This window comes from Zootoca vivipara, chromosome 12, assembly GCF_965207765.1.
Source record: "Zootoca vivipara chromosome 12, rZooViv2.hap1.1, whole genome shotgun sequence".
NCBI lineage: Eukaryota > Metazoa > Chordata > Lepidosauria > Squamata > Lacertidae > Zootoca > Zootoca vivipara.
Window position 1 is genome coordinate 45,335,209 of NC_142595.1, and position 71,157 is coordinate 45,406,365.

Consider the following 71,157-nt stretch of genomic DNA (forward strand, 5'->3'; position numbering starts at 1 on the left):
TGACTCCAAGTAAGTTTCAGCTGTTGACTCCTTCCATTCTGCAGGAAAGTAGCGTCATAAGAATATCCCCCAAGACTCTTGCACCTGCAAGTAGAGATGGGTGTTGAATTCTGCTCAGTTTGCATTTCTAGATGAATCTACCTAATTCGCACACCCTAAAGCAGTGTGTGAACTGAAACACAACCATCCTTTGAAAGGAGCACTGCTTCAAAATTTGCAACCGAGTACCAGAATGAATATTCGTGGCATAGCTGCCAACTTTCCCCTTTTTTTAAGGGAAATTTCCATATTCCGAATAGGATTCCTCGTGAGAAAAGGGAAAAGTTGACAGCTATGAATGGTAAAGTAAATGAGTAAAATGAGAGTAGAAACACAGGCAGTCTCCTTCAGCATTAGATTCAAAAATCAAATTTTATTAAACGGTCAGAGACCAAATCAACTCATACAACTATTCAACAAAGGATAACACAGAAATAAACAGAGGACAATTTCAATACAAATTAGGCCATAACAACACTTTAAAATTAAAGGACATAGATAAAATTAGATATTTGCATTCGCCTGCGTATTGACATTGGAAAGCTCTTGTTTCCTGCGTCTAATAGCAGAGACACAGAATTTGGCAACATTGATCGTAATTTCAGGGACCTTGTCTTCTACCAAGGCTCTCAGACATTGGGATACTGGTTCATTTTTAAGCTTTTGTAAGGCTGGCGTGATAAAGGTCAGGCGTAGATCCTCGTAGAAACTGCGGTGCAGCAATACATGCAAATTTGTTTCCACTTCTGATGAGCCACATGGGCAAACGCGTGACTCATACGGTTTACCCTCATACCTGCCTAGCAACAGGGCGGAGGGCAACACATTAAATCTGGCCAAAGTAAAGGAATGTCTATACTTGGGTATTTGCAGTTTTGCCAGGTAATTTGCGGGTGAGAACCCTCTCCCAAAATCTCTTATTGTGGCATGTTTGTCCATTTTGCCCATATGACACTGCAGCTCCACATCCCTAATACGTTGGAGCACTTGACTCTCTCGTATCCTGCCACAACCAAGATCTGTGGAGAAAATCCCAAGCTTCTTATCTTTTCGAACAGGGAAACTTTCCAGCTAGAATGATAGGTGTCTAACAATGTTAAAGGTGCCAACCCAGCCGGGAAGAAGATAAGTTTTAACCAGTAGTGTATCTTTAAGATCCACAGCCGCGCGTTAACGGGTAGTTGTCCAACTTCTAAGCAGATGGCTATATTAGATACACCGGGGGGGGGGGGGATCCCCAATAGACAGCGGTAGGATTTGGTTCGAAATGCCTCCACCGGCGCGAAATTTTTAAAACTCAGCATTAGATTGTGTTGGAAACAATGGATAACTTTTCATGCTACTACAATGTTCGACTTAGAGGCAGGGCAGGTAGGAAGTGGTGTTGTTCTTTGTGCAAAGTATTCTCCAATATGTGCACTCTCACACATGTTGCATTGCATGAGTTTATGCTAAAGGGGAAATCACTGTGTAAATTTTGGAAACAAGGTGACATTTGGATCTGGGACAATGTTGCTTGTCGTGCCACGTAAGTTTGTTTTGTTTGCTCAAAAGCAGCTACATTCCCCCCCCCCCAAAAAAATCAGTTAATTCCTTCATTTTCTGTTTTGCTTGCATTATTGCTTTAAAAAGCAATATTTTTCCAGTAGTGCCTTTATGCTTTTCCATAAAAATATAAATAAATGATCCATGTGCAGCAGAGCTGAAATAAACATTGAAGAAAATTCACTAGTGATGATTTAGATGGCCACAGACCTTTTCTCAATCATTTTATTATTGTTTGGGCTTGTGAACATTTCACCCATGGGGGAGTTAAGTAAAAGGCAGCTATGCCTTGGATTCTGTAAGTTGATATGGCATATTGTCATCCTACAAGGCTTCCACACATTTTAGATTACAAAGTAGTTCTCTGTGTGGGATTTCAAAAATAGAAAGTGAAAATGATTTCAAATTCTGTGGCCCCACTAAAACGCGGTTAATGGTTTGAATCTGGTCACGTAGTGAAGAACTTCCTGTCTTGTTTACTGAGAACAGAAGAGGTAAACCAACCAGTCCAGGAAGATTATTATTTTTAATTTAAAAATAATGAGTTGCCTACAGCTGTGCAAGAAACATTATGGAGTTGTTGTTTTGTAATGGAGGAGAAGGCTATCATGTTGGCTATGTGCCACCTTCAATATCAGAGGAAGTATGCCTCTGAATATTAGTTACTGGGTTCATAAGTCAGAAAGTGCTCTGCTCCTGTTTGTGATTGAGCACTTGTTAGGGGAGAAATTAAATTTTCTTTATATTTTAATGCTAAACTACATAATTCACACTTATTGAATTTTCATAAGGCTTTTTTAAAAAATCATGAATTGATGCAGACATGTAAAGAGGTGAAGTTAAGACTGGAAAAATTAGAAACTAGGAGAAACCGAAATTGACATGGCATGGTTGGCGTTTCACCCGCTATGCACCTCTGTCGCTCCTCCCACTTTTGCTTTGGTCCCACGCACTTTATGCCTCTGGCCTCACTCACCATTGGCCTGGAAAGTTGCCCATCAGGGAATGTGGTCCTCAGGCTGAAAACATGGATAGCTGATATACAGGGGAATGTTTCTGAGAGAGGAAGTAGTCCCCGAGGGTCCTGCTGGGTTTTTGTAATGGCCTGTATGACTGTGAATAGTGGAGGCTCCAATTACAAAATCACTTTCGGAAAAGGCACGAGATTGGTTGTGGAGCCAAGTAAGTCATTTTCAATCTATGAGAAACATGAGTGTGTATTTTATATGTGCTCAGTATGCCCTCCAGCCAGCAGAAATATCATTTCAAAAGATGCATTCTGGATCAGACTGAAAGTTCTATCTAATCCAGGGTTGGAGGACCTGTGGCTGTCAAGATATCGTTGGACTCCAGCTCCCATCATCCCCAACCAGATGGCTAATGGCCTGGGTGATGGGAGCTTTAGTTTGACAACATCTAAACAGCTGCCGGCCCCCCACTCCTGCAAAATGAGACCTCCAAGGATGATAGAGAGCTCCCTGCTTCCACCTGCAAAGGTGCTTTCCCCAGCATGCTCCTTCTGTATCTGCTTCTCCCATGGAAATTGAGTGTTTCAGGCATGGGACATGCTAAATGCTCACTTGCCGCTTCTGGGGAAATTAGAGAAAGACCATAGCTCAGTTGTAGAGTATTTGCTTTGCATGCAGAAGGTCCCAGGGTCAATCCCCAGCATCTCTGGGAAGGATTGGACACCTTCTGTGCCTGAAAGCCTGGAGAGCCATTGTCAATCAGGTGTTGTACTATATCTTCCATCCCCCTTCATCGTTGGTCATCCTGGCTGGGACTACTGGAAACTGGAGTCCAGTAATGTTTGTAGAGACACATTCCGCATCTCTAGTGTGGGTAATTCTGAGCGAGATGGACCAATACTGGAATAGGTGGCTCCTGCGTTTCTAAGAGTGTGGGCAATGTGTTCTATAGTCTCTCTGTTGTCTAATAGACACCAGAGCAGTAGATATCAAGGATCTTTTATTTGTGATCTGCTCCCTATCACATCCCACCAGAAATGCTGGTGGTGTGGTGTCTTTCCACTACAGCAAGTGTGAGGAATCTTTGAACCTCCATAGGTTGCTGAACTACAGCTCCCATCTTCTCTGGCCATTGGCCATGCTTGGTGGGGCTGACAGAAGTTGTAGTTTGGCAGTATTTGGTGGGCCAAAGATTCCACAGTCAGCCTCCTGGTAGATCTTTTTTGTGACAAAACGTGCTGCTTTGGTTTCCAGCAAAGGCAAAACACACCTGCTGGGTTTTTGCTATGGCTAATCTTACTGTGTGAATACTGGGAACTTCAAGTTGGTTTTCGGGGAAGGAACAAGATTAGTGGTGGAGCCAAGTAAGTAATGTAAGCTACTTTCTAGAAGTAGATTATACAGGTAGCCTTGCTGGAGCCATTAAGGTTGCAGTTCTAACCATATTTACTGGAAGGTACATCCCACTGAATTCAATGGGACTTACTTCTGAGTCGTCATGTTTGGGATTGTGCTGTTGGCCAAATATTTTGTTTCTGCCTCGCACAGCTTACAGAAATTACTTGAAGGTTCCCTTGTCGTTTGCCCCTAGACCACATATGCCTCCTTAGATTCAAACTTCACATAATGTTCTCCTTGTATGTTGTCCAGAGGGAAAATTACTTGATTTTGGAATTGTGACCCTACCTGATTTACAATTTTCAAAACAATATGTGAACCAAAACACAGCTTTCATTCATAATTGAAAATTCTCTGAATTCTCCACACAGGTCATTCTGATTTATTTTTTTAAAGAGTTTTATTTCTAAAGAGCTGTCAGCTTTTCCAGATGCTTCTCTGCCTGTACCTTCAATAGACGTTAGAGTCTGGGGAACATTAGCAGTCAATGTTTATGTCCATACCAGGAAAAGCAGGTGTGGGAAATCTGTGCCACCCTAGACAATGTTGACAACAGTTCCTATCATCCCCAACCATTGGCTATGCTGGCTGGGCTTGATGGGAATTGTAGTCCCCAAAAAGGACGTGGAGGGCACAGGTTTGCCATCCCTGTCTTATGTTATCACCTTCAGCTCTTGGTTTTGTGCGCTCCTTGAGCCTGGGCAGTTTTTGTCAAAGCAGGAAACATTGTGGGGATGGCAGTGGCAGCAGGAAGGTAACCTTTGGAAAGGGGACTAAACTGGTGGTGACACCAAGTAAGTTTTAGCCTTTAATTCATTTCATTTTGTGACTGTGGGCGATCGGGATCCCCTTCCCTAACCGAAGACAACCAATTAAACTTGGTCTGGTGTACAATGCAGGGCTAGTCCATAGAGCAGCTCCCTCCAAACTTGAACTCTGCAGGCGCTTTGGACTACAACTCCCATCAACCTCAGCCAGCGCAGCCAATCATCAGGGATGATGGGAGTCATAGTCTAGATTATTATTTTTAATTTTTTTAAAAAAAATGAGTTGCCTACAGCTGTGCAGGAAACATTGTGGAGCTGTTGTTTTGTAATGGAGGAGAAGGCTATCATGTTGGCTATGTGCCACCTTCAATATCAGAGGAAGTATGCCTCTGAATATTAGCTACTGGGTTCATAAGTCAGAAAGTGCTTTGGAACTGTTTGTGATTGAGCACTGTGAGACCAGGATGCGGGACTAGACGGGCTGTTGACCTAATGCAACAGGACTCTTCATATATTCTCCACCACAGCCATCAAATCTAACTAAAATGCAATCTACTTTTTTAAGATAATCTCTACCCAATTCCCAACAGTTCTACTTGCTTTAAGGCCACAATGACAGCTTAGCAGCATTCATCCCACCTCTGCTACAATCCCAGACAGAATACATGAATGCCATGTGGTTGCAGAAGTGTAAAGAAATGTGACTTTAGATTTACGGTAGGAACAGTTGCATAATTTCAGTCATGGGGACTAGAGGCTTACTTTTTTAAAAAAGAAAGAAAGCTGAGATGGGAACCCCTAAAATGGGGAGGACTTTATTGTCAAGGCAGGAAGCACTGTGGGTCTAGCAGTGGCTACACTAAGCTCACCTTTGGAAGTGGAACGAAGCTGGTTGTGACACCAAGTAGGTTTTAGCCTTTAATTCATTTCATTTTGTGACTGTGAGCGATCGGGATCCCCTTCCCTAACCAAACACAGCCAATTAAACTTGGTCTGATACGTACAATGCAGGGCTAGTCCATAGAGCAGCTTCCTCCAAACTTGAACTCTGAAGGCGCTTTGGACTACAACTCCCATCAACCTCAGCCAATCATCAGGGATGATGGGAGTCATAGTCTACTACCATCTGGGAGACACCAGGTACCCCATGATCGCTGCCCTATATTATTCCTTAGCACAGGCACCCCCAAACTTCGGCCCTCCAGATGTTTTGGACTACAATTCCCATCATCCCTGACCACTGGTCCTGTTAGCTAGGGATCATGGGAGTTGTAGGCCAAAACATCTGGAGGGCTGCAGTTTGGGGATGCCTGCCTTAGCACTTTCTCCTCTTAAGTCTCCCTGGGTCACTTTTTGTCAAGGCAGGAAACACTGTGGCTATATCAGTGGATCCTGGAAAGTAGCTTTCGGAAGTGGAACCCGACTGGTGGCGACACCAAGTACGTTTCAGCTCTTAATCCCTTTTGTTTTGGATGGGTGGCGATTGGGAATACTATTCCCCACACAAATGCCGCATGCAAAACTTTGACTTATAGAATCATATGCAAGTTGAACTCAGAAATGCAGCGTCAATCCCTAGAGCAGCAGTCTCTAACCATGTGTCCTCCAGGGGTCGTTGGACTGCAAGTCACATCAGACCCAGACACTAAGGGTCAAGGATGATGGGAGTTGTAGTCCAACATCATCTGCAGAGCCACAGGTCTCCCCACCCCTTGTTCTAGAGGTTTTTGAGTGACATTGAATCACTGTGCGTATCCAATCCAAACAAGGTGGTTTTTGGTAAAGGGACTGTCCTGAAAGTGAATCCCAGTAAGTATCATGGTTCATATTATTTGTTCATGATATTATGGTGATGGTGAGAGTTACTAACAGTTAAGGGCAGCTGCAGATGAATAATCACAGTGATGGCTGGGGGAAGGAAAGCCTTTTCTGTCTACTGCCCTGCATAGCTGTCAAATTCTCCCTTTTTTAAGGGAGATTCCCTTATGCTGAATAGGCTTCCTCGCGAGAAAAGGGAAAACTTGATAGCTATGCTTCCCTGTCCTGCCATTTTGAAAATACTAGACTTTAACCTTGACCATGAGAATGTAAGAATTGTTTTATTGCAGGGTGGGGAGGCTGTGACCCTGCAGATGTTTCCGGGCTACAGTTCCATAGCTGCCAAGTTTTCCCTTTTCTCGTGAGGAAGCCTATTCAGCATAAGGGAAAATCCCTTTAAAAAGGGGATAACTTGGCAGCTATGTACAGTTCCCACCCTAATTGACCATGCAATAGCCCAAGCAGTGTTAATCCATAGATCCATAGATTTCCTAAGCTTGTGCCCTTGCACCAGGTGTTGTCAAATTACAACTCCCATGAGACCTAGCTGCCATGCCCAAGGGTCAAGGGTGATGGGAGTTGTAGTCCAACACCATCTGGAAAGACATAGGCTCCCTTTCCCTCTTCTAGAGGTTTTTGAGAGACTTTGAATCACTGTGGGAATACAGTGGAAACAATGTGATCTTTGGCAAAGGGACTAAACTGAAGGTGAATCCCAGTAAGTATCATGTTGTTGTTTAGTCATTTAGTCGTGTCCGACTCTTTGTGACCCCGTGGACCAGAGCACACCAGGCACTCCTGTCTTCCACTGCCTCCCGCAGTTTGGTCAAACTCATGTTGGTAGCTTCGAGAACACTGTCCAACCATCTCATCCTCTGTCATCCCCTTCTCCTTGTATCCTCAATCTTTCCCAGCATCAGGGTCTTTTCCAATGAGTCTTCTCTTCTCATGAGGTGGCCAAAGTATTGGAGCCTCAGCTTCACGATCTGTCCTTCTAGTGAGCACTCAGGGCTGATTTCCTTCAGAATGGATAGGTTTGATCTTCTTGCAGTCATAGTTCATTTTATTTGTGGATGATTCCGTGTGTGGAACATCTGTGTCTATAAGTTAAGGGTATCTGCAGATGACCCAGTGATCCCCATGCTGTTGTTTTAGCAACAAATCTTGTTGAGGAAAGGAAATCCTGTTCAGCCTAACACACTACTGTGTCATCTTGAATATGCTAGTATTTATTAACACTTACCCTGGCTATGAGAATGTCAGAATTGTTTTATTGCAAGGGTGAGGAGCCCGTGTCCCTCCAGAGATTGCTGGACTCCCATCATCTCTTACCATTGGTTATGCTGTCTGAGGCTTATGGGAGTTGGAATCCAACCACATTTTTTGTGGGGCACAGGACTTAATTCTGAATTGAGGGGGCTTAGGTCCCAAGGGGAAGCGGATAGAAGAGTAAATCTCATATAGAGGAATTCCACCATTCCTTTCTTGAAAAGAAGCAAGGAAAGCTCTCTCCCTAGAACCCAGACTGGGAGTTGAACTGCATAGGATCAAAGGAAGGTTTAGAGGAGCACAACCAGTTGGGTCACACTGGGCACTGCAGGGGATGCAACAACTATTATTTAGAATGTCAGGAAATATCTGCAGGACACCAGATACCCTTCTTGTCCTAGACCAGGGGGGGCCAACTCCCAAGAGACTGCGATCTACTCACAGAGTTAAAAACTGGTAGTGGTCTACCCCCTTTTTTGGAGTTCAGGTCAAAGTTGTTGAGTTTTTTTCAGGGAGGAGGTAAAATGTTGAGCTTTTTTTAGGGGAGCCACAGATGTTCAGCTTCTTTGGGGGGGACCCAATGATCTACTAGTGATCTACCACAGACATCCAGTGATCTACTGGTAGATCACGATCTACCTGTTGGACATGCCTGTCCTAGACTATCTCCACCCTCTGTGGGCTTCTTCTGCCTGGGTATTTTTTGTCAAGAAAGGAAACACTGTGGGTCTTCCAGTAGTAACTGGAAAGTAACCTTTGGTAGTGGGACAAGACTGATTGTGACACCAAGTAAGTTTCCATCTTTAATTCCTTCCATTTTGCATGTGTAATGAACCAGATTACCTCCATCCTTCCCCGAACAAAGGCAGCCCCCCTTACCACAAACCTAGTCTTCAGGTTGGGCTTAGGGGGGCAACCAGGAACATAGTGCTAGTCCCTAGAGCAGCTCCCTCCAACCTTGACCTCCCCAGGTGCTTATGACTACAACTCCCATCAGCCTCAGCTAACCCAGTTGTAGCCCCAATATAATTTGGAGGACACCAGCTGCCTCATATTGCCTGCCCTATAATATCTATTAGCACGTTCAACTCTTAATTTTGTGTGTTTCTTGTGAGTGAGCCATATTTGTCAATGGAGGAAACACTCTGTGTGTTCAGTGGGTCCTTCAAAGTAATCTTTGTAAATGGGACTAGACTGGCGGTGACACCAAGTTAGTTATAGTTCTTAATCTCTTAAATTCTGGGTGTATGGCAGTTTGGGTTACACCTCTTCATCCAAGTGCAACACCAAAACCTAGTCTTACATTGCCATAAATAGGTTGAGATTAGGGGGAAGACCAGAAATACTGTGTTGGTTCACACAACAGCTATGCCTAACTAACCTTGTGTGCTCCAGGGGTTCCTGGACTACAACTCCCATTAGCCCCAGTCACCATGTCCCATGGTCATGGGTGATGGGAGTTGTAGTCCAACACCATCTGGAAAGACACGTTCCCTGTCCCTCTTCTAGAGGTTTTTGTGAGGCATTGAATCACTGTGGGAATGTAGCTGGAAATAAGGTGATATTTGGAAAAGGAACTATCCTGAAGGTGAATCCCAGTAAGTGTTAAGGCTCACTTAAGTTGTGTTTGATGTCAAATCCAGGTGGGGGGAGATGTGTGTGACCAACAGTCACCATGAAAATGCAAGAATGGTTTTATTTGGCTCTGGAACAGAATCACATAGCATCGGTATCTGACAATCAGAAAATGTTGTAAGTCCATCCCTATACCAGAGATGGGGAACTTGTGGTTCTTCAAATGATGTTGGATTACAGCTCACATCAGCCCCTGTCAGCATGGCTAATCCAGGGGTGATGAAGGTTGCAGTCCAGCAATATCTAGAGGACACCAGGTTCTCCTCCCTGTCCTACGCTACCCTTTCTCATGTCCAGCTCTTTGCTCTGTGTGCTCTTTGTGGATGGACATTTTTTGTCAAGGCAGGAAACACTGTGGGTCTTCCACTGGTTATGGAAAAGTAACCTTTGGAAGTGGAACAAGACTGGTTGTGACACCAAGTAAGTTTCAAGCCTTAATTCCTTCCATGTGCGACTAGGGTTGCCAGACTCAATAGAGGACAGGACTTTTGTGCCTTTAATTGCCCTGCTCTCTTTTGAGTCTGGAAACCTTAAAGAGAAACCAGCAGACCCTTTGTTTAATTTCCAAGCAAAGGGTCTGCTGGTTTCTCTTTAAGGTTTCCAGACTCAAAAGCGAGCAGGGCAATTAAAGGCACAGAAGTCCTGTCCTCTATTGAGTCTGGCAACCCTATGTGTGACAGATCAGTATACCTTCCCCCTTCTCCAAACAAATGCAACCTCCAAAACTTGGTCCGGGTTGAGTGGAGCAACCAGGAACACAATATTAGTATGTGGAGCATCTTTGTCGAACCTTGAATCCTCCAGTTGCTTTGGACCATGACTCCCATCCGCATCATCCAGCAGGATGATAGAAGATGTGGTCCAATCTAGGAGATACCACGTTCACCATCCCTGCCCTATACTATCCCTGAGCACATTCAACTCTGTACACTCCTTGTGCCTGGGCAATTTTTATCAAGGCAGGAAGCACTGTGCGCCTACTGCTGGTAACTGGAAAGTAATATTTGGCAGTGGGACTAGGCTAATTGTGACACCAGGTAAATTTAAACCCTCATTTATTTTCATTTTGTGAGTGTGACAGATCAGAATACCCCCCTCTTCCTCATCCAAATGCAACCCTCTAAATTTGAAATTGTGTTACCCTGTGTATTTTTCACCGTGAACACCTCCCTCATTCTCTTAGAATGACAATGGTACCCACTTGAGAGCTGCTGGAACTTTTGGCGAGTTCTAGCTGGGAAAAAGCCCTGGTCAAGTTGAGCTTCACAGAGCAACCAAGAAGGCAGTCTTTAACAGCTTTCTCTAACCTTTTTTTTGCCCTCTGGGGGATTTTGTAGTCCAACAGCTCAACCCAGCATGGCCAATGGTCAGGGATGATGGGAGTTGCAGCTGAAAACATTGTGAATTCCCTCAAACCGTTAACATACCATTGGAGTCCCATGCCGACTCTCTTCCCTTCGAAACACACCTATATTTACATAGTTCCAGCACCACAGATAATGTAGGCATTGGCTACCAGCCAGCATTTAAGCAACCATCCTGTTGCCTGCAGATAGCCAACATTTTGCCCTCAAAATGTTGCAGGGCTCCAGGTAGTCAATGTAGACACTGACTCCCATCAGCACCAGCCAGCTGACTCTGTTATTTAGGTTGGGGTGGGGAAACTGCTAATCTTGCTGGACTTTGTTTGCTATCATCCTGGCCATTGGACACGCCAGCTGAAGCAGGTGGGAGTTGGGAATCCAACACCATTTGGAGGGCTGTGGGTTTCTCACCCCTGCTCAGACCTTGAAAGAGATGTGCTTTGCTCAGTGGTGGACGTTGGGGTTTCAAATATCTCTGCTATGCTTCAAATTGGTTGATGTAAGTAAGAATAAAAGTCCATTCAATTAAACCTTTGACTTGTAGCTGCTGGGATGGACAGGGTAGGATAGATTAGTCTAACTAAGCCTTACCTATCTCTTACATTCTGTCCTCCTCCTCCCCTTTTTTATTACCCCAAAGATATTTTTACACACACACACACAACCCACTCCGTTGCACCATAATGCATGTCAATGAACTCTCAGACAGCCACCATTTTGTAGAGATGTGTCTCACAGTGCTGAAAATGTTGGTTGGAAAAAGATATTTGGAAGTGGGACCAAGCTTGTGATTATTCCTGGTGAGTCGACATTGCTGTTTACAGTGGCATTTAAAGAAACTGGATTTGGGTGTTTTTATGGGATTCTTTTTCATGATTTGTTCCGTATTGAGATTTTCTGATTATGCCAATACATTGTCCCTACTCTGTTTATCTTTGTGGGATAATTCTTTATTCTTGATACAACCTAATTGAGAACATTTCTTCTTCTTCTTAAAAAAACAAAAACAAAAAACTGGTTTGAAGTCACATTTAATTTCAATTTATGATTATGCTATCCAATGGTAGAGTAGACCCATTGAAATAAATGGATTTCCTCTATGGCTAAGATATTACACTGTGTGCTTGTATTTACCACTTTATTAGGTGTCTTGCCCTCCAGATATTCCTGAACTTCTGCTCCCATAACACCCAGCAAGCATGGCCAATGGCCGGGGATGATGGGAGTTGTAGTTTAGCAGCAGCTGGAGGGACAAAGGTTCCTCACCTCAGACCACAGGACAAAGAGTTTAACCGCTATTTTGTAAAGGTGCATCTCACAGTGCTTACAACTGCTAGTGGGAAACCCACATTTGGAAGTGGGACCAGACTAGTAGTACTTCCTGGTAAGCAGAGACTTTTTACATTTTCTCATGTTAATTTCCTCATAGTAATCATGGCACACCATTATTTACCCCAGTGGATGTGTTATTTGCCTCAACAGCATGACATAGTCCAATCTACCGATTGGATGGAGGCATCTAATATCCATGAGTCATGAGCCAATGTCAACCATACTCTACGATCACAGCCATGGACTTGTGTAACGTAACTACATTAATTTCAGTAGGTCTAGTCTGAGTATGACCCAAAGTTTGTTTGACGTAACTTCCAAATAGATATCTGAGCGCCTTGAAAAGGAAAAGCCGATGGGCAACCGGCTGTATATATGTTGTTATATCTCTGGTGCAAAGGACCAGGAAAATGCCTGGGGCCCATAAGAAGGGCGCCATTTTGTAAAGGTACATATCACAGTGCTAACACTGCTGGTGGATTTGGTAAACTTGCATTTGGAAGTGGGACCAAACTAGTAATACTCCCTGGTAAGATGACACTTCTTCGTTTTCACATATTGTCATGTTTAAGGTATTCATGGTAGATCATTATCTGCCTTGGTATGTTGCTTCCATATATTGCATGACACTATCATGAGCATTCTTTACAAATTGGATGGAAGCACCTACTGTCAGTGATATCCAATGTTAGTCATACTTAGAACACACCACCGGAAATCAATGGACTTTTGTAATTGAATTGCATCGATTTCAATGAGTCTACTCTGAGTATTGTTCACTTGACTATCACCCAATGTAAATTGGCATTAACTTCCAGAGAAGGTATACAACTGCATTAAAAGAAACAACACCTTTGAGATAAAAAGAACTGGGCTTTGGGATGGATAATCGACAGTATATCTGTCTGTTATATCATATCTCTGACTGCTAGGTGCCAGTTCTGTGTCTGTGGGATTGTTATTTTAAAATAGCAACCTACTGAGGGAAGACTGAGAGGAGATATGATATAAATAACTTTCCCTACATGCTCAGAAATTGTTTTTTCAAACGTACCATAAGAACAGTGGCTACTAAAAATGATTTAAATTCCATGTATTCATCCACATGCGCTCCATTATATTTTAAACTTAGAGAGGCCCACGAACATACGTATTTTAATGAATTGACTTTTGTACAACTCCAGAAAGTTTTTACAGAGTTATGATTAAAGACAATAAACTCTGCTATTAGAACGTGTTTGTATTAGAGGATGCCCTGAATTAGAGGACCTTACGCATTATATGTTACGTTGTCCTTTATACAGTGATGCGAGAGAATGGTTTTTGACACCTATAATGACAAGGTCCCCTCGTCAGAATCCTTCTGATATGATTCTTTATCTCCTTGCAGACACAGATAAATATGTGACCTGGCGTGTAGCACTTTTTGCAACTGCCGCCAGTAAAATTAGAAAAAAATATATTGCTGAGGTAGCTAGTAACTGTAAAGGAGATGAATTTATCTGACCCCATCCATACCAAGATGCATTTCTCTCACCAAAGTTGTACACAATTATCAATTGTATTGTTTAATATTTCTTTTAATACATCAGTGGCCATGTGATTATTTTAGTTTATAAATTTTATTATTTAATATTTCAATTGGTATATTAAAGTGTTTCCATAGCTTTGTGCTGATTAGGTCATGTTTTGGTAATGTAAATGTTCTAAGTTTTGTACCAAATTTGTATATATTTTACTGAATGACATTGTATACATTGCAGCAGCCTTAGACCAAAAGCAATAAACTTGATACCGATACCGATATGATAGCCATCTTCAAATATCTGAAGGGCTGTCACATGGAGGATGGAGAAAGCTTGTTTTCTCCTGCTCTGGAAGATAGGACTCGAACCGATGGTTTCAAGTTGCAGGAAGGGAGATTCTGACTAGACAGACAGAAAACCTTTCTGACAGTAAGAGCTGTTCGACAGTGGAACAGTCTCCCTCAGGAGGCTGTGGACTCTCCATCCTTGGATGGTCATCTGTCATGGATGCTTTTTGAAGCTCAGTGGTAAATCTTTCCTTCTGAAACATGACTAGATATTCACAACCACCACCGTGTAGCACCAACAGAGCAGGCAACACGATGCATTCAAGTCTTACAAGTCCACCATTTTGTAGAGGTACATATTATGGTGTTAATAGTGGATGGGGAAAATTCATATTTGGCAGTGGGACCACGCTTGCAATTGTTCCTGGTAAGCTGGCATTTCTGTTGCTGCCACTGTTTAAGAACACTTGACTGTAACGTTAAAAAAACTTATATATATATATATATATATATATATATATATATATATATATATTCATTTATTCCTTAACACAGTTGGGCAGAAAACTGGATTTTCTTGTCACACTGTGTTCTAAGTGGCTCTTCATTTTTGATCCTTGAGGGATCCAAAATGAAACCTGGGTTTTTGTTATACATGAAATCAATGTGTCTATGGAGGAACTGGCACCAAATTATTATTTGGAGCGGGGACCAAACTGATTGTTAAACCAAGTAAGTCAAGTACAGGAAACTTTCTAGTTGGCAGGCGAGCCATTTTGGCCCAGATCTTGGAAATGCACCAGATACATATTTAATGACCACTTATCAGAACAATATGGATTTTCTTTAGCCTGTTTTGACCTTTCACTCTCCAGGGGAAAATGTGCCAAGCATAATATTTTAAAAAAACTCCCTGAAAAAACTCAACAACTTTGACCTGAACCCCCCCCCCCAAAATCGGTCTTCCTCCTTCCTAAAAAAAGTTCAACAACTTTGACCTGAACCCCAAAAAGTGGAGTAGATCACTGCCAATTTTTTAACTCTGTGAGTAGATCTCAGTTTCTTGGGAGTTGGCCACCCCTGATCTAGATCATGAACTCACTGCAACTCCCATCATTCCTCACCATTGGCCATACTAGCTAGGGTTGATGGGAGATGGAATCCAGCATCTGGAAGGATCACATATTCCCTATCCCTGACCTAGATTCCTTAAGTCATTTGAGATCTACTTCATATATGCCATTTTATGCTGCATGGGGACAACTGCTGTTAACTCTCTAGGTTTCCTTAGGTGGAAGGCTGGATCTGCCCCATATCTAGAACATGGGCATAATGTTCCTGACCTAAATTGTAAAAAATATAAACTACACAGATTGCTGCTGTGAACATGCAGGCTACAATGTATGTAAGTTTTCCAGAAGACGAATTTAGCAGGTAACACTACCTGTTCCAACATTGTGTAAAGGTGTGTCTCATAGTGTTAACAGTGGTGGATGGAATAAACCCATATTTGGAAGTGGGACAAAACTTGTAATTCTCCCTAGTAAGTGAATTTCTTTATATATTTTTCCTTCTTCTTGTTTTTAAGCCATATTGATAGGATAGATCAGGGGTTCCCAAGCTTGAGTTTCCAGCCATTTCTGGACTACAACTCCCATCATCCCTGACCACTGGTCCTGCTAGCTAGGGATGGTGGGAGTTGTAGTCCAAAAACAGAAGGTGACCCAAGTTTGGAAACTCTTATTGATAGATAGATAGATAGATAGATAGATAGATAGATAGATAGATAGATGATAGATAGATAGATAGATAGATAGATAGATAGATAGATAGATAGATAGATATAGATAGATAGAAAGAATTGAGAGGGGCATAAAAGTTACCTTTTAGAGAGTTACCTTTTGTCTTGATTCATAACACTGTCAACTGGGACTTTCTATTTTCAAGTTATGGTTACATTAATTTCCAGAGGACTCTGTTCTTATAGGCGGTGAGATTTCTATGCATTGTTATAGGTTCAGGGATGGAGAACCTGTGGCCCTCTAGCTGTTGGTCCCATCGCCCCTTACCATTGCCCATGTTGGCTGAGGCTGATGGGAGCTGGAGTCCAACATTATTTGGAGGACGACAGGTTCCCCTTTCCTGGGTTGGATATGTGTCAGTTCAATTAAACCTTTTAGACATTCAGTGCTAGGGGCTGGCAACAGGAACTGACTAACTCAATCATGTCCTCTTTATCACCTACCAGAAGGGACCTAACTGGTGTCAGTTTGCAATCATAATGTTGAGGTAAATGCAAAATTAGTCCTATGTCTACAGTATTCTGAGGAGGACAATGCTATTTAGTCTAAAGATGGCAAGGTTGAAAGTCTGGATTCAACCCTCATACATTTCAGTTGTAGAGCAAACCAGTTTGTTTTCTTTTTCTTTTATAGCAATGGTCTATTGCAGGCATCCCCAAACTTCGGCCCTCCAGATGTTTTGGACTACAATTCCCATCTTCCCCGACCATTGGTCCTGTTAGCTAGGGATCATGGGAGTTGTAGGCCAAAACATCTGGAGGGCCGCAGCTTGGGGATGCCTGGTCTATTGTTTTTCTTTCATATTCCCCTCCATGCAATAACAACCAAATGGGCAACTTGATTGATACATGTCAAGTCTCACAGAGCCACCATTTTGTAGAGATGTGTCTTACAGTGTTAACAATGTTGGTTGGTCTCAAATATTTGGAAGTGGGACCAAACTTGTTGTTACACCGGGTAAGTTAGCATTTCTGCCTATACTGGCATTATAGGAAACTTGGGTGTTCATTTTATGCACTTTTGTGGGGAACTTCTTGATTTGTTCTATAAAGCTCAGTCCTCTTTTTAGGGAGCCAGTATTTACTGGGAGTGTAACCTGGCTAGATATAACCTCTCTGAGTCTAATAAGGAGTGGATAGCATAATGTCTTTCTTGTCACTTGTAGCTGACCACTGTTGGGAGGAAGAATGTTAGCAGACCATTGCTGCCATATAAGATTGCAATGCTTATGTTCCTGTGTTCTTTACCACAACTACCACCATCAATACCACTCAATTCTCACATTAGGAAACTATTCAAATGGTGGTCACAGACAGTAGAAATTCACGTCATTCCATTTATTTAAAGACGTGTATTTATAAGAAGACGGGTGACCTATGCAGGTAATACAATTCTATTTGGGAGAGAGACAAGGTTGTCAGTGGGACATGGTGAGCAAATAACATTATTTACTTATTTTGGCCAAGATCCCAAAGGCTACTTTATGCATTCCCAAAGGCTTTGGATTCACCCTTTTAGATTTCCGTTTTCTTTTATTCATCTTAGAACAGTAGGCCCTATCACAAAGAAGTTGTGAAAATGTTCTGAAAAGTAGTTAGTGTTGGGTGGGAAGTAAGGAGTGTGGATGAAAACAAGCAAAAAACCCGTATCCAAACCACTCATTGGTCTGTTCTTTGGATCTCAAACTATTGATGGTTTTTTAGACTGCTTAGAACAGGGGTTAGAAAACTTTTTCAGCAGGGGGCCGGTCCCTTGTCCCTCAGACCTGGGGGGGGGGGACTATATTTTGAAAAAAAATATGAATAAATTCCTATGCCCCACAAATAACCCAGAGATGCATTTTAAATAAAATTCTACTCATGTAAAAACATGCTGATTCCCGGACCATCCACGGGCCGCCCCCGGGCCTTAGTTTGGGGACCCCTGGCTTAAAGCATCAGGTAGTACAAAATTAAACCTGGTTAGTCTGACACAAGGAGACATATATTGATCCATCCAACCATGTATTCTGTAGATTTGTTGATTTTTACCTTACCCATGAGTCTAAAACCTCTTGTAGATCAACAAATTTACAAGAGACTCAAAAGTGGACTTTCCATTCTGAAATATTATTTTTTTTTTTTAGTATAAAAAGTCCCCACAGGGTTCCAATAGCATGCCATCCAACAGGCTAAACCATGGCACACATCAGCTTCCATAGAACCACCATTTTGTACAGACGTGTCTCACAGTGATAACACTGCTGGATTTAAATTCACATTGGGAGGTGGGACTAGACTTGTAGTTACCCCTGGTAAGTTGACACTTCTGTTTGTGCTGGTTTTGAGGGAACGTGGAGAATGATGCAAAAATGTCTGTTATTTTCCTCCCTCCCCCCTTTATGCGCACAACTTTAATGCATTCTATAGTTCGGCCATTTTGGGGGGGTAGGAAGTTGTAATGTCATTTTCCGACCACACAGGCTCCAAAATGTTTTCCAAGCATTGGTCAGGCCCATTCATTCTGGTCCAGTCCACCACCTAATTATTAGAATTTTCAGCTACCCCAAAGCTCTGGTTGGCTTGCAGCCCCCTTACTACTGGATTTAGTACCTTTGGTTCCTTTGAACACTGCGTATAGTTAGCACTGTATGGGTTTTCTCTACCTCCTTGACAGAGCATTCGCACACTCATGCAGAAGAAGGCTCTTGACGGCTACTAGCCGCGATGGCTATATTCTGCCTCCACAACTGGAAAATACCAGTTTCTGGAAACCGCAGGAGGAGAGGGTGCTCTTGGGCTTGGATCCTCCTGCTTGTGGGTTTCCCACAGGTATCTAACTGGCTACTTTGGAAAGAGGAAGCTGGACTAGATGATCCAACAGGCTCTTCTTATGTTTTTAGACTCTCTGGAAATGCTTCAAACATTCAGAGATGCCCACCAAAATCCATAGGCAGCTCAAAGATAAGCAAACAGGGTTAATTTATTTTTTGTTTTTTAAAAATTTCTACCTTTTCTTAACTTCATTTGGTGACTTTCCCAAATCCCCCCATCTGAATTTCACTTCTTTCATCCTTAGCAGTTTCTAAAATTCATCTTATATCTAAATCATAATATTACTCATAATATTTACTCATATAAATACAAATAAAAATTTACTCATCATAGATCCTAAACATAAATTAAAATACAACATATAACTCCTATCTCTACTCCGATAGCCTATAACAACTTCCTTAAGAATTTCAAAACATTATATATTACAATATTTTTTCAAATATATTTTAAATTTCAAACAGGGTTAATTTAAAACCCTGCATATGTATATATTTATTTATGGAGCATTGGCAGCAGATTACGATAACTGTGTTAATCATAAATGGTGATAATAGATGGTGATGAATGAAGTGTGCATGCACACGAAAGCTCATACCATTGACAAACTTAGTTGGTCTCTAAGGTGCTACTGGAAGGAATTTTTTTTATTTTGTTTTGACTACGTCAGACAACACGGCTACTTACCTGTAACAGCAACATTGATGATGATTACATTGATGGTGTCGGCTGAGATTCAAAGAGCTAATGTAGCCACCCCAAGCCATTGCCAGCAGGACCTCTGTACCTTGCCCACCTGCCCTGTTGATCCATAGAGAGATTGGGTGCACATGCAGCCCAACAGAGTTTCACCCAACACAGTTCAGCCAACTCATATGCAGACTGTTCCAGCCACCCATTGAGCCAAACCCTGGGGGGGCAGGACACAGAGAGAAGAGCATGGGTTATTTACAGTGCTATCAGAGTACACACACTGAAATGAATGGGCATGACTAACTTAGATCCATTAATTTCAGTGTACCTACTTTGACAAGAACTTAGCTGGATACATCCTTATGCTATTATGGCTTCACCCCTAAACATAAAGGTGGGAAGGGTTGGAGGTCCGTGTTACAGCATCTGCCTTGCATGCAAAATGCCCCCCTGTTCGATTCCAGTTGTGTCTTTAAGTAGGGCTGTCCTGCCTGAAATCCTGGAAAGGCGTATCAAGTTAGCATCAGCCTTACTGAGCTAGCTGGGCCATTGGCCTACCTTGGTTTGAGGTAGCTTCCTGTGCTCCCATGACGTTCCCTGTTAAGTCAAGATGTGTTTTTGTCATACCCTAACCCACTGGGTGACTTATGGAGGAACTGCTAACAAATTGTTGTTTGGAGGTGGGACTCAACTGAGTGTTAAACCAAGTAAGTCAAATATTGGAAACATTCAAATGGGGATGGAGCCATGGCTCAGTCCTAAAGCATCTGCTTTGCATGCAGAACATCCCTGGTTCAATCCCTTTCATCTCCAGGTAGGGCTGGGAGACTCTGGCCTGAAATAATAATAATAATAATAATAATAATAATAATAATAATAATAATAATATAATCCTGGATAACCTGCTGCCAGTCAGTGCAGACAGAACTGACTCAGATAAGGTAGCTTTCTGCAAGTGTGTCAGGGTGTGTGTGTGTGTGTGTGAGAGAGAGAGAGAGAGAGAGAGAGATAATATGCTCTGGAATATATTTGGATCCAGTTATTCTTCACTGTGCAAGAGGTGTATTCAGAATTAAGTATATTCGAATGAGAAGGGGAAATCATAGAGTTGGAAGGGACCAAAATGGTCATCAAGATCAACCTCCTGAAATGGAGGAATCACAGTGATGGGATGTCCGGGTATAGGGCGGTATATAAATCCAATAAATAAATAAAATGGCTTATGCAAAAATTCCAACCGTGCCCCAGTGTCCACATGGAATTCTGGACCATCCCTGTGCAGTACCATCCAATTCACCATTATGCATATTTTAAGCTTTAGTGTAGTTATTGGTGGGATTAGTCGTTGCTTGTCGGATGCTGACCCTGCAGTTGGTCTATAGCAGGTTTGGGGAACCGGTGGATACGCCTTCATCTCCTCACTGAACTGTAGAGAAGAGCTGTGGGTTGCCGTCATCCTCATAGCGAAACAACAACCCACAGAGGCCCACAGTGAGGTGTGAACTTTGTGGGTGCTTCTGGGAAATGGTTTCTGAGAGCTAGAGGAGTGTGCTCTCGGTTGCACTGAGCGAGAGTTCAATGGAGCAGACGGGGTCCTTCGGTGAAAACTTTTTGCCAGTTGCTCACTGCAGAACAATGCAGAACACGCATCTGCTCACTTGGTAATTGGTACTCAGAGCAAGCTGTTGAAACATACATTCCAACATATGCTTATTGAGAAGAATGGCTAACATAGAAGCATTAATTTCTCCATTTACTCTGGGCTGCATTCATTCCATACATTTATAGTGCTATGATACCTTTATTCCTGCATTGCGAGGTTGGTGGACTAGTTGGAGGTTCCTTCCAACTCTATGATTCATGATTCATCTTAAACAGTCTTAGGCCACGTTCACACCATGCTTTTATAGTAATGCCACTTTAAACTGTCATGGCTACCCCCCCCAAAGGATTCTGGGAGCTGTAGTTTGTTGAAGGTGCTGAGAGGTCTTAGCAGGCCCCCTTTTCCCCTCACAGAACTACAGTGTGTTGTTTAACCACCAGTCTCATTTTACAGGGAATGCTGGGTATTATAGCTCTGCGAGATGATCAGGGGATTCCTAGCAACTCTCTGCACCTTTACCAAACTTCAGCTCCCAGAATCCTTTGGGGGAAGCCATGGCGGTTTAAAGTGGCATCACTATAAATGCATGGTGTGAACGTGGCCTAAGACTTAGTTGGATGCAAACCTTTCTTCGGTTCGTTTATTCCAGGGATAAATGGAATCACTCCAGAATCTCCAGCTCCCTTAAGCCCACAGCCAGCATGGTCAATGCTAAGGGATGATGGAAGTCGGAATCTGGCAATATCTGGAGGGGCAGAGATTCTCTGCTACTGATTTATTCTGATATTTTCTTTGAAGATTATTGCTGAGTGGTGCATTTTTATATTCGTTTCCTTGAGTTTTCATTCTGAGATGCCTTGAATGCCTTTTTCTTGAAGGACGGGTGAAAGAGAGAGGGGAGATCATATGTAATTGGAGTCAGATTTTTGTGGAGTGGATGGATAATTTAATCCTGCCTCTCACCCACCCCTTTGCCCATTATTAGTATGGTATTGACTTTCGCGGCATATGCCAATTTCAGCTGCAGTTGCTAACTTCTGGTTATCTTTTGCTTCCCCCCATTCAGATCTTAAGACATCTGAGCCTTCCATCTACAAACTACAGCCATCCAAGGAAGGAGATAGAGACATTTCTGCCTGCCTTATCACCGACTATTTCCCTGCACCCATCACAGTGGGGGCTGATATAAATAATTCAGAGAAGGTCAATGGCTCAGTCGTCGTAGTGAAAGAAAATGGCAAGGAAACACCCAGCTATGGCACAGTGGTCTGGGGCAAAGGCAAAAAGGCTGGTGATTGTTATGCTGAGTACAATAACACGAGATTTCAACCGGAGTCGGCAGGTAAAAAGCAGACTGTGTAAATGTTTGCAAGCCAATTGGGTGATGAGCTGAAAATCTATATATTCTGCCTGGTCTTCAAAAAGTCTCAAGGAAGCTTACCATCCAAAATGCTAAAAAGCAATGAGGAGATAACCACAACCCAAAATAGCCATCAAAACAAAGGTCACATAAAGAAACATTCTTTAAAGCACATTATTTCAACCCAGAATAATTCTGCACTTTCTCAAGCATGCTGGAGACTGTAGCTCTGTGAGGAGTGATCTGTAGTGTCCCAGGATTATTTTTTGGGAAAGGATTGATTATTTGTGCTTTAACTGTCTGCAAAGACAAACCGGCCCAAGCAGAACAGTGGCGTGGAAGCATTTTTAGAAACAGTAGTTTTCTTCTTACCAACCACCTAAAACAATTCAGAGGGATTGTTGTGGCAAATTGTGGTGTACAGGGTGAAAGCTGCAATAGCTTCATCACCATCCTTGCTTCCTGAGGTCAAGGGATCAGGAAATTCAATCCCATCCTTTTGCCTCATATTTTGCTATATGCATGTTTCAGGCATGCTTTTCTTGCAACTTCTTTCTCTCCTTCCTTTCTCCATTCCCCCCCCCCTTTTCCTTGTACTTTTCAAACTTCACTAAAAATTATATGAAAAAAAGAATAAAGGAAAGAGAATCAATGAAAACTGAAAATGTAATAATCCTTGATCACCATCATTAATGATCATTTCCATCATTGTTACAGAGGCTGCAACCACCTGCTCAGAAAAGACAACAGGCGGTTTTGAGACAGGTATGTGCAAAAAGAGATGTGCAATTTGACTGGGAACCGAATGAAAATCAAATCATAATCTTGCCTTAGGAATCACCCCCGTGAGCAAGTAGGGTCAACAACCAGCCATTCTGGCTTAGCTGTTTGTTTTAAAGTCTGTAGATTAGTTGCCAGAACTTGACTAAAGCAGACCCAGTGAGGATATTGAGGGGGGTGTATTCTACAACATGCCATTGGTGTAATAATAGCGCACTCTGGCCTAAAAAGAAAAGTAGGTTTGTTGCTTAAGAACATAAGAAGAGCCCGCTGGATCAGGCCAATGGCCCATCTAGTCCAGTATCCTTTTCACCCAGTGACTGAACTGCTGGGAAGCCAGCAAACAGGATTTGAGCACAGGAGCCCTCTCCTCTCCTGTGGTTTCCAGCAAGTGTTATTCAGAAGCATTTCTGCCTCCAGCTGTGGCAACAGGGTGTAGCCATTGTGGCTAGGAGCCATCTCCTTCATGCATCTGAGCAGGGCCGGTGCTAGGGTTTTTTGTGCCCTAGGCGAGATCACCTTCTGGTGCCCCCCCCCCTATTTCCCAGAGTTGTTGACCTTTTCTTAGAAAAAATAAAAGTGGAATTGTCACGGTGGCCGGAGTGGACTACTTCAGAGTAACGACGCCACGCAGCTCTGCATTTTATTCTTTTATTGGTGCTGCGTATTTACAGTGCTCAAGTCATTGCTATTTACACGGAGTGATGTGGTCAGTCGGTTTCAGAACCTCCTAATGGCTTTTGGCGCGTCTTTCTCCAACACAAAAGCTTTGGCAGACCCATCCTCTTGCCCCTCCTCTTCCTGCGTAATTCTGGAGTTGGGGGGATGGGTCTTCCCCCCTTGCTTGCCCCTTCCTGTCCCACCTGGGACCCTGGCTCCTCTACCTTGCCTGAGCCTCGGACACGACTTCCTGCTTCCCCACTGGAATCGGAACTCTCCCTGCTTTCCCCTTTGCTCGGGGACGGGCTTGAACTCAGGAGGGGAGGGACTTCGCGATATCCCCTGTCCCTCACATCCACCCCCCTCCCAAGCTCTCCTTCACCCCTCCCCAGGCCCCCCCCATGTGTCGGTGACGACTGGAAGCCTAAGAACTCAGTGCTCTCCGAGCCCGTTGGTGTGAATACCTCCCCCCAGTCCTGCGAGCCCCCCCCTTCCGCCTGGGCGGACGGGAATCCCAAAAAGTCCGTGGCGTCAGAGCTGGTGGGGGTAAAAACGTTCTGCCAATCTGCTCCTTCCTCTGACTGGGTGGATCTCGGTGACACCCATACCTCATCCTCTGGTTCCTCAAACTCCGCTTCCCAGCGCCATGGTGAGCTGCTCTCCCGTGCCTCCTCCTCCTCCCCCTCCCTTTCCATGTGCCAGGGCTTGGGTCTGTGGGGAAAGAGGGCGTGAAATTCTTCCACCAAGAATTCCTCCTGTATCTGAGTGGCTGGGACCCATTCATTCTGGGACGGTGGAGCATCCTCCCATGCCATGAGGTACTCCAGTCCCCCCACCCCCCACCTTGAATCCAGGATGGCCGTGGCCTCATTGAGTTGCTCCCTGCCTTCCCTCTCCCCCCCTCCCTCGGGGGTTTGTTCGCTGTCTCGGAGCCTGCTGCTTTCCCTGTACGGCGACAGCAGCGATCTATGAAACACTGGATGCACCCTCATGTCCTCTGGCAGTGCCAGCCTGTATGCCACCGGGTTGACCTGTTGCGTGACCGTGAAGGGGCCCAGCCTTTTGGGTGCCAGCTTTTTGCACCTCCCTCTGGTGGGAAGGCCCTCCGAGGACAACCACACCTTGTCCCCCACCCTGATGACCTCCCCTAGTCGCCTGTGGCGATCTGCCCCCTTTTTGTACGCTTCCTTGGCCCTCTCCAAGTGTTCTCTGAGCTGCTGGTGCACCGTCTCCAGTTCCTCTGCCCAATCCTCAGCCTGTGGGCCCTCCTCCTCCTCCTCCCCCTCCCTCTCTGGGAAAGATCTGAGGTCGCGCCCGTAATTGGCCTTAAAGGGCGACACCCCTGTGGAGACGTGCACTGCATTGTTGTAGGCAAATTCTGCTAGTGGCAGGCGATCCACCCAGTCCGTTTGCCTCTGGCTGACGTAGCATCTCAGGTACTGCTGCAGAATGGCGTTGACCCTCTCCGCTTGTCCGTTGGTCTGCGGGTGTCTAGCCGTCGACAAGCTGACCTCCACCTGCAGGAGGTTCATGAGCCGCCGCCAGAACCTGGAAACAAATTGGCGGCCACGATCCGAAATAACCCTTAAAGGTAATCCATGCAGTCTGAAAACGTGATCAACAAACAGTTTGGCTGTCTCTTCTGCAGAGACTGCCCTGGCACACGGTATAAAGTGGCACATTTTGGACATGAGGTCCACCACCACCAACACTGCGGTCTTACCCCGGGAAGAAGGCAGATCTGTGATGAAGTCCATGGACAGCACTTCCCACGGCCTGTGTGGCGTGGCTAAGGGCTCCAGCAACCCTGGTGGCGCTGCTCTGACCACCTTTGCCCGCTGGCAGGTGTCACAGCCCCGTACATAGTCTCGAACATCTTCCCTCACCCCTGGCCACCAGAAGTGTCTCATGACTAGGTGAGTGGTCTTGTCCCTTCCAAAATGCCCCGCCGTTGGGTTGTCGTGCATCTGTTTGAGGACCGTACGTCTGAGCTGGGTGGTGGGCAGGTACAGTGCCCCCTTGTAGAAAAGCAGCCCTCTGCGTTCTGCAAAGTCTTTTGCCTGCTCCCTCCCCCCTCTCAGTTCTCTGAAGATGCGGTTGGCAAAGTCATCCGCTGCCGTCAGTGCTGTGAGTTCTGCCTCGCTCACCACTGCTGCTCCGCAGGACCATGCCGACGGGGGGAAAATGTGCCTTGGGGCTGGTGGCTCCTCCTCCTCCATGTACTCTGGCTTGCGGGAGAGGGCATCCGCCCTGACGTTCTGCTCTCCCGGGATGTAGTGTATGGAGAAGTTGAAGTTCGAGAAGAACTCTGCCCACCGTATCTGCCGCTGGTTGAGCACCCTGGCAGTTCTCCAGAACTCCAGGTTCTTGTGGTCTGTGCACACCTGGATGGGGTGCTTGGCGCCCACCAGGAAGTGTCTCCAATGTTTGAACGCAGCGTGGATCGCAAGAAGTTCTTTGTCAAACACGGTGTAGTTGCGCTCGGGCTGTGTCAACTTCCTGGAGAAGAAGGCACAGGGTCTCCACTCCCTGTTGGTGTCCAGTTGCAACAAAATGGCGCCCACAGCTTTCTCAGAAGCATCTGTCTCAATGCGTAGGGGCGCGTCCTGGACCATCTTAGTCTCCTCTTTAGCTGCCTTCAATTCTCCCTGCGCCTGCAGCGACAGCTGCTGCAGTTCTAGCTGGGCTTGCTCCGCGATCTGCCGCCACTTCTCCGCCTCTGACACGCTCATCCCGGCAACTCCAAAGTAGCCCAAAAATGATTAGGAGGTTGCTGTCACGGTGGCCGGAGTGGACTACTTCAGAGTAACGACGCCACGCAGCTCTGCATTTTATTCTTTTATTGGTGCTGCGTATTTACAGTGCTCAAGTCATTGCTATTTACACGGAGTGATGTGGTCAGTCGGTTTCAGAACCTCCTAATGGCTTTTGGCGCGTCTTTCTCCAACACAAAAGCTTTGGCAGACCCATCCTCTTGCCCCTCCTCTTCCTGCGTAATTCTGGAGTTGGGGGGATGGGTCTTCCCCCCTTGCTTGCCCCTTCCTGTCCCACCTGGGACCCTGGCTCCTCTACCTTGCCTGAGCCTCGGACACGACTTCCTGCTTCCCCACTGGAATCGGAACTCTCCCTGCTTTCCCCTTTGCTCGGGGACGGGCTTGAACTCAGGAGGGGAGGGACTTCGCGATATCCCCTGTCCCTCACAGGAATAAAAAAATAAAAATAGAAAATAGAAAAAATAAAAAGTAGAAAAATAAAAATAAAAAATAAAAATAAAATAAAAAACAGCTGAGAGGCGCGACGAGGTGGCCCCAGGCTCGCGTTCCCCGCACGCCTCCGGTTGCACGGGGAGCACGAGCCTGGGGTCGCCTCCACTGTGCCTGTCAGCTGTTGAACGGCTTCAAGCCGCTCTCCGGAGGTGCACACGCCTTGGGATAGCTGCCTGAAGCCGCTCAACAGCTGACAGGCGCAGTGGAGGCGTCCCCAGGCAGCACCCCTCCATTTTGGCGCCCTAGGCAGCTGCCTAGTTTGCCTTAATGGACACGCCGGCCTTGCATCTGAGCACATTAATCCACTTTAATTCGGCCAACCTATATATGCCAGTTTGTGATTGAATCCCTCCCACGAAAATAGCGAGAGTCCAGAAGATACCTCGTTGCTTTTAAAACAACAACACTCATCGTCCAAATTGGCCATGAGTCCCCAAAGAAGACAGTAGCTTGCAAACGGACATCTGTTCTTTTTTGACATTTATTCTCTCTTTCTCTCTCTTCCCCCACCCTTTGTTTTAATCAGACGAGAGGTTGAATCTCCTCTCCCTCACCGTGCTAGGACTGCGAGTCATTTTCCTCAAGTGTGTTGCCTTCAACCTGCTGTTCACCTTCCACGCTTGGTCTAGCTGAGGTAAGCAAGGAACAGACTCACTTAAGAGTCCTGGCTGGGGCTGATGGGAGCTGTGCTCCAAAACATATCTGGTCAGTGAAGGTTGTCTTTGGAGCTCCGGCTTTTTTTCTAATACAGTGGCACCTCGGGTTAAGAACTTAATTTGTTCTGGAGGCAGGGCAGTCTTGAGTAGGTCGGGTGCCCTGGTGCTGAGGCACGGAGATCGCTCTGGTGCCCCCGCCCTCGCAGCGCGCAGCTCCGTGTCACCGGGACTATACCTAGAGCCGGCCCTGTCCGGAGGTCTGTTCTTAACCTGAAACTGTTCTTAACCTGAGACACCACTTTAGCTAATGGGGCCTCCCGCTGCTGCTGCCCTCGCCGCCGGTGCACAATTTCTGTTCTCATCCTGAAGCAAAGTTCTTAACCCGAGGTACTATTTCTGGGTTAGTGGAGTCTGTAACCTGAAGCGTCTGTACCCCAAGGACCACTGTATGATCTCCATATCTCACAGTGATTCACAGTTCACCACCAGTTGGGCTGCTGAGGAGCCCTCTCCCCACCCTACCCAGAAGGCCCCCCACCTGACATCATGATGATGTCAGTACTATGCCAGAGTTGACCTGCTGGACGGGAGTGGTCAACAAGGGACATGCAGGATTGAACTTTCCATTCACCAGCTGATGAGCAGAGGTGCCAATCCTTCTCTTTGCTGAGGTTTTGTTATGCCAGAGCATTCCCTACTGGCGAAGCTGCACAAGGCAGGACTGAGCCCCTCCCCCATCACCTAATGCCATCCGGTGGGCATGGTTTGGGGAAAGTGGTGTCGCAGGGCAAACTGGCAGGTTGACCTGCAGACTGGAGGTCCTCTCCACCTCTGTTCTGATGAATGGTGTTAGCCTAGAGCAGGCATGTGAAACCTGCGGCCCTCCAGATGTTTTGGCCTACAACTCCCATGATTCCTAGCTAGCAGGACCAGTGGTTGGGGAAGATGGGAATTGTAGTCCAAAACATCTGGAGGGCCGCAGGTTTGACATGCCTGGCCTAGAGGTACTTAGGGTTTGATTTTACATCCTCTTGGATTGAAGAACTGGATTAGTTATGGAAGCTTAATTTTTAGAATTCACTGCCTGAGATGGGGAGATAGTCAAATCCACAGAGGCTAAGAATTATCCTGAGGCTTTCAGTCCATGAAGGCCAAATGGGACCTTCAACCTGAGCAGTCGGCCCCTGGATACTGGATGGAGAGGGCTGATCTGTTCGTGGCCTTCACAAAGGCATTTGGCTGGGCAATGTTGCTTGCTGGAGGGGGGGGGAATACTGGATTAAACAGACCCTCTAGATGTGGGACTACACCTCCCATCATCCCTGACCATTGCTCATGATGTCCGGGATTGGTGGGAGTTGGGCCTCGGTCCTGTATACCTGAAGGAGCGTCTCCACCCCCATCATTCAGCCCGGACACTGAGATCCAGCACCGAGGGCCTTCTGGCGGTTCCCTCATTGCGAGAGGTGAGGTTGCAGGGAACCAGACAGAGGGCCTTCTCAGTAGTGGCACCCACCCTGTGAAACGCCCTCCCAGCAGATGTCAAGACAATAAGCAATTATTTTACTTTTAGAAGACAACTGAAGGCAGCCCTGTTTAGGGAAGTTTTTAATGTTTGATGCTGTACTGTTTTTAATATTCGGTTGGAAGCCGCCCAGAGTGGCTGGGGAAACCCAGCCAGATGGGCGGGGTATAAATAATAAATTATTTTTTATATATTATTGTTGTTGTTGTTGTTGTTGTTGTTGTGTCTGTTTACACCATGGCATTTCTGTGCTCTCTGGCACTCATCACAGTGTTCTGTTGTGCCAGAAGAGGTTTAGTCATGCTGGCCACATGATCCGGAAAACTGTCTGTGGACAAATGCTGGCTCCCTCAGCCTGAAAAACAAGATGCCCAATAGTCACCTTTGACTGGACTTAACCGTCCAGGTGTCCTTTACCTTTTACCTTATCTATTTAGCAGGTGCAGGGAACCTGTCACCCTCCAGATGTTGCTGGACTACAACTCCTCTCATCCTTGGCCATTGGGGATGCTACACAGGACTGATGGGAATTGTAGTCTCATCAACATCTGAAAGACCACAGGTTATCCTCCCTTGTCTGCTTCTGCAGGGCTCTGTTATTATGCAGTTGCAAAAGTATCTAGGGGACCAGATTGCCTTCCCCACTCCCTGTAACAAAAGCCATAAACCCTGTAGCTGAATGTATGTTTTCCTGTCTTCGATGCTTGTATCTTTCTGCAGCTGCCTATGCAATGGCTTCCTATCTAGATAATAATCAGGATTTCTCAATCTCTTCTTCCAGTTCAGAAATGGCAGAAATATAGGGAGCATATCTGGTATATTGTGGAAGAACCCCTCAAAACAGAGACATTTACAAAGTCATCTCCAGCACAGAGCATACATGAGGAACATCTGCAACTGCTTGGAAAGAACCACATTCTTGCATTCCTTTCAGCTAGGGGTGCCGCCATTTTTTTTCCTGAAAGGGGGAAAGGTTCAACTTCTGGATTTCTGCTTTGTTGTACAGCCACCTAATGCTTATGAGCTCTGGGAGAGAGATAAAGTCGACAAACCAACATCCTGCTTCATTGTATCGCACTATCTTGTGAATATAATCTACACAAAGCATCCTGTATTGTTACAGAATATTAAAAGTGTATATGTTTGAATCCTCTGTGCATGTTTGGTGCTTTATGAATATGTGGTGGTTTTTCTCTGCCGCCCACCTCCGATCCACAAAAATGAAATGGTAGAATAATAGAATTGTAGAGTTAGGTGAAACTCAGAAAATTAGAATATCGTCGAAACGTGCATTTATTTCAGTAATGCAACTTTTTATTTTCTTATTTTTCCTTTAATTTTTTACAAATGCTTTCTTTTGGAAATTCCACAGTAAAAAAACAAATATTTACAATAATACAAAAATAAACATCGCTATTACATTTCATTAATGACATTCCATTTATAATTGACCCACCTAACGACAAATAATTACAATTACAACAAATAAAGGCTGGACATATCTTGCTTTGCATGTCATGCGTCTATCTCATATATTGGTTTCACCTTTTAAGTTGCGTTACTGAAATAAATCCACTTTTCAACGATATTCCAATTTTCCGAGGCTCACCTGTAGGAGGTATCCCCAAGGGTCATCTAGTCCAACCCCCTGCGACACAAGAATATCAGCTAAAGCATCCATGACAGACGGTCATCCAACCTCTGCTTTCAAACCTCCGATGAAGGAGAGCCCACCACCTTCTGAGGGAGTCTGTTCTACTGTCAAACAACTCTTGCTGTCAGAAAGTTCTTCCTGCTACATGATAGACAAATAAGAAATACAGAAATGACAGTAACATAGGCGTGAAATGCGTTGTTCTGAATTCTTATTCAGAAGTAGCTTCTAAGGAGAGTTCGCATTTGTAGTCAAGAGGGAGAAATGAGAGAGACTGGAAGGGCCAGAGGTTATCACGATACTAAAATATACCATACAATTATTCCTCAATTCAGTCTGCAGTATCCTGTTTGCCTTCCTCGGGAACTGGATCTCATTTCTTGACCCCTCCTCCTCCAAGTTAGCAATGCGCCCTTATACAAATGTTATAAGGACACAAAAGCTAAACATCCAAATTGCATTTTCATCCCTTCGAGGCATAATGAGATGGAGTGTGGGAACGCTAGGAAAGGGGGAGAGAAAGTTACTTAATTACTGAAATGAGAGATGTCGAGGCCTCATGTGTCTGCAAGTCAAATCCTCTAATCTTGAAACCCATCTTCCAATAATAGGTAGGCAGGTGAGCAAAGTTACTGTGAAGTTAGGGGGAGGCACTCTGCACATGCCCAGGGGTACTTTCTTTTGCCAGGTTGCGATTTTGGCATGAAGAGCAGGACTCGTCCTTGAGTATGCTTCCTCCAAACCAGAGTGCTGTAGTGAGATGTGAAGAGCCCATCAATAGCAACTAGGCAGTCAGAGGCAGCAATTCTTCTCAATACCAGTTGCTGGAAGCCACAGGTGGTGAGAATGATCAGGAATCTGGTTGGCCATGTTGAGAATGGGATGCTGGTCTTGATGTTTTACAATTTAAAATATTCATTTAAACATCCTTAAAATATCAATGACTTCCCTTCTTCTCTTTCCATGGTTCATTTTACATATCATAGATCCATGCATATTTTACAAAAGATGGAACCATTCAGTATTCCATTATTACATCCATCAAAACTTATTTACACTGTTGAATTTATCTTAATGCTGCCGTTTTCAAGTGTACACAATTCCCCCCCATATATTCCATAAATGTTTTCCAATCTTCTCTAAACATATGTTCTTCTTGTTCTCTTATTTTATATATTAAATCTGCAAGCTGTGCATATTCTGTCAACTTAAGTTGCCATTCTTCTTTAGTTGGGACCTCGCTCGTTTTCCATTTTTGGGCTAACAGAATACAGGCCACAGTAGTGGCATACATAAATATCCTTTTTTTTTTTTTTTGACAACTGGAAATTATCCCCCCCAAAAGGACTCTGGGTTTTTGTTTGTTTTTTGGAAAAGTACTTTTAAACTTTTTGTCCAGTTCATTATGGATAATTTCCCAGTATTCTTTTACCCTTTTACAAGTCCACCACATGTGAAAGAACGTTCCCTCAACCTCATTGCATGTCCAGCCCTTATCTGATTCAGTCGTATACATCTTAGCAAGCCTACTCAGAGTTAAATACCATCTGTAAAACATTTTCAAAGAATAACATACTGTAAACTTCAAATCAGTTCCCCAAAGTTTTTCCCAGAGGTTAAAATTGCCTTCTCAGTCCTTTATCTGCCTACAATGCAGTGCATATTTTTCTTTAGTGAGTGTTATTGGAATTGAAGCCTGGCTGGGCATTAATTCAGGCTTTCAGCCCTAACCCCACATCAAAATGACGTGTACACTTTTTCACACAAATGCTTGCACATGCGTACAGATCGCTTGTACCTGTGTTCAGTGTAACGTGTGAAAGGGCCTTGGATCTCATGCTCTTAAGGTTACTGAAGGGTGGATTTAAGTTGAGCACTAGGAAACACTTCTTTACAATTAGAGGAGTTTGAAAATGAAACCGAGTTTTTTCAGGCTACATTCCTTTGGAGGAAATCGTCTATGGGTCACGTGGCAGTGATTGGCAGGGCCAGAGACAAAAATGGGTGGAGCAATGGATACAAATTTCAGTCACCTTGCATTTAAAGCACATGCCCCTGCCCAAAGAAATGTGGGAACTAAAATTTGTTGAATGGACTGGGAACTGTATATCTGCGAGGGGTGCAGGATTCTTTGGGGGAACCAGTGCGCTATGTTTTCCATCCAGGCAGCAAGAAGCATTCTTGCAGTTCAATCACACATTCCAGCCTGACAAGAGACACTCAAGGAGGGTTATGGAGCAGGGCTGGTGAAGGAGAATAGCTTTGGGCGAGTCCCAAGGGCCAGATAGGCAGACCTGGAGGTCCACATTTGGCCTTTGGGCCTGAGCTGTTCCACCCTGGCCTGCAACTCTGTGATTCCATATCTGATTACGGTAGTTACCATCACAACGGTCCAATGCACATCAGCAGAGGAGTGACAATCCAAGTGTCTGCTGGGTTCGGTATCTGCAGAAGATGTACAAACGTTAGAGCCTGCTGAATCAGGCCCATGGCCCATCTTGTCCAGAATCCTGTTCTCACTGTGGCTTGTGGGAAACTGGCAAGGAACTGAGCAGGAAAGCCCTCATAGAATCGTAGAGTTGGAAGAGACCACAAGGGCCATCCAGTCCAACCCCCTGCCGAGCAGTAAACACCATGAAAGCATTCTTGACATATGCCAGTCAAGCCTCTGTTTAAAGACCTCCAAAGGAGACTACACCACACTGGCTCTTTAAAGCGCCATTATACCACTTTAACAGCCATGGCTTCACTCAAGGGAACTGTAGTTTGTTAGGGTGTCACTTAACAAGTCCCATCACCCTTATTTCCCTCACAGAGCTACAATTCCCATTTCTCTGGGAAAGGGGATTGTTAAAGTACTGGAGATTTTGATTCCGTGAAGGGAACAGGGGTGTCCTAACAATTCTTAGCACCCCTAACAAACTACACTTCCCGGGATGCAGTGGGGGAAGCCATGATTGATAAAGAAGTGTTTTAAACGTATGGTGCAAATGTGGACTTATTGTAGGGGTGACTGCAGTTAGCACTGGGGTACAAGACTGAGAATAACTTGTGCACAACCAATGGGAGGGGGGGTGAAGACTTTGATGTTCAGCCACCCTAGGTCAAAGACCCACTTTCTTTTAGAAACTTGAGCTCGTGAGCTTATTTTTAGCCTCCGCCAAACAGGTGCCTTCAACCCCTAACCCAGTGGCCCTATTTACGTTTTAATTCTCAAAAATAACTTCTCCCCGCCGCCACCCCAAGCTAGGTACAGCAACAAGTAAGAAAGGCAGCAGGAAGTGGAAACTATGTCAACCCCCTAAATGGGTCAAAGCCAACCAGCTCACTTCCATGACGTCAGGAGCGCGTTGGTTTTTCTGGGTCAGCGTTTGAAGCTCACCCCACAGAAACCGCTTCCTCTCGAAAACAAGAGTTGTTTTCCAGAAAGGTGGGGAGCTTGAAAGAGACGGCACGTGGCAAGGGCTCGAGCGGGCAGCCACGGAGGCGGAGAAAACGTTAGACCGCAAGGACAGGAGGCACGGTGCTGCGTGGAGCCAAGATGGAGGCTGCAGGTGCAATGATTGGGGAGGTGAGAAACAGAGAATAGCTAAGTATATCACCACTCAAGGAGTCTGCAAGCTCTAAGAATAACTTCATGGCTGCTTTAGTTGTGGGCAAGTTGGAAATGAAATCTGGGGCAACTGAAGACCTCCAACACGCTCTTTGAATGGGATAGAGTCTGCCAGTCAAATCTGAATACTTTTCTTTATTAAGACACTTATGTATTACCTATTATGCCTCCACTTCAAGGCAACACACATTAACGCATGGGTAGGCAAACTAAGGCCCGGGGGCTGGATCTGGCCCAACTGCCTTCTAAATCTGGCCCACGGACAGTCCAGGAATCAGCGTGTTTTTACATGAGTAGAATGTGTCCTTTTATTTTAAATGCATCTCTGGGGTATAGGAATTAGTTCCTTTTTCTTTTCAAAATATACCGGTAGTCCAGCCCCCAAGAAGTTCTGAGGGACAGTGCACCGGCCCCCTGCTGAAAAAGTTTGCTGAGCATTAACGTAATAGGCAACGTGCAAAAATGAAATCAAACCTAAAAAGGCAGTTGTTAGGAATAATTTTTTCGTCGCTCCCAGGTCTATCAACTTGGGACAGCTTTAAGAGGACTGGACAGATATATGGAGAACCTATCAATGGCTACCAGCCACGGTGGCTATATTCTGGTGCAGTATTGCTTCTGAATACCAGTTGCTGTAAAGAGCAGGAGGCAGGGCCCTCTTAAGCGCCTCTGGAGCCGTGGTGCCCTGGATCTCTCCGGCGCCCTCCCGCCCCGTTTCCCAGCGCGGTGGGCGGAGCGCGATCTCTCCGGCACCCTCCCGCCCCGTTTCCCAGCGCGGTGAGTGGGTGGGCGCCGCGCGCAGCTGCGCGGCGGACCGGCCAGCTAGCCAGCGGGTGCAGCTCGCAGCGCCCTCCTGGTGGGCCGGCGCCGTGGTGCCCTGCGCCACCAGGGGTCTACGTAGAGCCGGCCCTGGCAGGAGGGTACGTCTTGTGCTCAGGTCCTCCTTGCTGGATTCCCACAAGCATCTGATTGGCCACTGAGAGAAGGGGATGCTAAACTGGATGGGATGTTGACCCGATCCAGGCTCTTCCTGTGTTTATGTTCTTAATACTTAAAATGCAACAGCAGCCCGCATCAAAAGCGAGCAAAGGACACGGTGAACAGAATCAATTTTTTAAAAGTATGCACTCAAATTATATCAGCTGGTGCATGCCAGACCGTGGTGGTTTGAGGAGGAGGGAGGGCCATTCCAGAGTGTGGGCATCAATACAGAATACACTATTTGTGGTGGTTGCTAGATGGACATCTGCAGGCTGTGGCACAAGGATGGCCTCTGATCTCCATGACAATCTATGCCGCATCCCAGATAACCTAGGCCCAAGCAGTTCAGGTCCTTGAAACCTAAATCTAGCCCAGTATCAAACAAGTTATCAGTGCAGGTTCTTTAGTGATGCTGTTAAGAGTCACTCGGTTGCCTCTCTATCCATGTACCAAATATCCAGGTCTGTCCATGCAGTCACTAGAGCCCAAGTGAAAAAGGTGGAGATTTCCCAGCTACATATGGTGAGAAGTGTTATTTGGTTGGGTTATTTGGTACAGAGTGGAAAGATCCGGAAGTGGTTATGAAACATAGGTTTTTCCCTCCTGCAGTTCTGATATTGGCTAAGGCACAAACTAATGGCAACAGCTGTGTTCATCAATATCAGACTAAGGTTCTATCTGTCCCAAGATTCTCTTTCTCAAGTGGTCAGGCAATGACCCCCAGAAGCCCACTTCAGGAAAATAAAGCCAAAAGCAACCACCTGCTATCTCCCCCCAGCTTTTAGAGTATTCAGAATTATGCTACCTCTGTACACAAGAGATTCCACCTCTGGTGAGGAGTGGGTAATGAAAAGCTATTATCAGACCTATCCGGCTACTAGTTCATCTAGATACTGTTGGGAGACATCTACACCAGTAACCATTTATAGATGGGATATGAGTGTTTGTACCCTATTTTCACTTCTTTGACATTTGTTTTGCATAGTATCTACTGGTCCTGGTCCTGGTCAGGCACTATGTAGGCCCATCAAGCCATACTCACTAGTTAATAAGAATCCTATTGAACCCAACAGCAATTGAGATTTCAGTTATAACTGCTTACACTTTTGAGTATGCTGAATTTATGTATCACTTCCCACAACGGCAAGTCCCAATTGCAGCTTTTGGGGACTTCCGTTAAGATGGTGAAAAGCTGCAATTAAGATGGCTAGTGGCGGATCTTGAACAACAGACTTATAATTTTTTATATTTCTCCACACACATTTACCAGAGAACCCACATCTAAACATCATTGGTTTCCTTTACAAGCATAGATCACTGACCACACAACTCCAAACTGTAAACTGGCCCAAACCAGTCAACTAAGTCAAGGGAGGAAGTCATATGACAAAGTTGGAGTAAGGATGTATTACCCTCAGGTATTCAAGCTGCAGAATCAATTGTCTGGGGGACTCTCGGTTGGTTTTGCTCCTGGTTGTACAAACCTAGCATATGAATGGGAAATAAAAGCCAAAAGCTTGTGTCAATTGGGATGGGTGAATTCTAATATGCCATCCTCTGCATGCATATCCGAGGTGTCATGTTCCTATGAAGACTGTAGCATGTAGTCTGCTGGGTGTTTTGTGAATTCTGAATTACTGATCTCAATACAGTTGGGCAAATGCCCATTTACTCTAGTCTTGGAAGGTAGGTTTTTCAAGGTTGCTGGATCCAGATTTCAACAAACATGGGCAAGCAAAAAGCTATGGGCATTGGTGGAATTGTGCTGTCTTGAACTGTGGAAGATTTGTTTTGTTTCCTACAGATCTCAATATACTTTAAGGCAATGGTTTTTTTCTTTTAAAAATGTTTAGGGGTACTCTCATTTTGACTCAATAAAATCACTATTTTATAGTTCAAATCAGGAAAAATAAATACATTAAATGGACAAAATGACAAAGATTTACAAAATGATTAGGGGTATTTGTATTCCTGCATCCCCTCCCAGAAAAAAGCACTGCTTTAAGGACTTCTTCTAAATCTACCCACCCAGTTAACATAAGGTTTGAAGTTGCACTTCACAGAATCATACACTAGATGGCAGCAAAAGATAGCGAAAAAGAAAAATATTGCAGTAACTGTGAGTAAGTAGTTCCTAATCATTTGGGCCCATGCTGGATTTGAGGATTTGGCTCTGTATTCTCTCTCTCTCTCCTGCCAGAAAAACATTTCCATTCCACTCATCCTGGTTATAAAGAATCATTATCTTGTTACTTCAGTTTAGCAGAGTTCAGCTGATGCCCTGTACTCAAAGGTTCCTGGACTGCATCTTACGGGCTTGTCATTTAGTCCACGGCCTGGAAGCAGCTGGTGTGGAGAAGCATCTCAGGAACATGTTCGCACTAAATGATAGTTTGGTTTAAGCTATGGTTTAATGTGTTGTGCGAACTATGCCACACACTGCCACAGTGCGATTTTTGTTTAAATCAGTAGGTCTCAAATTACAGAAACGAGAGTCCGGGATTAAGGTAATACTTAGCCTGTTAAGGTTAGGTAACACAAAAGTTTTAGGATAGGCTATTTATTTGTTATTCCCAGGACAGATCACAAGAAGTGATCTCCAAAAGAACAATACTCCAATAGGTTCTCCAAGATGCCCTTCATGGGTTTAAAGACACAGGAGAAGGATCTCACCCCAAAGCTCATCATGGCAGGCCCTCTTCTCCACTTATCACCGAGAGTTAAGATACATGAAATGTAAGAAAAGAGGTTTATTGAAAATCATAGAAAGTGAAGGCAATGGCCATATTTTTCAGGGAACATTTTAAATTCCCATCCCTACTGCCACCAGGGAACTTATTCAGAGTCTGTGATGTGTGGTGTGGTGCCTGTTCAGTGGAATGCTGGGTTTTCAGCAAACAAGACAAATCCAGGACCTACAAGAAGGAAAGAAAAAAGTGAAGTTTTTAATGTGAAGATTGCAAGAAATTGAGGGATTATATTGTATACCAACACACCGTGTTGTAAATGAAACACAGATACAAGTCAAATACTATCAGTCTCAACGTCAAACTAGAATTTTAAATGATTGGTAGCCACTAAACTCAGCCACATGCTAATCTTTCTAAGACTTTTCGCCTTTTCAGCCAGTGCACAGGATTAGGGCTTTACAATCAAGAGTATAAAACTAAAGTTATGCCCCAAGTCCACACTGCACACACAAGTATTTATTTATAGGTAACACAAACAGAGTGTGTGTGTGTACTTTTACAAATATGGACTTCTAACACTGGTTCAGTGTGAAAGGCTTTACTCTGAGAACACCAATCAAGCTGTGACTTCACTGATTCAAGACAAATTCAAGACAATATTCCAGAAGATTCTCTAAGATGCTGTTCACGAGCTGAAAAGACACAGGAGAGGATCTCACTCCAAGCCCCACCAAGGCAGACCCTCTTCTCCACCCATCATTGAGACTCTCTGACCTTATTTGTATAATGAGGTTCAGCTGTAAGAAGTCATGATAGGAATGAAAACTACCAAAGTAGTAGAGAATACTCAGGGTACTTCTAAGCGTTTTTTCTAGCCTACACTAGTACACTATTTCTAAGTACTAAGTCTTGAATCTTATGTGGGAAATCTACCACCTAAATAAGAGATGAATGTAAGGATGGCATCAGCCAATATTTTGACTACCAAGTCTTCCCTTCTAAAATCGTATACCCCAACCCGGTATATGTACCTACATGACTTCTGTATCAGCCCACAAAGTTGATGACTACAAGATGCAGGATAGTGCTGGCAAAGAGGAAGTCAGCAAAGGCTCGCTCTGGTGAGATCCCCTGAAATTCTCCTTTGTTCTGTGGATTGATCTGGATCCTCAAACAAACTTGAGAGGGAGAGAGAAGAAAAACCAAACTGTAATGGATTGCTGGAAGAAAATGCAGCACATCACACTAAACAGCGGAGCAAGTTTTAAAGAATGACCATTACCTCCTACTCCAATTTAAGAACTACAGTACAGAGTGAGTCTGTGGAACCTTGCCATCAGTTATCTATTCTGGCAAGAACCTTCGCCCTTTTGAGTTTAGAAAATAAATCTCCCAGACCTGCTTTTATAGTAGGAACAGTCATCACACATCACTCCCCTCCACCCTCTTGGCTCCGACATGTTTTCTTGGCAGGCAGGCAGGACCTGTACTTTGTAAAGCACATCAGTGCTCTGACGTCCAGGTATTGCATTTTTGGATATCTAAGATGACAGTTTCCTCCTGCACAATGCTGGCGCTTCCATCACCAGTCAGAAATACATCCAAGGGAGGCAAGTGACGGGCAGCAGCATTCACACCAGGTGATCCAGCAAGGCCAGGTAGGTGCCTTGGTGGGCATGGGAATGAGCCCTTCTGGGCCCACGGGCAGGTGTGCTTACCCCAAAAGCTAGTCCTGGGGCTGAGTCACGACCATGACCATGGGGTAAGAACCCCTAGCAGAGCGGCTCACTGGTCTGGATGAGACGTTTAACAGAAGGGATGGGGACTCCTGCAGATGCTGTCCTTAAAGCAACTGCTTATATTGGCAGAGGCTGATGGGAGTTGTAGTCCTGCTTGAAGGAAGACCCAGAGCAGGCACCCCCAAACTGCGGCCCTTCAGATGCTTTGGCCTACAACTCCCATGATCCCTAGCTAACAGGAAGATGGGTCAGGGAAGATGGGAACTGTAGTCCAAAACATCTGGAGGGCCGAAGTTTGGGGATGCCTGACCCAGAGGAAAGCATAGGTGGGAGTCACTAGCATGGTCCCCACTTACATCCCACGCACACTCCGCAGTTGCCATGGCAATTGTCATAACCCCGCCTTGTTCCTTGTCTCCATTAGCTAAACAGCGCCGTTGCAACGACGACGCAGAACCTTCTTGCCCCCCCACCATCCCAAGAGGATAAGTTGCTACGTCACCATATGGAACCCCCGCGACATTGCCATGGGAACATCCCCCCTCCCTCCCGGAAAGACCGTTGGCAGGCTGACCCGGCGACCGTTGCACACGTCCCTCCCCGCCCCAACTTCCAATTTAAAAAGCAACGGCTTCGCGTTCGAAGCTGCCAAGTCAAGGAGCGTCCTCACCGCCCAGGATGAAGCTCCCCACGGCGGAGATGAACCCCGACAGGAAGGAGTTGAAAGGGAAGGTGCCGACGCCGAGGCAGTAGCCGAACTGCAGCGCTCCCGTGAGCATGACGTAGAGCAGGTAGGCGTCCAGCACCTTCAGGCGGCTCGGCGTTCCGCTGCTGTACTCGGCTAGGAAACGCCGCACTACCGAGCTCACCGAGCTCGCCCCGGCCCCGGACGAGCCAGAAGCTGCGCCTGACATAGCGACGGAGACACTGCCACACAACTTGAATTAAAGAAAAAAAATGAGGTGGCCGGAAGCGGGTAAACGCTTCCCGTGTCAGTATGGGGCAAGGCGCATGCGTAGAGATGGTGCTAGCCCCTAGTACGCATGCGTGTTGTGCATTTCGGTTGCTGAAAGGGCAATTCTAGAATGGGCTGATTTGTGCGCAAGCGTTGTTCATGAGCGGCTGTAAAAGGGCAGCGCAGGCACGCAATCGGATTAGAGACTATCACAGACCTTTTCCTGGTATGGGGCGTCTCTTGCGCATGTGTAGTACACTCATCCTTACACATAAGCTTTTGGTTCAAGGGAGAAATTAAAAGAAAACAAGACTTAACTTTTTAAAAAATGAAAAGAGCAAAACTAGCAGCAGTAGTATGCTATTAAGGGTTTATTTATTAATTTGCGCTGCAGGCATCCTGTTTAAGGAGAGAATTTAATGCGCATGCGTTTGTTCAATAGCAGTTACGAGAGGGTGTCATATAGGTTACATGGGCATGTTATTGCGCATGCGTAATCAGAACTCTCTGCTTCCAGCCTCACGGTAACGAAAGTAAACATCTTGGCTTTACAAGCTGCAGCTTGAAAAGAAGGCGCTTTGTACACCATTATAGCTTGGCATTCCATAGCAAGCGGCTTTGCACCCCATAATTATACCCTCAAACGCCCCATGCTACTAACAGCATAGGCTTCCCAATACAATTACAAATGCCCTATGCAGCCATTTCAAAACTACATTAGAAGTCGTGGTGCATGGAAGTAGCAGCCCCTAACTGAAAAAGAGGCAATGCCCAACTGCTTGTGTTCAGAAACCCTCCCGGCCAACAACCCTGAGAACCATTTTTTAATGATGAGCGGGGACAGAATAGTGGACATTTAATAAATGCAGATTACAGTAATTGGCTAATGTCGCCTCATAAGGGATGAAAGGGAAAAAAAAGATGATTTCTATAAAGCTAATGTTTTCTTGCATGCATTCGTTTGACACCGAAAACTAGTCCGGGGGTGCAGGATCGTAGGCTGTCCTTCCCCCTAACTGGGTCCCACACTACGAACACTTTCTCCTCCCAACACTTGCAAGTTCTCCTTACGCTATTGTACAGGAAAAAAACCTCATTATTCCCCCCCTTTTTCTAATCCTGCCCCTCCTCCCTGAAGCCATCAATCATCTCCGCTAGACTCCTCCCCTCTTTATGATGCCTCCGCCCACATCAGGGGGAAAAGAGCCCGCCCTCTTGTTCTCTCTTTCACTCCAATCTACCCGGCAAGCGGAGGGAGTCCAGAGGGCGCTGCCGCGCTCCCTTTTGGAAAATCCCTCCCGCCCCCCCTTATATAACCCAGCAGGAAGCTTATACAACAGGCCTCACCCAGACCTCCCCGCCAACCCCAAGCCATTCATAAAATATGAACCACGCCCCCAAGTTCTAGTTCCACCCCTTCCTTACGCACGCCTTTCCTCACCAGCTGTTGTGATGTTTTCCTTCTTGGGAAGTAATGGAGGAAGACCTTGAGCAGTCGTGAGTTCACTGTGGGATATTTCCGGGTCGCGGAGCCACTCTCACTCATAGATTAATTTAATTTTGCTGCTTTAATACAGATCCTGGTTCTGGAGGGAAGGGGAGAGGGGATTAAGGTTTGAAACGGGGTGATTGTTAATGTAGCCCTACAATGTATGGAGTTGTGCATGTCACTCGCTCCTACAGGTGGTTTCCCGTCCTATGTGCTTTGTTGTGTGGGTTGTTGGCTAAGCACTCTTTTGGCTAAGCGCTTGGAAGGAGTTAAAGAGACCTGCTGATGGAAGCGTTGCTCTGGATTCTGCGGAGGGGGAAGGTGTTATGATCTGTCACCAAGATACTGTCCTTAGAAAGGGATGAGGCAGGCTGGGTTTGCAAAGAAGCCGGCAGGGGAATAAGGAAGAAAAAGCAGACCGGAATCTGTATAAGGCTTGAGGCTAAATCTGCCTTTCCTCCTAAGGCAAATGGGCAGGCAAAAGACCCTCCCAATGGCAACGGAGAAAGAATTTAACACGGGAAGATACTGAGGGAATCATGCCTGTGAGATGAAATTATAGCTTGCAAGCCAAGGGGAAGTATGTGAAAAGAAGGAGGGGGATTAATTTCCAGGAGTTCCTAAATTAACTTTCTCACCAAGCCATAATTAAACTATGAAACTCGCTTCCACAGGAGGCAGAGATGACCACCAATTTAAATGGCTTTTAAAGAGCATTAGACAAATTCGTAGAGGAGAGGGCTATCAAAGGCTACTAACCATAATAGCTTTGCTTTGCTTCCACACTTACCGTAGCAGGCAGAAAGGCTTCTGAATGCCAGTTGCTGTAAAACAAAGGAGGGGAGAGTCCTCTTGCTCTTGGACCCTGTTTGTGGGTTTCCTACAGGCATCTGCTTGGCCAGCGTGAGAACAGGATGCTAGACTAGATGGGGCATTGGCCTGATCTTACATTCATATGAATTGAAAGGAAGAATATAAATCTACCCCACCCACGCCCCATGAACTGTTTTCTGCACTAGCTGGAATGTGCGAAGTCCAGACTGCATGTGAGCATGAACACAGTGCCCTCTCTGCTAGTTAAGCATAACATCCCTCCCACATAGAACTAAGCAACAAGGCTTGCAGCATTTTAGGCAGAGTTTCAAGGTCTTGGCAAGAGACAGGCTGTTATTCATAATGCCAGAGGCAGTGATGATTAAGTTCTAAATGAGAGGTGCTGAAATTCAAAGTTAAAGTAGTATGAAAACAGATCTCTCTCTCTCTCCCCCCCCCCTAATCCTAGCTGGGTGGGATAGGGCTATTCAGTGGTGAAGAAGAAAAAATCCTCTGCATGTGTTCAGAGTTTCTTGCTTCTCGATGTGGCTTTACATAGTCTGGGGGTGAGGCGCTGAGCTGATTTTGAAGGGGAGCAGTTGCCCAGGGAACAAGAGAGGCAAACACCTCTGGACTCCAGACGCTGAAGAACTATCCTTTGTGTCCAGATACAATCATTAGCTGTGGTGTTATTGGAAGGAAGCAGATTTACCTGGTGTTAGGGAAAGGCTTTTGAATGGCTACTAGTTTTACTTGGCCCTGCAATCAAACCCTTCCAGAGTGTCTCTCTGTGTGTAGGTCTGTGCTGTCTCTAATTCAAGGCACCAGGTGGTTGCGAGTCGGAAGTGATTCAGCAGAAAAGGAGAGTGACTAGACAATTTGTCTAGCTGTCCTTATCATTGCATCATAACAATAGAGCCTTGTTCTCCCAAGTTTCCCCTCCACCCAGGATGAGGAGTGCAGCCAATGTCTTTTCAATGTAACCATTTTACATTCCCACAAAGACACTGCAGGGGGTGTGAGTGGTGCTGTTCTGCAACTGACCCAGTGCTTGCAATGACTCTAAATGTGCTGATGTGCGCTATATGTTAGTTACAGTGTTGTTATCAATTTGTTTGGCTGAAGTTTGGAAAGGGAGGACCCTTACCTCTCCACTGCTTCTTTGCAAACTGAGCTCCCATAGCTAGAATTTTGATAGTGGGGCTTATGTGGAAATCCAGGGGGCAGGAGATGAAACAGCAAAAACTTAAATGTGAGTATAGTACTTTAATGCCCCTCCTCCTCCTTTGTCCACTGCAAACTGTTAGGAGAGGGAGGCAGGCAGGCAGGCACTGAAAACTGCCTATCCGATCACATGACTCTGGCTATAGGGGATCTGATCACTCACAGGATCATGGAATGGACTTTGATACCACCATAACGATAAAGTTCAGCATTTATGCAACATATTAGAAGTTTCATTGCATGTGCAACATATTAGAAGTTTCATTGCATGTTGGAATAGATGAAGCTGCCTCATGCTGAGCCAGTCCATCTAGTGCAGTACAGTCGTACCTCAGAATTCAAACGCCTTGCAAGTCTTAACGTTTTGGCTCCCGAATGCTCCAAACCCGAAAGTAAGTGTTCGGGTTTGCGAACGTTCTTTAGAACCTGAATGTCCAACACAGCTTCCGATTGCCTTGGTTTCCAAATGTTTTGGAAGTCAAACGACTTCCGGAACGGTTTCCGTTCAACTTCCAAGGTACGCCTATATTGTCTACACTGACTGGCAGCTACTTTCCAGGATTCCAGGCAAGGTCCTCTCACTGGGACCTTCTGCATGCAAAGCAGGTGCTCTACCACTGAGTTAAATCCCTTCCCCACAAATTTGATGATGGCGTACACCATCACATTATTCCTTACAACAGTCCCACAAGCTTGGCCGGTATTATCTAATAGTATTTTTATTCTAGAGTGTCGGGCTAGGACCAGGGAGACCCAGGTTTAATCCACACTCTGTGTTGACCATCATGGGCTGCTGTTCTCTAAATCAGTGTTTCTCAACCTTTTTTGGGCCAAGGCACACTTGTTCCATGAAAAAAATCACGAGGCACACCACCATTAAAAAAGTTAAAATTTTTAACTCTGTGCCGCCCTATATTGACTATATAATTATGACTGTAAGAAACACTTGCCAATTGCTGTGTTGGTTGCAATCTCCTGTAATAAGGCTTCACAAGCCGCTGATTTCTCTGCCAGCACAATCCTTTGCTCAGCAAGTTTCAGGTTGAGCTCATCCAGCCAGCTTCTTTAAGTTTGTCTAAAACCACCCTCCCGTGGTGGTGGCTGTTGAGAGCTGCGCTCGCTCCGCGTCGTGACCCGGCCGGCTTCCTTTCCGCCAGGCACATAACATTGCAATTCGCCCTTCTCATCGCCGCACACCAGCCAACGTCTCGTGGCACACTAGTGTGCCGCGGAACAGCGGTTGAGAAACACTGCTCTAAATGAAACAAAAAGATGCAAGTGGCTAGTCTTCAGGCTGTGGTGAAAACTGCATGGTTCAAAACTTAACAGCACTGCTAGGATATTGGCAGGTTTTCAGCGATTTCAAACATAGATGTGTCAATATGCTGCAGAAACTGTATTATCACCTTTGCAGTGAGAAATGGAGGCTAAGGGAGAAGGTATTGCCTTTGGACCACTAAGTGAGTTCAGGGCCGATTTCACTTAGGGATTTCCCAGCCCATTATTTAAGCGTATTTACTTAGGTATTAACTCACTTTGCCCTTAATGGGACCTAGGTTCATAATGTAGGGTGGCAGCCTTGTGGAATCACAGAATTGTAGAGTTGGAAAGAGACCCCAAGGGTCATCTAGTCCAACCTCCTGCATCTCAACTAAAGCATTCAGGACAGAAGGCTATCTAACCTCTGCTTTGAAACTTCCACATGGCAGCCCTTTCTGTTCATGTTCAGTATTTGTGTGTGGAGTTACTGTACAGTATTTGCATTGCATCGGCTCTCGTTTTCAGGAAGTGAAAGCTTTGCATTTTGCTGAGAAAAACAAGGTGGCCCATCAGGAGTGACGCCTAGAAACATGGGAGCATTTCCTCTGAGTGCTTTTTGAACATATCCCTTCTCTTTGTGCTTTAGAGACCCTAGTTCAGGTATCCCCAAACTGTGGCCCTCCAGATGTTTTGGCCTACAACTCCCATGATCCCTAGCTTAAGAGGACCAGTGGTCAGGGATGATGGGAATTGTAGTCCAAAACATCTGGAGGGCCGAAGTTTGGGGATATCTGCCCTAGTTATTCAAGGGCTTTTTCCTGCTCTATCAAGTCACATTCTCCTCCAATCACAGAGTTGCAAAAGCTTGCTATGGGAAGCAGCTGTTTATCACTGACCCCCTTCAATGTCTTCCTTTTCCTTTCTTCTCCCAACCCCTTTGCTCTCCCTTTCTGCCTGCCTCTGCCCACCCATGTCTCAACAAAACTATATCCTTTCCACAGGACCCAAGGCTGGCTAGGGGGCTGGCTGCCTGCCTGGCGTCCCACCTCCATGTCCCACCTCAAGAACGTGGAAGCTCGGATCCTGCAGTGTAAGTAAAGGAGGGCTTGAGGAGCGTCCTCTTTCTCCTTTGTCCAAAATAGAGATGGTAACTAATATCCTATAAGATCTGTCGAAAGACCCATCTAGTCCAGCATCCTATTCTCACAGCAGCCAACCAGAGTCCTGTGGGAAGCCCCACAAGCAGAACCTGAGGACAGTAGGACACTCCCCTCTTGCAATTCCCAGCAACTCTCCTCTGACAGTGGAGGGAGAACAGAGTCATCAGGGTTGGTAGCCATTGATAACCTTGCCCACTAGGAATTTGTCTGGTCCTCTTTTGAAGCTGTCCCAAATTGGCAGCCATCGCTACCTCTGGTTGGGAACGATTTCCATGGTTTAATGATGTACTGTAAGAAGAAGTGCTTTCATTTGTTTATCCCATAGCTGCCAAGTTTTCCCTTTTCTCGTGAGGAAGCCTATTCAGCATAAGGGAATTTCCCTTAAAAAAAAGGGAGAACTTGGCAGCTATGGTTTATCCTGAGTCCTCCAACATTCAGCTTCATTGAATGGCCTCAAATTTAAGCCAAGACACACAGAGAGAGAAACTTGCCAGAGAAGTTGCCAGGAAAAAATATATGCCATGGCTCCATAATAATCTTAGTTGGCAAATAACAATTGGTGGTGGTGGGGAGTTTCTGTGGTTTAATTAAGACCCACCAAGAAGTGGAAGGGTTTTGTTTCTTACCTTGAGCATCAGTTTTAGGGTATCTACACGTGACACCCCAAGGCTTACTGTGGTTGCCTGCCCAGGACTTCCCTGGTACTAGTTTTCCTCTGGCCCAGCACTCTTGAGCAAAACCAGGTGGTTGGGCCTAAGGTGCCATTTTTATTTTCCACAATGCTCCTTGTGTACTTGTTTATATGTTGTATTAGCCTTCCATTACATTAGAAGTGCAGCACAATAGAACAAACAAGTAAAACAATTTTAAAAGCGGATAAAAACACTTCCAAGCAAAACCAACTCAGTATAGATTTACCAGAGTAGAAGAGTTGGGTCTCATAACAATTGCCTAACTGTTAGGGTAAAGAGGTGTGACTTCAGCATACACCAGAAGCTGTGTAATGAAGATCCTAGATCAGGGGTCCCCAGACTACGGCCCCCGGGCCGGATGCGGCCCAATTGGCCTCCCAATCCGGCCCACGACGACCCCCGCCGCCCGCTGCCGCCACCCGCTCTCGCGGCGCGGCGGCGATCTTCAAAATCTGAAAAAAAAATCGCCGAAAATCACTTGTGCGCATGCGTATGGGCCTCTCCCGACCCAGAAGAGGTCATTTCCGGTGCACTTCCGGGTCGGGGGAGGCCCATACGCATGCACACAAGCGATTTTCGGCGATTTTTTTTCGACCGTGTGCGTGTGCGCATGCGCACGGGTGCGCACTCCCCCGCCCTCCGGCCCGCTGCGCGCACACTCCCCTGCCCTCCAGCCCGCCGTGCAGTCGGCGAGGCGGGCACCGGCCCGAAGCCCGGTAAGTCTGGGGACCCCTGTCCTAGATGCACCTCTGTGGGGCAGGAGTTCCTCAACTTACAGGTTACCACAGAGAGGACCATTCCCCACACTTCTGAGGGTGGCTGTCAAGAGAGCCTTCTCTGTCAATGTACAGCAATGCCTGGTGGCATTGTGATCCTGAATATGGAGATTTCCCCCCCCCCCTAGATCTTATTGCTCATAACTAGAGCCACCGCCTGCTTAAAGAAATCTTGATTGCTTAATCAGGTGAGTTTTAATGGATCAATCAGTTTATACAAGCATGCATTTGCACACAGACAAATGCTTTTTGGAGAAGAAAAGCATTCTTTTGTCTAAGCTTTTGTCTAAGAAGCATTTAATGGAGTGGGGGTGAGAGAAAGAGGAATACCTCTTCTAAAACAATCTCTGCTGTCTGATTGTGATCTGATCTGGTATTTGATAATTGCCATGGGCATCTTGCTAATTTTGTCAGAAGGCTTTTGAAGTGATTAGCCTAACTGATGAGGTAGACGAGATTTGTAGGGGGAGACCTGAAGACAACAGCCATCTTTCTGGACTATTGGCCATGCTGGGTGGGACTGATGATAGTTGGAACCCACAGTTTCCTCTATATCCAGGGAACATCTTTCCTCCCATCAAATCCCTTTCTGCAGCCATTAGTGCTAGTGTGCCTTGTAACATCCAACAGAACCTGGGCCCCATGGTATGTATTGTTTTTTTTTTGGGGGGGGATCCTGGATAATAGATGCTCACCTTCCCCTTTCTCTCTTCCATCTTCAGGCCTCCAGAACCGATTTGTGGCCCGATACATCTCCCTTCCAAACCATGCCAAGATCTGGACCGTATCACTGTCTCCAGAACGGGCCAAGGGACGCACCCCCCTGGTGATGGTGCATGGCTTTGGTGGGGGCATCGGACTCTGGATCCTCAACCTAGACTCGCTGAGCCAACGTCGCCCTCTCCATGCCTTCGACCTCCTGGGGTTTGGCCGCAGTTCCCGGCCCCCCTTTTCCCGGGATGCCCAGGAGGCCGAAGAGGAGTTTGTGAACTCCATTGAGGCCTGGCGTCGGGAGATGGGCATCCCCAGCATGATCCTGCTCGGCCATAGTCTTGGTGGCTTCCTGGCAGCCTCCTACAGCTTGCAGTATCCAGAGAGGTACATTTTGTGGCTCTAGGCAGGGATGATGGGAATTGTAGTTCAGCAACATCTGGTTCTCCATGCCTATAGTAACTGAAGCAGAGCTCTGACCTCCTGTGTTGCAGCCAGCCTTGTTATAAGCCAGGTGTAGCCAACTAAAAGTGGCCTGCGGAGGGTGGGTAGGTGGCTTCTTGAGCTCCCAGGCCTGGGATCCCTCACCCGTGCTATGTCATCTGAAATATATCCTGCCCATCTCCCTCTCCCCACCTGCTTCATAGAATGGTAGATATGGAAAGAACCCCAAGGGTCACCTAGTCTCAGCTAAAGCATCCATGACAGGTGGACATCTAATCTCTATTTAAAAACCTCCAGTGAAGGAGGTAAATACCCTAAGTCAGAAAGGTTGGCCTGGACAGGGAGGTCATACAGAAGTTCCAGAAAGATCCTAAGGCCCAGGACATCAGAGAGTCTGTAGTAGTATTGTTCATAATTTCTAGTGGAATAGACCTGCCAGTAATGCCTGTCTTTCTGCCCTTCCCATCTAAGTCAAGCATATAGATGTTATTAAGAGGCTGATCTCACTGGAGGTACTTAATTGGGTACCTAAGTAGGCTCTTAGGATAAACGTTGGATGGTATAGCCTTTGCTGGTTTGTACCACTTGAGAATTTAGGTGTGGGAAATCAGATACTCAACTAAGTATCATAAATGAATGATCCTCGCATATAGTAAGCTAACATATCAGAGAGAAGATCTTCCTGGCATGCTAGTTTTCCAACATGCAGAGCTTTTAGAGTGTGGAATTATTATTTTCTTAAGCAGTCAGCTGGATTTGTGACCAGTGTTAGAAACTGAGATATGAAAACTAGGAGCTAAATGACACCTTAAACCTGGGTTATGGGCACATCCATGGAATGTCAAGGTGCTCTTTAAAATAAGAATACAAAGCTGAAAATGAATGAACTGCAGCTAAAATATTGTGCTCATTTTTCACATGGTCTAGTCCTTCTCCTGCCCACTACTCTAATATTCTTAAGGGGGTCTCTTCTCCAGTCTTCAGAGAGTGAGTGGAAATGGGGAAGCAGAAAAAGGTCCTCCTTTCCTTTCACTCTGCAGTTTTAATCTGAAATCTTAGGTGCAGTACTGCACCCAGAGCCCAGAAACTGCTCGTGCTAATGAAATTCCCAGTTGCAAAATGTGCCTAGATGAACAATGGAGATTTCGAACACTGTTTGTGACTGGCCTCTGTGCACATGTACCCTGAAGTAAATCATGCCTCTCCTGACCCAGGGTGAAACATCTGATCCTCGTGGATCCCTGGGGCTTCCCCATGCGTCCGTCCGACCCGGCTCAGATCCGCACCCCTCCAACCTGGATCAAGGCTGTGGCGACGGTGCTGGGACGGTCCAACCCTCTGGCTGTGCTTCGAGCTGCTGGGCCCTGGGGTGAGTGAAATTGGCAAGAAGATTAAACGGAGGGTGCCGGGAGAATAAGCAGCGGGATGTGCCGGAATTGACACTTGTTCATAGTAGAAGTGGCCGAGCTTATTATCCCTGTTGCTGAAAGTTGCTGAGGCAAGTGGGACCTGCAACAAAAAATGTTACAGGTGAAGGGTGACAGCCAGCCATACCCACTTTCATGTTACTCCATTGCATTCCATTCTCCCTAGTTTTCTGGATCCCCCACCTGGAATTAGTTAGCATTCTGTTGCCACTGAATATTCTCATTCCTCATAGGGCTATTTTACTCTGTCTTTGATTATTTCTATTTTTCCTTAAAACTTTTTTTGTACTTCTGTAAATCTCGGGGTTTCCCCAAGCCTGTTGATAGCATGCATTTTGGCTACATAATAATAATAATAATAATAATAATAATAATAATAATAATAATAATAATAATTTATTGTTTGTAGCCCGCCCATCTGGCTAGGTTTCCCCAGCCACTCTGGGCGGCTTCCAACAAAAAAATTAAAATACATTAAGGTGTCACACATTAAAAACTTCCCTGAACAGGGCTGCCTTCAGATGTCTTCTAAATGTCAGGTAGTTATTTATCTCTTTGACATCTGATGGGAGGGTGGGCGCCACTACCAAGAAGGCCCTCTGCCTGGCTCCCTGTAACTTGGCTTCTCGCAGTGAGGGAACCACCAGAAGGCCCTCGGTGCTCAAAGGATCCATGCTCAAAGAAATCTGTTTTCTGGTATTTAAAAAAAGTGAATTCCCTTCCTGGAATACTTCATGTATCTGATGAAGTGGATTATCCATCACAAAAGCTTAAGCCATAGCACATTTATTGATCTTTAAGGTGCCACAAGACTCTCTTGTTCTGAGCTGTTTCTACCTCTCTTCCTGGATATTCCCAAATTGGGTGACCCCAATACCCAATATTTAAACAAATGGGAGAAAAGCTCTTTTCACTTTCTCCATTCCATGCAAAACTTCCTTTACTTATCTTTTTTCCCCTTAAAAAGCAAACAATCCCAGAAGACCAGTCCCATAGATATTTGGGGGGGGGTGGTAATCCCAAGTGCATATGGGTAGGATGAGATCGCATGGATGACGAAAACATTTGCCCTTGGACTTGAATCCAGGACACCTAGTCCCATATCTCACATGTTTGCGGGACGACCTCAAATGAGGCATCACCCACCTCCCTTAGCACTTCCATCTGTAAAATGGGCAGAGCTGTGCTTGGAGATAAATGTGGAGAGGAAGTGGTTCTCACAGGAAGTCACTTGGGATGGCAGTTATTTTGGAGATGTAAACAATGACGTTTTGAGATCTACAGTCCTGCTTGTGGACCCTTGGCAAAGAGGAAAGCTGCTACCCAACTTGAAAAGAGAAATTCATTCATTGCTGTTTTTATTTTTTTATTGGAAGCTCAAGTAAAAGTTTGATGAGAACCCACTGACTGCATCCACCCTTTCCTCCAGGGCCTGGACTAGTGCAGCGCTTCCGTCCAGACTTCAAGCAGAAGTTTGCTGATTTCTTTGACGACGATACCATCTCGGAGTACATCTACCACTGCAATGCCCAGACACCCAGGTGAGGTCCTCCACTGTTTCACATCCACTGTCAGAGGCAGAATGCCTCGGAATACCAGCTGCTGTGGGGAATGTGCTGTGGTCCATGTTCCTGTATCTATTAACACTACTGCATTTCCATCCATGCACTCCCTCATTGCAGTGGCGAGGCCGGGTTCAAGGCCATGTCGGAGGCGTTTGGTTGGGCCCGGCGCCCCATGTTGGAACGCATCCACCTGGTGCGCCGCGACTTGCCGATCACTCTCATCTACGGTGCCAATTCCTGGATTGATACCAGCACCGGGGAGAAGGTCAAGAGCCTGCGGCCGGGGAGCTACGTCTGTGACATGGTAGGAACTTTGGCACGTAGAGAGAGATGGGGAGCAGAGCATGAATGTAGTTGCCGTTGCATTGGATGTTCCTCGTGTGGGAATGGGGGCCTAAGTAGAGAATCCTCTAGCCTAAAATCCTCCGCATTTTTGCAATTCAGATTTCCCCATCCTTATGACTGAGGGGAGAAACGTGGCCAAATTCTAGTGGCAGTCAGGAGCTAAAGAGGACTGAGCATAGAGGGTAGAAGAGTTAAAATTCCAGTTTCAACATACATGCATAGGAGAATGAATCAGTGGCACCCTGGTTCTGGGCCTCCCTCCCACCGATAATAAGGCACAGGAATCCCTCTACATAGTGATTTCTCCCCATTCAATGACATTTGATGTTTTAACTTCTTCAGCTGCCCTGAAGACCTTGTGGTCAAAAAGCCAGCTAGAAGCACTTCTGATGTGTAACTCCAAAATGGTTTTGCTCGAGGCATCTCAGTAGAGCACTTTGGTGTGTCAGGGTTGGTTGGGGGGGTGCGGGGAAGCTGTCCAGTTTCATATCAGTCAGGTGTCTGCTTAATCCAGATATGCAGGATGATGAGTGGGCCAATAGCAGCATCGGAAGGGAAGGCCAACGTCACACACAGCAGAGCAGGCCCAAAGGCAGTCAGGATTCAAAAGTGCAGAGGTATTCACAGGGGTCAGTTGCACAAGGGTAGGAATCGGGAACAGGAAGCCAGTTGCACACAGCTAAGGAGCTGTGGTGTTAAGAAATAAACCCTCTGGGTCTGAGTGCTCATGTAGCCTGAAGGCTCTGACCCAGGAACAAATGGTTAGCCCAGACTTCAAGCTTTATTGCTCTCAAGGAAACACCTTGTTCTTGAAGGCCCCTTATTCATGGGGATGTCGGTTCTTCTGGACCTTTCTTTAAAATTTCATATTCTTTATTGAAAATAAGAAGTAAATACAGCTGTACCTTGGTTCTTGAACACCTTGGTACTCGTATGTTTTGGCTCCCGAATGCCCAAAACCTGGATGTAAGTGTTCCGGTTTTTGAACGCTTTTCGGAAGCCGAACGTCTGATGCAGCTTCCGCTTGAGTGCAGGAAGCTCCTGCAGCCAATCGGAAGCCGCGCCTTGGTTTTCGAACATTTCGGAAGTTGAACGGACTACATTCAAGAACCAAGGTACGACTGTAATTGCAAGTGCACAGAGTAAGATGATACGCAAAGAAGAAAAAGACAAAGAAACAGCACCCATGTAGAAAACAAAAAAGAACCCCCCAAAAAAGAAAGTTTATTATTGTAGTTAACCACACCTTAACCTAAGACAGTATTTATAAAAATGAATTCCAAATATTGTTAAATTTGTCCATGGCGAGTCTGCGTCTGTATGCAACTTGTTCCTCTGGACTTTGAGGGGGCATGCTTTGTTGATGGGTGGCTGCCCGACGCTGGGGAATATTTCTATCTCCCCTTCTGATTCTCCCCCTTGCCCTCAGGCTATTCCGGGTGCCTCCCACCACGTCTATGCCGACCAACCCCATGCCTTCAATGCTGCTGTGGCAGAGATCTGCGACTCAGTTGACTGACCGCCCGTGACCCAGAAGAGCTGGTGCGACGCACACAAGAAACACAACGCACACGCAAGACATCGCTCGTGCTCCCCGAGAAGCGGGGACACCAGCTCCTCAAGATGGCCGCAAGCGGGTCTTGGAGGATACCTGCCCCCCTCCCCCCCTTCCCAGATTTGTCCCTGAATCTTCATTCTAACTTAAAGGTTGCAGGCCGCCTGCTTTGGGTTAATCGAAGCTCCAATCATTTTATTTTCCCCTAATTTCATGTGCCTCCTGGTGTGCTTTATCCTGCCTCCCTCCTCCAAGACATTCCTCTTTCTGTGCTGCAACAGGACTGTCCTCCTCTGCTACCTCACCCACTTTTCCGACCCCCTTGGCTGTTGGTTCTTCCCATCCGTTTTTTTGGGGTTTTTTGCAACACCATCCACAGTATTTGCATGCTGGAAAGCTTTTTTTTTTTAAAGAATATTTTCTGTTGCAACCACTGATGTCACACCGGGGTAACATTTGCTTACACCTGCACTCTCTCTCAGTCTGGTGGTTAAATGTGGAGACTGTTTTTCTCCTTGCCAGAGATGCTATTGCTGATCCGGTCAGTCAAGGCTATTTGGTTCATTAAGCTGGAGGGAATGCAATTATATTTCCCTTTGGCAGATGTCACTTTTAACCTCACCTAAATCAAGGAGACAGCCAGGATTGGAGGGGAATTGGGATATATGTTCCCATTGACCCTTTCTCCTTAAGGGGGCGCTGTTCTGTACCGATACCCGCTTGAATGGTCATTGGCTGTGGGAGAGGGCTCTGGCCATGTCTGCTCACCAATAGGAGAGCACGATCAGGGTGTGCACATCAAGGGAGCCTGGGCCCTTCGTGGGCTGCCATGCGATGCTCCAGGCACGATGCAAAGACAGCAACTCTGGAGGCAGTCCCAAATCAGGACAGTATACTGAGTTTGGGAAGCGGGCATGGGGCTAAGACCTCCAGCCACATCAGCTGGGATCAAGAAATGATCTGCTGGCCCCACTACATCCTCCCTGATGCTAGGGGAGAATCAGAAAACTAGAACAAGGAAATGATAGGTTGTCCTTCTAAAGGAAGACCCTTTTAGCACTTATGTGGCAGGGAGCGGAGGCTGAAAACAGCCCAGCATCCTCCATCAAACACAGAGCTGGCCAGTATTTGGAGCTGTTTGTATCCCTTGGCCACAACTGTTTCTGCGATCTCATGATATTCACAAACTCTGTTTTTGCCGTTTGTGAATTAGCCTTCTTTTTTTTTTTGCAGGGGCGGAGGAATTTCATATTTTAAGAAGGTTTGAGAATCCTGACATAACCTCAGAACTGTTCAGTTTATGTACCGTTGTCCAACTCCGGACGGCAGCAGCAGTCAAAAATTGGCTAGAGAGAGAACAAGCACAGTTGGCTTTCACAGCGCAAGAGTTTTGGGAATCACTCCTGCTCTGCTCTCTCACTTGAGCCCCACCTAGTGGTGAAAAGCAGACAACGAAGGCACCTAGTGGCGCAGGTTGTATGACCATTCCCCCCATGCAATGGGTTCCTGCCTGCAAAAGATGCTCCTTTCTCTCAGACACATGTCCACAATCCCTACTAACTGCCATCTTGGTGGAGGGCAGGAAAAAAAACCTCTATTGCCTGCTTTCCTCTTCCTTTTCTATTTTTGCTGAGATGTTAGCTGTCTGGAACTCGCCCCCGCTCCCCTGCTGCATGAGGCAATGGCTGAGGTGGGGGAGATGCACTTACTGAAAGGGCAAAAATAAACAGAATCCTGTCTCCTTAGGACCATTGGGAGCTGTGGCCTTCTAGTAGCGCATGCGTGTGTAACCTGCTTGGTGGTGCCATGTTAACGTTATCTGTGGGAGGTTGTTCCTAATCACCTGCCGGTGCTTTGTATAGAATTCACCTTGGTTTGTACTAAATTTTGTATGTTTAGTAAAGTAAAAGGAAAGTGTTGTTTTGAAAGAGGCTGCATCATTTCTCTGCGTTTAGCATTTCCTTGTGCCCCTTTTCTCTGCCGTTCCTTCATGCCCCATATTTTCCTCTGAGACATGAGCCATTTTTCTCATGGGCCACATTCCCGTGGTGGGCGGGGCTTTAGGCAAAGGGAGGGGCAAAGGAGGGTTGTGGAGCAGGCTTGCACCCCAGCCTTGCAAAATTTGGAGGTTTTATAAAAGCGCATCCTGAAATGGACTGCTAAATCAGTAGAGCATGAGATTCTTAATCTCAGGGTTGTGGGTTCGAGCCCCATATCGGGTGGAAGATTCCTGCATTGCAGGGGGTTGGACTAGATGATCCTCGTGGTCCCTTCCAATCCAATTCAATGATTGTATGATCCAGAGACGTTTCTCCACACAGGCAGGACAGAGGCATTGCAGTCAAGAACACTTCAGCCAGGAAGAAGCATTTGAAACTGAAGAGGGGGGGTTGGTGAGGGGGGTGTCCTGGGCACAGAGTCCTGAGAGTTTGATAGAAGGAGCAGGTTTATAGCTAGGTGGTACTCCTGGGTCCTTTGCTGTCGCTCGAGGCTCAGGTGGCCTCAGTGGCCCGGAGTGCCTTCCATCAGCTTCGGCTGGTGCCCCAGCTACACCCCTATCTTGACAGAGGTAGCCTAACTACTGTTGTCTATGCTCTGGTAGCCTCAAGGTTAGATTACTGCAATGTGTTATACATAGGACTGCCTCTGAAGATGGTTTGGAAACTTAGCTCCTGCAGAATTCAGCGGCCAGGTTTCTCACCAGAGCAGGGTGGTTTGAGCATATTACACCGATCCTGGTCCAACTGCACTGGCGGCCAGTTAGTTTCGGGGCCCAATTCAAAGTGCTGGTTTTGACCTACAAAGCCTTAAATGGCCCAAGGCCACAATACCTCAAGGACCTCATCTTCCCATATGAACCTACCCGGACCCTGAGATCATCTTCCGAGGCCCTCCTTCGTGTGCTGCCTCCTTGAAAAGTCTGGAGGGTGGCAACACGAGAACAGGGCCTTCTCTGCAGTGGCTCCCCATCTGTGGAATGCTCTCCCCAGGGAGGTTCACCTGGCGCCTTTATTATACAGCTTTAGGTGCCACATCAAAACGTTCCTTTTTAAACAGGCCTTTGGTTGATCTTATTGACATACAACACCCTTTTAGAATGTGGCTTGGGGGGGTATTGGGTTATTGCTTTTGATTTGATTTTATATGTTGTGGTCTTGTTGTGAACCACCCTGAGACCTCCAGGTATAGGGCGGTGTACAAGTTGAATTAATAATAATATAATAATAGGCCTAGAGTTTGAACCTCCCTGTGCACAGGCACCAATAAGTCGCTGCATCACATTGGAAGAGACACGGGTTCAGGTAAGAAACATTGAGTGCTTGACAATGGGCAGGGTATGATCAGTTGCAGATCAACTTGTGCACTGCTCAGTGAACAGGGAGAGGAAGGGATGTGCAGTCGAAAGACACAGGAAAAGCAGCATTCAATGCACATTTGAGTTTAAAATGTGAACGTCGCCAGAGAAACTTAAGCACCACCTGAAAGTACGTAGGAGTAAAGCTGAACCAGAGCACTCTGCTGCCATCTGGTGGACTTCAATAAGCAACATCGGAGACCACTTATTCCTGTTAAATGTGATTTATTTATTTTTTGTGGGGTGGGTGGGTGGATGAAATACTTACGACTTCTCAACACATGAGAATGTACACCCCATATTTTGAGCCACTAGCTTTCAAAATGTCCAGTTATCCTCAAGGGGAAAAAATAGTTGCTAACTCTGGTTTTGTTGTGACTTACAATGCCAGAAATGAAGGAGGCCAAGGCCTGTGGCATGGAGGCGCATGATGCGACCCATTTGCTGAAGCTAAGCAGGTCTAGGCCTGGTCAGTGTTTGGATGGGAAACCTCCTGCCCCCATGCACATCACTTCAGAGTTGCATGATGAAGTAAAATAAGCAAATCTCTGTGCACTGTTACCCTAAATAGTAGATTCACGCCTCTTTCACTGCCAGCCCCTTCCAGCTCATCTCCTTGCATAATCCCTGGCCATTGGCCACGCTAACTGGCGGTGATGGGAGTTGCAAGTCCAACTATAGAGGACCTTACGTTGGTCTGGAGGGATGGAAGAATAGAAAACACAACCAAAACTACGCCACAGTCTTATAGTGAGGATAGAACGTGGGTGACAAAGGGGGTAGGTAATGTGCTGAGCAGCACAGAGGAAGGACTGCATATAAATACAATAAATTTAAAAAGGAGGAATCTTCCCTATTCGGTCTGCCATTCTACCTTAGAAGAGGAAGTCTCATTCAAAGGTACAAACTGGGACCCCAAGGCCCAGGTTGTGTCCAGCGGAAGAAGCAAATATGGGCATTGGTCACAGGGATGCCATTCCTAAGTGGTGTCCAATGTCACTCCCTTGTCACCCAAAGCTGTGGAGTCTTGCTGGGAGGGGACTGTTCTGGGCCAGGGCTTCAGGACTCCTGCTCTAGATAATAATAATAATAATAATAATAATAATAATAATAATAATAATAATAATTGTTGTGACGTGGGGTTTGTGATTTCAGCTCTCTTGACAAAACATGCTGGAGACAGTTCTCTAGTAACAGCTCTTTATTACAGTGAACAAGACTGAAGACTGAGGAGAGGAAAGCTACATTTATAGGGACAGGGAACTAGCTAGGAAGGGATACATTTTGGAGGGAACAATATCGAGCAATCACAGTGCTGCCTTTTGGAGGAAACCAATAAGACAGAGGATCCAAATACAGCAGCTTAAATGAACCAATAGTAGCTGTACCCTCTGGAACCAAAAGGCAGTTACTTTATCCTAATGCAAATACAGACAATAATAATACAGATATAAAATCCTTTGACTCAATACACAACACCCCTCCCCCCCTAGTGAGCACAGCAGACGTAATCCCTCAGGTACTGTGGGGTCCTACAACTTCTACCTGATCTCCTGACAACAGGTGTTGCAGGTTCTGGATTGGGTGTTACCTGTGGTGGAGGGGGTGCTATAGGGGTTTCATCAGGAACAGATGGAGTCCCAGACATCTCAGGGTCCCCGACCTGTACCTCGTCATCATGAGGACTAGCAGACCCTGGTTCATTTGCTGAAGCCCCTGGTGACTGTACCTCTGGACCATTTTCACTCTGGTCTTGCAGCTGTGCGTCATTAGCCAGGGATGAATTATCTGACTCCTCCCTGCTGAGCGCCCGGCGCCTCAGCTGATCTATATGTCTCTTCCAAACTTGCCCATTTTCCAAGGTCACATAATAGGACACAGGTCCACTAGCCCGGGTGATCACACCGGCCACCCACCGCGGACCTCGTGAATAGTTCCTCACCCAGACCAGATCTTCAGGGGCGAGATACCTTGTTGTGTCAGTCTCAGCCTGGGGGGTTGCTCTTGAATTACGGTTTGGCATTTTATCTGGGTGGACATAATCCAGCACCGTTACCAGTCTTCTACCTAAGAGCAGCTCGGCTGGCGACTTGCCCGTCGCAGTACACGGCGTCGCATGCTGCAAAAATAACATTCGCGCAATGCGAGCCGACCAGTTACCCTCCATTAAGCGCGCAATGGATTCTTTGGCTGTTCTTACCATGCGCTCAGCCTGCCCATTGGAGGATGGGTGAAAGGGCGCGGATGTGACCCCTCTTATAAAGTTATCAGCCAAGAATGCCCTGAATTCTTGGGATACAAAAGCTGCCCCATTATCTGATACAATGGTCTCAGGTAACCCGTGGGTAGCAAACAGCTGCCTCAACACCTTGATTACGGCAGCTGATGCCATGCTAGGGACCATCGCCACTTCTAACCATTTGGAATATGCATCAACGATAACCAAAAAGACCTTCCCTTGGAATGGCCCAGCAAAATCTATGTGCAGCCGGCTCCAGGGAGTCCTGGACTGCTCCCACCAGTGGACTGGTGCTCTGGCCACTTCTGGCCGCACCTCTTGGCATGCCTTGCATGTTCGTACCCATTGTTCTATGTTCTGGTCCATTCCAGGCCACCACACATAACATCGGGCTAGCGACTTCATCCTGACCATTCCCGGGTGTCCCATGTGAAGCGTCTCAAGAACCCTGTTTCTCAGTGGTGCTGGGATTATCACCCTATCTCCCCATAGGAGACAACCCTTATGCATGGACAATTCGTGCTGCCTTGTCGCATAAGGCCTGAATTTTTCTTCATGCGGACCACCTGGCCACCCCCTCCCCACCCAAGTGAGCACACGGGAGAGAACAGCATCTTTCCTAGTTTTCTCAGCTATATCCGTAGCTGTTACAGGTGCCCCCGGAAGTGTTTCTAGCATCATAATGTGCTCTGCCGGAGCAGGATCCTCATTGCTCCCGCCAGGAAGGGGCAATCGACTCAGCGCATCAGCATGGCACAACTGTTTCCCCGGCACATGGGTCAAGGTGTACTGGAACCCATTCAGGAATATTGACCAACGCAACATTCTGGGGGAGAGAATTTGTGGCGTTTGTTTGTTTGGGTTGAACAACCCTAACAGTGGTTTGTGGTCCGTTTCAATGGAGAAATGGCGACCGTACAAATAATCATAGAACCTTTTGATTCCGGACACAATAGCCAGTGCCTCTTTATCAATTTGAGCATAGTTGCGCTCTGTGGGCGACAACGTACGGGAATAGAAAGAGATGGGCTTTTCCGACCCATCCGGTTCCCTATGACTCAGCACAGCCCCCAGACCATATTGAGAGGCATCACATGCCAGGACCAGCGGCTTTGACTCATCATAATGAGCAAGGACGCTCCTGCTACTCAGCATTCCTCGCAAGGAGTCAAAAGCCTTCTGCTGCTCCCGCCCCCATCGCCACACATTCTTTTTCTGCAATAGTCTATGTAATGGTTCAGCTACCGAAGCTTTCTGGGGTAAGAACGAATGATAAAAGTTAATAAGTCCCAGGAATGACTGCAACTCCGTCTTGTTCTGTGGTCGTGGTGCCTCGATGATGGCCTTAATCTTAGCATCTGTGGGGTGGATGCCTGATGCATCAATTTTAAACCCCAAGAAATCCACAGTTGGCACCCCAAAACTGCATTTTTCTTTTTTCAGTTGCAACCCCACCTCCTTGAACTTGAGCAACACTGCACGGACACGCGCAACCAGTTCCTGTGGGTCTTTTCCAGCAATCAAAACATCATCAAAAAATGGCAAGACCCCCGGCAGACCTCTTAACAGGCGTTCCATGAGCCCTTGAAAAATCCCTGGGGCCACACAAACTCCGAACTGTAATCTGTTAACTCTGAACGCCCCTTTATGTGTGACAATAGTCTGTGCTTCCGCTGATTGTGGGGTTACTGGCAGCTGTTGGTAAGCTTGTGCCAGGTCAATTTTGGCGAACACCTTGCCCCCAGCCAGTTTAGCCAACAGATGTGATACGACTGGAATGGGGTATGAGTTTCCCCTGAGTGCCTTATTGATAGTACATTTGTAATCTGCACATATCCTGACTTCCCCATTTGCTTTAAGGGGTGTGACGATTGGAGTCTCCCACTTAGCAGAGTCCACGGGTGAGAGAACTCCCTGCTTGACCAATTTATCCAGCTCTGCCTCGATCTTGGGTTGCAGTGCAAATGGCACTCGCCTTGGTTTGAGTCGGATTGGAGCCACCCCGGGGTCCAACTCGAAGTCAACTGGGGGCCCTTTATAACAACCCAGTTTTCCATTAAAGAGACCAGCAAATTCCTTGCATAATACCTCACTCATCTCAGGGCAGGTTTGGATTGAATTAAGCCCTGAGATACTCAGTCCCAGGGCAGGGAACCAGTCAGTGCCCAGGAGACTGGGGCGACTGCCCTTCGCAATCACCAGTTTGAGTACAGCCTGTTTGTCCCGGAACTGTACTCTCACGGCACACATTCCCATAACATGGATGCGGCCTGCTGAGTACGACTGCAAGGTTGCCGGAAAGGGCTCCAGAGGGGGCAACTTACCCCTGGGGAAGAATGTCTTCGCGGTCTGGTCCGACACGATGGTGAATGCGGATCCGGAGTCCACCTCCATGTCGCACTGCTGACCCTCAATCTTCACCTTGACGTGTGCCTTGCCTTGCGCTGGAAACTGCACGGCCCTCCCGTTGATCTCCGTTACGTAGTGGCAGTCCTTTAGAAAACGAGTTGCTGTGGGCGGTCTGCGATGCTCCAGTCTAGGTGCTCCTGTCGCTCCCGACGCCGCCGATCTACAGACCCTGGCGATGTGACCCGTCTTTCCGCACGTCCGGCAGATAGCATCCCTGAAACGACAACTCTTCCTTTCATGGTTTCCGCCACAACCTGGGCAACTGCCTCGGCGATCTCTGTGCACTGTGCAGGCCTGACGCACCGACTCGACCCCACGGACTGGGCTCTGGCTCGGAGTAGCCTCTAGCTCGTCCATGGCATGCGCAACTTCTATCTGTGGCTTAGTGGCCTTGCGACTGGCATCAAGCTCCTCTCTTTCATAATTCTCCGTGGCGGTGGCCTCTTTCAAGGCTGAAGCAAGGGTAACCTCTTCTTTAGCCACGATGCGTCTTCTGGCTTTCTTGCTGCTCAGACCACCAATAAACCGATCCAGGAGAGTCTCTTCCAGATTTTGGAAGCCGCAGTGCTGAGCGAGCTTCCGGAGTTCAGCCAGAAATGTGGATACAGACTCCCCAGCATGCTGCTGCCTCTTATGGAACTCCATCCGCCGGGCCATCTTGGTCTCAGTAGGCGCCAAGTGGCTTGTTAGGCAGGCAAGAATATCTTTGAGAGATGTCTCACTCAGCTTCGCTGGAGCAAGTAATGCCTTGGCCAGCTTGAAGGTCTCGGGCCCACAGTAGCTCAGGAATGTGGCCCTTCTTTTGCTGGCATCGGTGATCCCTTGAGCCACTGCAAAGAACTCGAAGCGTTCGACGTAGTCTTCCCAGGTGTGGGGCTCTGATGGCTGGAAGGGCTCCAATACCCTTGGACTCTCCATTGTCCTAGCGGGCAGGGTCGTCTTCTCAGCTGGCCAGTGAGTCTTGTTCTCAGCTGCAATCCGGACTCTGAGGCAGGGTTGTGTTTAACCGCTCCTCAGCATTCCGGATCCCACCTTCGTCGCCAGTTGTTGTGACGTGGGGTTTGTGATTTCAGCTCTCTTGACAAAACATGCTGGAGACAGTTCTCTAGTAACAGCTCTTTATTACAGTGAACAAGACTGAAGACTGAGGAGAGGAAAGCTACATTTATAGGGACAGGGAACTAGCTAGGAAGGGATACATTTTGGAGGGAACAATATCGAGCAATCACAGTGCTGCCTTTTGGAGGAAACCAATAAGACAGAGGATCCAAATACAGCAGCTTAAATGAACCAATAGTAGCTGTACCCTCTGGAACCAAAAGGCAGTTACTTTATCCTAATGCAAATACAGACAATAATAATACAGATATAAAATCCTTTGACTCAATACACAACAATAATAATAATAATTTTATTTATACCCTGCCCTTCCCAATCAAGAACGGGCTCAGGGCGGCTAACAACAAAAATATAAAAAACAAGCATAAAATAAACAATTCCATTAAAATACAGATTAAATACAATGTTAAAATTCAATTTTAAAATGGGAATCTACAAGTGGAACCTCATTTAAATATCTGTAGGATAAAACCTTAGGGGAGGGTAGCACCAGGGTCAGACTGAGTCAGTCCAAAGGCCAAGCGGAACAGCTCTGTCTTGCAACTCCCGTTGGGCCCTAGTCTCCTGAGAGAGAGCTTTCCACCAGGTCGGGGCTAGTACTGAGAAGGTCCTGGTCCTGGTCGAGGCCAGTCTAACCACCTCGTGACTCGGGAACTCCAGTATGTTATTATTTGTGGACCTTAATGTCCTCTGCGGGGCATACCGGGAGAGGCGGTCCCGCAGGTACGAGGGTCCTAAGCTGCATAAGGTTTTAAAGGTCAAAACCAGCACCTTAAACCTGACCCTGTACTCCACCGGGAGCCAGTGCAGCTGGTAAAGCCCTGGATGAATGTGATCCCGCGGCGAGGACCCCGTAAGGAGTCTCGCCGCGGCATTCTGCACCCGCTGGAGTTTCTGGGTCAGTTTCAAGGGCAGCCCCGCGTAGAGCGAGTTACAATAATCAAGCCTAGAGGTGACCATCACCCTCCTTCCTCCCTCTTCAGGCAGCGACAAAATTGCCATCCACTTTGCTGCTGCTGCTGCTGCTGCTTTCACCTTTTATTCTTCCCATTTTCAATCCTCTGCTGCCATCCAGCGGCCCTCTTGTGGACACACAGCTTTCGTTTCTTCTGCTTTTCCTCTGGGGTGACAATAACATTCATTCAGCCTTTTTTGGTTGTGCATTTATATTCCTCCACAGACTTCAAGGGGTGTACCTGGTTCTCCCCCTCGTTTTGGGAGGGAACTGGTTCTCACAATAACCCTGTAGGTTAGGCAGAGAGACAGTGACTGGCCCAAGGTGAGTGAGGATTTGAACTCAGAACTCCGAGGCCGGAGCACTCTTAGCCACTAAAGTAGTCACCGCAGCCATTTCTTTGCGGCAATGAAGGATAGAGGAGGGCTTCTTTACACTTACTTCTCCACAACTGTTCTTTTGCATATCCAGGGCCAGGGAATTTTTTTAAAATTAGACATCCTATTTCCCCCCCCCCCAATTGTCCCATATTTTTTAAAATTATCTTGGACCCTTTTAGGTTCAAGGACAAAATGGCAAAACATTTTAGTTTATTTTCCTGCAACAATTATGACCTTGATGCTTAAAGGACCAAAACAAAAAACTCATAAGCAATAAAATGAACTTGAAGATGACCTAAAAATCATTCAAAATTAACGTAATTCCACCCAGCCATTATGGCCACTACTGTCTGGCATAGTTGGAGATTTTTGAGGTACTGCATTTTAATTTGTTAAACCAAACCAGTTCATTCCAACCACTAGTCAGCGGAATATTGGCTGAAGAGCAAACAATCAGTTCTGTTGTGGATTTCCCTCCATGTTCCTTTGGAAATCCTTGGTTTTTTGGTAAGGGCTAGATTTTAGGGCTGTGCGCCAAATTTGGCTGAATCCTATCCCCTTACCAAAATCAAGCAGATCCACTTCAGCTGAGTTGGGTGGAGATAAAAAAAAGGTAAAGGAAAAGTACCCCTGGACGGTAAAGTCCAGTCAAAGGCGACTCTGGGGTTGTGACGCTCATCTCGCTTTTAGGCCGAGGGAATCGGCATTTGTCTGCAGACAGCTTTCCGGGTCATGTGGCCAGCACGATTAAACCACTTCTGGCGCAATGAGACACCGTGACGGAAACCAGAGTGCACGGAAATGCCGTTTACCTTCCTGCTGCAGCAGTACCTATTTATCTACTCGCACTGGCGTGCTTTCGAACTGCTAGGTTGGCAGGAGCTGGAACAGAGCAACGGGAGCTCACCCAGTCTCAGAGATTTGAACCGCTGATATTCTGATTAGCAAGCCCAAGAGGCTCAGTGGTTTAGACCCCAGCACTACCCGCGTCCCACTTGGGTGGAGATCATAACTGTCAAGTCTCCCGTTTTTCGCGGGAAACCCCCGGATTTTAATCTGTTTCCTGCTGTTATCCTGAATAGAAAAAATCCCACAAATCCCCCGATTTCCTACCTGTCAGGGAGGCTTCTTCTGGACATGCACAGAACCAATTTCAGGTGCCGCTCTGCCCATGTCTGGGCACCGGAAATCGGGCAGAGCGGCACCAGAGGTTGCTTCTACGCATGTCCAGACATGCGTAGAAGTGACTTCTGGTGCCGTGCTGCTGCTGATCTCGGATTTTTCAATGGGAGACTTGGCAGCTATGGTGGAGCCCTAGGTTGGGTCGAGTCACCTGGAGCAATCTGGGCCCTGTCACAAGGTGAGGCAGCAGTCAGGAAGCAGAGGCAGGCTGCCCCAGCAGGATTAAACCCTCCTGCCCACAGTGTGGTTGGGAGGGAGGGAACAGAACTCAGTGTCTCCTTGCTTCCCCTCCCAAATGTATTTTTAATTCAAAGCCCTAATTAAACATGAGCCCCATCCTTGAATCGATGTGGGGGCAGATCCAGATCAGGCATGATTTCCCCTGGGTTGTGGCCCTGTTCACAACCCTTATAGATATTGCAGAGATAGTGTGCATGGTTCCTCTGTGATTTCACCTTTGCATTGTGAGGTCAGGTGGGGTCTTGAAGCCACCAGAGCTGCATGGGGAGGGCTCCTTTCATTCCACATAACAAAAGCCACGGCAGAGCCTCCGTCCCAAACAGCACCCTGGGGGGCTGATGGGGAGTGTTCCTTCCCAAGTTGGGCTCAGCCAGGCAACATCCAGCAGCCCAAGAAGACCGGAGAAACAGCTGGACCTGTTTGACTGCTGTTGGCCAAGGATTTGTTGTGCTGTGAGTATGGGGGAAGTGAAGGAGGAAGACAGTGAAGGCGACGTGAGATTTGATGTTTCAACTAATGCGCCATTGGAGGGACGTGGGTGGCACTGTGGTCTAAACCACTGAGCCTCTAGGGCTTGCTGATCAGAAGGTTGGCAGTTCGAATCCCCGTAACGGAGTGAGCTCCCGTTGCTCTGTCCCAGCCAACCTAGCAGTTGAAAAGCACGCCAGTGCAAGTAGATAAATAGGTACCACTGTGACGGGAAGGTAGACGGCGTTTCCGTGCGCTCCGGTTTCCTTCACGGTGTTCCGTTGTATCAGAAGCGTAAGTTATGCTGGCCACTTGACCCAGAAAGCTGTCTGTGGACAAACGCCGGCTCCTTCGGCCCAAAAGCGAGATGAGCAATGCAACTCCATGGTCTCCTTTGACTGGACTTAACCGTCCAGGTGTCCTTTACCTTTACCATTGGGTGGACATCTTCAGAAGATTCACTGCCACAAGCCACAGGGCATGGGTGGTTTTTGTCATAGGAACCCAAGAAGCTGCCTTATGCTGACCACTGGTCTGGCTAGCTCAGGCACTCCCAAACTTCGGCCCTCCAGATGTTTTGGACTAAAATTCCCATCTTCCCCGACCACTGGTCCTGTTAGCTAGGGATCATGGGAGTTGTAGGCCAAAACATCTTGAGGGCCGCAGTTTGGGGATGCCTGGTCTAGCTCATTGCTCTTGAATATCTGGGGATTCATTGCAACCTTGAATCCCCAGATATTGCTGGATGGCAACTCTGATCCCCAGAAAGTTTAGCAAATGGTTGGGGATGATAGGAGTTGTAGTCCAACATCATATAGAGATCCAAGTTTGAAGATGGCTGATCTCGCACACTTCTGGCCATGTCTTCTGAGTTTTGGACAAAGGTCTCTCCCAGCCCTGCTTGGAGATGTTGGGGGTTGAACCTGGGACCTTTGACATGCAAGGCAGATGCTCTACCACTGAGCTACGGCCCCAACAGTAGATTTCTATGTGGATATTATTATCCTTAGTCAATGTAAGATTAAAGTTTGCTTGTTGGTGCAGCTAACCTCATTCAAGGTTTCATTTCTACTCCCCAACCAATTTCAATTCAGAGTTAATGCCTGTCATGGCGCCATCAGACAAGGTATGTCCAGAGTGAGGAATTACCATATTACCATATACCCCTCCCCACCATCTGACTATACATCAGGGTCTGGTGACTTCTGTTTCAGTGTATCTGAAGAAGTGTGCATGCACATGAAAGATCATACCAATGACAAACTTAGGTGGTCTCTAAGGTGCTACTGGAAGGAATATTTTTTGTTTGTTTGTTTCGACTATGTCAGACCAACACCTACCTGTAACTCATATTTTTCTGTGTATAAGACGATGCTTTTGCTAAAAAAAAATAGGCAAAAATTGGGTGTTGTATTATACATGGAGAGTGAATGCAGAGGGGGGCGCGTGCGATTAATGGCAGCAGCAAACAGGAGATTGGCAGTGGTGATTGGGCGGGTGGTTGGTGGCTGTGGCAAGGCAGGCAGACGATTGGCAGCTGTGGCAAGTAGGCGGGTGAGCTGTTGGTGGTGGCGAGCGGGCAGACAGTTGGCAGCTTTGGCGAGTTGTGCGATCGACAGTGGCTGTGGCAAGGGGTCAGCAGTGGCGGGCAGGCGGGTGAGTGATTGGTGGAAATGACCTCCCCCACTCCCCCAAAAAGCTAAACAACTTAATTTCTTAATTTGGGGTTAATGAACTACTCCAGGCACGCCTGGAAGAACAGGACCATTTGGATCCCTTCCAGCTGGGATTCAGGCCTCATCATGGGACTGAAACTGCTCTGTTCGCACTGGTTGATGATCTCCGGCGGGCTAGGGAGAAAGGTGAGAGCTGCTTCCTAGTCCTGCTGGATCTCTCAGCGGCTTTTGACACTGAAATATACTCGGAGTCAAGAGTGAATTTCATGCTCTTTATTCAGCTCATAGTCATCAAGGAGGAGAAGAGAAGACGAATGGCTCTTTTCCCAAAACCATCTGCTTATATACATTATTTACACAATGGGCCTTGCGTGATTGGCTACTTCAGGGCTACACCTGTGGGCCAATTATATTGTGGATTGACTTTTGCCTGCAGCCTGATTGGCTGCTCCAGCAGGCCAATCAGGTTGCGGATTCACTTCCACCTGGAGTTGGATTGGGTAGCTCCCGCTGATTCTGAATCCTATTGTTCTAGGATTCAGCTCAGTACATAACACCCCTCCCCTCTAAGTTCCAGTCCTGCCCGGGAAGTTGCATTCGTAGTCCCCAAGGTCTGCTGGCCGCCTCCGTGTGCGTTGTGGCCTGGGGTGTTCCTTGGTCAGGGGTTCTGGTTCTGGCTCGTGTTCCGAGGCTGCTGGCTGTGCCGGGGCTGTCTGGTCTGGCGCCACTGAACCACTAGGTTGTAGCTCTGGTTCCGGTGTCCTTCCAGCCTCGGGGCGCCCCTCTGTGCCTACTGCTTCTGCTTCCTCTGCCACCCCTCTCGCTCTGCAGGCCTCACTGCCCTGCTGTCCCCTTGGGACCCCTCTGTCCCGCTCTCCTCCCGGGTTCCTCCTGGGAATCGTCACCGTATCTGGTCGCAGTGGCGGCGCCAACATTGCCCCCCTTCCGTTAGTACCTCGTACGACACGGGACCGGTCACCTTGGTGACTGTGGCGGGTACCCATGCTGGGCCTGCCCCAAAATTCTTTGCATACACTGGGTCCTGGGCCACAAATGTCCGGGGGTTCCTGCCTTTCCCCACCACTACCTCATCCTGAGCTCTGTCGGGGTGAAGTCGGTCCAGTCTAGTTGCAAGGCGCCGGCCCATTAGTAATTCAGCTGGGCTCAGGCCCGTCGTTGTGCTTGGGGTGCTGTGCTGTGCTAGAAGAAATGCGGCAAGGCGGTATTCCCAGTCCCCTTGTGTCATGCGGCGGAGGCTGTCCTTGGTGGTCCGCACCATGCGCTCCGCTTGGCCATTGGTGGCAGGGTGGAATGGTGCTGAGCGGATGTGGCGGATGGCGTTCTGCGCTGTGAAGGTCTGGAACTCCTCTGACGTGAATGCGGTTCCATTGTCCGAGACGAGGGTGTCAGGGAGCCCGTGGGTCGCAAACAGCTTACGTAGTACCCGGATGGCTGCCGCCGTAGAAGTGGATGGTACCAGTGCGACCTCCAGCCATTTGGTGTAGGAATCCACCACTATGAAGAATGTTTTTCCCTGGAAGGGGCCAGCGAAGTCCACGCGCAAGCGTGACCATGGATGTCGGGCGGACTCCCAGGGCTGGACTGGGGCCCTTGGGGGATCCGGGCGGGATTCTTGGCAGGTCTGGCAGTGTTGGACCCAGGCCTCTATCTCTCTGTCAATCCCCGGCCACCACACATAACTCCTGGCAAGGGCCTTCATCCTCACTACCCCTGGGTGTGTCTCGTGTAGGGCTGTGAGGACCCTTTTGCGGAGGGGCTGGGGAACAACAACCCTGCTTCCCCATAACAGGCACCCCTTGTGGGCCGACAGTTCATGTTTGCGGTTTGTGTAGCCAGCGAATTCTGGCCCGGGGCTGCTGCTGGGCCATCCTCGCCACACCCAGTCCAGGACCCGGGAGATGACCCTATCTTTTGTGGAATGGTGCGCAACTTCTTGTGCCTGAATGGGTCGGTCGGGAAGCAGCTCCAGGGTCATAACCTCTTGCGCAGGCGCTGGGTCGGGGCCTGTTTCTGGTAGTGGTAGCCTGCTGAGGGCGTCTGCGTGGCCCATCGCCTTCCCAGGGCGGTGGATTAGTGCATACTGGTAGCCGGCAAGGAAAATTGACCACCTGAGGACACGTGGAGACAACACTTGGGGGGTCTGCTTCTCAGGGGCAAACAGGCCAAGCAACGGCTTGTGGTCAGTCACTATGGTAAAGGGCCGCCCGTACAAGAAATCATGGAATTTTTTTACGCCCTTCACGATTGCCAGACCCTCCTTGTCAATCTGTGAGTAGTTTCGTTCGGCTGCAGCAAGCGTCTGGGAGAAGTATGCCACCGGCACCTCTCTTCCATCCGGGAGTTGGTGTCCCAGGACAGCGCCGATGCCATAGGGAGAGGCGTCGCATGCCAGCACCACTGGCAGCCTCTCGTCGAAGTGTGCTAAGACCGAGTTCGAGACGAGCAAGTCCTTGACTGCCTGGAATGCGGCCCTTTGTCGCTGGCCCCACACCCAAGGGGCCCTTTTATCTAGGAGTCTGTGTAGGGGCTCCGCTACCGCTGCCTTATGGGGAAGGAAGGCATGGTAAAAGTTCAATAGTCCCAAGAATGACTGAAGTTCGGGCTTGCTCTTGGGCGCTGGGGCCTCACAAATGGCCCGTACCTTGTCACCGGTTGGATGGACCCCTTCTGCATCCACCTTAAATCCCAGAAAGTCCACCTGCGGCACTCCCAGTAAACACTTTTCCCGCTTCACCTTGAGGCCCGCCGTCTGGAAACGGTGCAGGACGGAGCGGAGGCGGTCCTCAAATTCCTCTGGTGTGGGCCCGGCGATCAGTACATCATCGAAGAAGGGGGTGACGCCAGGAATCCCTTTAAGGAGAGAGTCCATTAGATTCTGGAATATGCCTGGTGCCACGCTAACGCCAAATTGCAG

General features: G+C 46.8%; 2 protein-coding genes and 1 gene segment (V, D, J or C); 2 read left to right on the top strand and 1 right to left on the bottom strand.

The window, feature by feature from the left end:
- The first annotated feature begins 1,518 nt into the window (after window positions 1-1,518).
- On the top strand, window positions 1,519-30,254 carry LOC118094647 (T-cell receptor alpha chain constant-like). The segment is given in 5 exon segments: window positions 1,519-1,567; window positions 21,926-22,201; window positions 22,937-22,984; window positions 27,452-27,559; window positions 29,888-30,254. Coding segments are annotated over 4 exon segments (450 nt in total).
- A 7,835-nt stretch (window positions 30,255-38,089) lies between these two features.
- DAD1 (defender against cell death 1) lies at window positions 38,090-40,733 on the bottom strand. 2 transcript variants are annotated; one of them, XM_035135203.3, is made up of 3 exons: window positions 40,454-40,733; window positions 39,080-39,222; window positions 38,090-38,269 (listed from the first exon to the last, which is right to left on the bottom strand). In XM_035135203.3, the coding sequence occupies exons 1-2, from the start codon at window positions 40,695-40,697 to the stop codon at window positions 39,092-39,094; spliced, it is 375 nt and encodes a 124-aa protein (XP_034991094.1). In that variant the 5' UTR covers window positions 40,698-40,733; the 3' UTR covers window positions 38,090-38,269; window positions 39,080-39,091. The 2 variants fall into 2 exon arrangements, with proteins under 2 accessions (XP_034991094.1, XP_034991093.1); XM_035135202.3 differs by having other exon boundaries at window positions 39,076-39,222.
- Window positions 40,734-40,884: 151 nt separating this feature from the next.
- On the top strand, window positions 40,885-56,127 carry ABHD4 (abhydrolase domain containing 4, N-acyl phospholipase B). Of its 2 annotated transcripts, none has more exons than XM_088655699.1 (7): window positions 40,885-40,964; window positions 46,526-46,614; window positions 48,875-49,250; window positions 50,522-50,676; window positions 52,164-52,275; window positions 52,417-52,603; window positions 54,074-56,127. In XM_088655699.1, the coding sequence occupies exons 2-7, from the start codon at window positions 46,575-46,577 to the stop codon at window positions 54,161-54,163; spliced, it is 960 nt and encodes a 319-aa protein (XP_088511825.1). In that variant the 5' UTR covers window positions 40,885-40,964; window positions 46,526-46,574; the 3' UTR covers window positions 54,164-56,127. The 2 variants fall into 2 exon arrangements, with proteins under 2 accessions (XP_088511825.1, XP_034992179.3); XM_035136288.3 differs by lacking the exon at window positions 40,885-40,964 and adding an exon at window positions 41,968-42,235.
- Window positions 56,128-71,157: the final 15,030 nt, after the last annotated feature.

Coding starts and splice junctions, on each gene's coding strand:
- DAD1 (XM_035135203.3), bottom strand. CDS start 40,697: ATGTCAGGCGCAGCTTCTGGCTCGTCCGGGGCCGGGGCGAGCTCGGTG. Junction 39,223..40,453: donor GGGGAGCTTCATCCTGGGCG/GTGAGGACGCTC, acceptor CTCCCTCTCAAG/TTTGTTTGAGGATCCAGATC.
- ABHD4 (XM_035136288.3), top strand. CDS start 42,213: ATGGAGGAAGACCTTGAGCAGTC. Junction 50,677..52,163: donor TCGAGCTGCTGGGCCCTGGG/GTGAGTGAAATT, acceptor CCTTTCCTCCAG/GGCCTGGACTAGTGCAGCGC. Junction 52,604..54,073: donor GGAGCTACGTCTGTGACATG/GTAGGAACTTTG, acceptor CCTTGCCCTCAG/GCTATTCCGGGTGCCTCCCA.